At 44.9% G+C, this 72,089-nt stretch overlaps 1 protein-coding gene across 2 annotated transcripts; it reads right to left on the bottom strand.

The window, feature by feature from the left end:
* Nucleotides 1-14,528: 14,528 nt before the first annotated feature.
* On the bottom strand, nt 14,529-63,910 carry LOC118213440 (bone morphogenetic protein receptor type-1B). Of its 2 annotated transcripts, XM_035392418.1 has the most exons (12): nt 63,786-63,910; nt 42,884-43,141; nt 27,357-27,516; nt 24,255-24,357; nt 24,006-24,105; nt 21,804-21,900; nt 21,151-21,289; nt 20,728-20,920; nt 20,011-20,308; nt 19,297-19,472; nt 18,411-18,541; nt 14,529-16,341 (listed from the first exon to the last, which is right to left on the bottom strand). In XM_035392418.1, exons 2-12 carry the CDS (start codon nt 42,960-42,962, stop codon nt 16,216-16,218), a joined length of 1,602 nt encoding a protein of 533 aa, XP_035248309.1. In that variant the 5' UTR covers nt 42,963-43,141; nt 63,786-63,910; the 3' UTR covers nt 14,529-16,215. The 2 variants fall into 2 exon arrangements, with proteins under 2 accessions (XP_035248309.1, XP_035248308.1); XM_035392417.1 differs by lacking the exons at nt 42,884-43,141; nt 63,786-63,910 and adding an exon at nt 25,959-26,730 and having other exon boundaries at nt 26,779-27,440.
* Nucleotides 63,911-72,089: the final 8,179 nt, after the last annotated feature.

Below are 72,089 nucleotides of genomic sequence, written 5' to 3'. Positions count from 1 at the left end.
CGATCTACCAATGGCTTCAATTAGGGTTAAGGGCCCAAACTAGGGTTAGGGTTAGGAAAACCGTAAGTCTGATGTGAAAGGCAAGTTGACGGCTGTGTTCAGCAGCTTGAAGAACGGTTAGGACACAGGTTTGTTATTGATTTTGAATAAGTCAAATATTTTCTACTCTAGCATGGGTACCAATGGGCATAAAAAATTAGCAATATATTAATATTTTTTCATGGAAAAAATCTTTATAAATGACCTGAAACATTATTTTCCATTTGTATTATTGTAATCCTGACATTTACTTTGTTTATTCATCAGTTTTAAATGGGTTTTCTGAAGTTTTCCAATCTACCAATGGCTTCAATTAGAGTTAAGGGCCCAAACTAGGGTTAGGGTTAGGAAAACCGTAAGTCTGATGCGAAAGGCAAGTTGACGGCTGTGTTCAGCACCTTGAAGAACGGTTAGGACACAGGTTTGTTATTGATTTTGAATAAGCCAAATATTTTCTACTCTAGCATGGGTACCTATGGGCATTAAGAAATTAGCAATATATTAATATTTTTTCAGGGAAAAAATCTTTTTAAAAGACCTGAAACATTATTTTGCATTTGTATTATTGTAATCCTGATATTTACCTTGGTTTTTAATCAATTTAAAATGAGTTTTCTGACGTTTTTCAATCTACCAATGGCTTCAATTAGGGTTAAGGGCCTAAACTAGGGTTAGGGTTAGGAAAACCGTAAGTCTGATGGGAAAGGCAAGTTGACGGCTGTGTTCAGCAGCTTGAAGAACGGTTAGGACATAGGTTTGTTATTGATTTTGAATAAGCCAAATATTTTCTACTCTAGCATGGGTACCTATGGGCATTAAGAAATTAGCAATATATTAATATTTTTTCATGGAAAAAATCTTTTTAAAAAACCTGAAACATTATTTTACATTTGTATTATTGTAATCCTGATATTTACCTTGTTTATTCATCAGTTTTAAATGGGTTTTCTGAAGTTTTCCGATCTACCAATGGCTTCAATTAGGGTTAAGGGCCCAAACTAGGGTTAGGGTTAGGAAAACCGTAAGTCTGATGGGAAAGGCAAGTTGACGGCTGTGTTCAGCAGCTTGAAGAACGGTTAGGACACAAGTTTGTTTTTGATTTTGAATAAGTCAAATATTTTCTACTCTAGCATGGGTACCTATGGGCATTAAGAAATTAGCCATATATTTATATTTTTTCATGGAAAAAATCTTTTTAAAAGACCTGAAACATTATTTTGCATTTGTATTATTGCAATCCTGATATTTACCTTGGTTTTTAATCAATTTTAAATGGGTTGTCTGAAGTTTTCCGATCTACCAATGGCTTCAATTAGGGTTAAGGGCCCAAACTAGGGTTAGGGTTAGGAAAACCGTAAATTTGATGCGAAAGGCAAGTTGACGGCTGTGTTCAGCAGCTTGAAGAACGGTTAGGACACAGGTTTGTTATTGATTTTGAATAAGGCAAATATTTTCTGCTCTAGCATGGGTACCTATGGGCATTAAGAAATTAGCAATATATTAATATTTTTTCATGGAAAAAATCTTTTTAAAAGACATGAAAAATTATTTTCCATTTGTATTATTGTAATCCTGATATTTACCTTGTTTATTCATCACTTTTAAATGGGTTTTCTGACGTTTTCCAATCTACCAATGGCTTCAATTAGAGTTAAGGGCCCAAACTAGGGTTAGGGTTAGGACAACCGTAAATCTGATGGGAAAGGCAAGTTGACGGCTGTGTTCAGCAGCTTGAAGAACGGTTAGGACACAGGTTTGTTATTGATTTTGAATAAGCCAAATATTTTCTACTCTAGCATGTGTACCTATGGGCATTAAGAAATTAGCAATATATTAATATTCTTTCATGGAAAAAATCTTTTTAAAAGACCTGAAACATTATTTTGCATTTGTATTATTGTAATCCTGATATTTACTTTGTTTATTCATCAGTTTTAAATGGGTTTTCTGAAGTTTTCCAATCTACCAATGTCTTCAATTAGAGTTAAGGGCCCAAACTAGGGTTAGGGTTAGGAAAACCGTAAGTCTGATGCGAAAGGCAAGTTGACGGCTGTGTTCAGCACCTTGAAGAACGGTTAGGACACAGGTTTGTTATTGATTTTGAATAAGCCAAATATTTTCTACTCTAGCATGGGTACCTATGGGCATTAAGAAATTAGCAATATATTAATATTTTTTCAGGGAAAAAATCTTTTTAAAAGACCTGAAACATTATTTTGCATTTGTATTATTGTAATCCTGATATTTACCTTGGTTTTTAATCAATTTAAAATGAGTTTTCTGACGTTTTCCAATCTACCAATGGCTTCAATTAGGGTTAAGGGCCCAAACTAGGGTTAGGGTTAGGAAAACCGTAAGTATGATGGGAAAGCCAAGTTGACGGCTGTGTTCAGCAGCTTGAAGAACGGTTAGGACACAGGTTTGTTATTGATTTTGAATAAGTCAAATATTTTCTACTCTAGCATGGGTACCTATGGGCATTAAGAAATTAGCAATATATTAATATTTTTTCATGGAAAAAATCTTTTTAAAAGACTTGAAATATTATTTTCCATTTGTATTATTGTAATCCTGATATTTACCTTGTTTATTCATCAGTTTTAAATGGGTTTTCTGAAGTTTTCCAATCTACCAATGGCTTCAATTAGAGTTAAGGACCCAAACTAGGGTTAGGGTTAGGAAAACCGTAAATCTGATGGGAAAGGCAAGTTGACGGCTGTGTTCAGCAGCTTGAAGAACGGTTAGGACACAGGTTTGTTATTGATTTTGAATAAGTCAAATATTTTCTGCTCTAGCATGGGTACCTATGGGCATTAAGAAATTAGCAATATATTTATATTTTTTCATGGAAAAAATCTTTTTAAAAAACCTGAAACATTATTTTACATTTGTATTATTGTAATCCTGTTATTTACCTTGTTTATTCATCAGTTTTAAATGGGTGTTCTGAAGTTTTCTGATCTACCAATGGCTTCAATTAGGGTTAAGGGCCCAAACTAGGGTTAGGGTTAGGAAAACCGTAAGTCTGATGGGAAAGGCAAGTTGACGGCTGTGTTCAGCAGCTTGAAGAACGGTTAGGACACAGGTTTGTTTTTGATTTTGAATAAGTCAAATATTTTCTACTCTAGCATGGGTACCTATGGGCATTAAGAAATTAGCAATATATTAATATTTTTACATGGAAAAAATCTTTTTAAAAGACCTGAAACATTATTTTGCATTTGTATTATTGTAATCCTGATATTTACCTTTTTTATTCATCAGTTTTAAATGGGTTTTCTGAAGTTTTCCAATCTACCAATGGCTTCAATTAGGGTTAAGGGCCCAAACTAGGGTTAGGGTTAGGAAAACCATAAGTCTGATGGGAAAGGCAAGTTGATGGCTGTGTTCAGCAGCTTGAAGAACGGTTAGGACACAGGTTTGTTATTGATTTTGAATTAGTCAAATATTTTATGCTCTAGCATGGGTACCTATGGGCATTAAGAAATTAGCAATATATTTATATTTTTTCATGGAAAAAATCTTTTTAAAAGACCTGAAACATTATTTTGCATTTGTATTATTGTAATCCTGATATTTACCTTGTTTATTCATCAGTTTTAAATGGGTTTTCTGAAGTTTTCCAATCTACCAATGGCTTCAATTAGGGTTAAGGGCCCAAACTAGTGTTAGGGTTAGGAAAACCGTAAGTCTGATGGGAAAGGCAAGTTGACGGCTGTGTTCAGCAGCTTGAAGAACGGTTAGGACACCGGTTTGTTATTGATTTTGAATAAGTCAAATATTTTCTACTTTAGCATGGGTACCTATGGGCATTAAGAAATTAGCAATATATTAATATTTTTTCATGGAAAAAATCTTTTTAAAAGACTTGAAACATTATTTTTCATTTGTATTATTGTAATCCTGATATTTACCTTGGTTTTTAATCAATTTTAGATTGGTTTTCTGAAGATTTCCAATCTACCAATGGTTTCAATTAGGGTTAAGGGCCCAAACTAGGGTTAGGGTTAGGAAAACCGTAAATTTGATGGGAAAGGCAAGTTGACGGCGGTGTTCAGCAGCTTGAAGAACGGTTAGGACATAGGTTTGTTATTGATTTTGAATAAGCCAAATATTTTCTACTCTAGCATGCGTACCTCTGGGCATTAAGAAATTAGCAATATATTAATATTTTTTCATGGAAAAAATCTTTTTAAAAGACCTGAAACATTATTTTACATTTGTATTATTGTAATCCTGATATTTACCTTGTTTATTCATCAGTTTTAAATGGGTTTTCTGAAGTTTTCCGATCTACCAATGGCTTCAATTAGGGTTAAGGGCCCAAACTAGGGTTAGGGTTAGGAAAACCGTAAGTTTGATGGGAAAGGCAAGTTGACGGCTGTGTTCAGCAGCTTGAAGAACGGTTAGGACACAGGTTTGTTTTTGATTTTGAATAAGTCAAATATTTTCTACTCTAGCATGGGTACCTATGGGCATTAAGAAATTAGCAATATATTAATATTTTTTCATGGAAAAAATCTTTTTAAAAGACCTGAAACATTATTTTGCATTTGTATTATTGTAATCCTGATATTTACCTTGGTTTTTAATCAATTTTAAATTGGTTTTCTGAAGATTTCCAATCTACCAATGCCTTCAATTAGGGTTAAGGGCCCAAACTAGGGTTAGGGTTAGGAAAACCGTAAGTCTGATGCGAAAGGCAAGTTGACGGCTGTGTTCAGCACCTTGAAGAACGGTTAGGACACAGGTTTGTTATTGATTTTGAATAAGCCAAATATTTTATGCTCTAGCATGGGTACCTATGGGCATTAAGAAATTAGCAATATATTTATATTTTTTCATGGAAAAAATCTTTTTAAAAGACCTGAAACATTATTTTGCATTTGTATTATTGTAATCCTGATATTTACCTTGTTTATTCATCAGTTTTAAATGGGTTTTCTGAAGTTTTCCAATCTACCAATGGCTTCAATTAGAGTTAAGGGCCCAAACTAGTGTTAGGGTTAGGAAAACCGTAAGTCTGATGGGAAAGGCAAGTTGACGGCTGTGTTCAGCAGCTTGAAGAACGGTTAGGACACCGGTTTGTTATTGATTTTGAATAAGTCAAATATTTTCTACTTTAGCATGGGTACCTATGGGCATTAAGAAATTAGCAATATATTAATATTTTTTCATGGAAAAAATCTTTTTAAAAGACTTGAAACATTATTTTTCATTTGTATTATTGTAATCCTGATATTTACCTTGGTTTTTAATCAATTTTAGATTGGTTTTCTGAAGATTTCCGATCTACCAATGGCTTCAATTAGGGTTAAGGGCCCAAACTAGGGTTAGGGTTAGGAAAACCGTAAGTCTGATGGGAAAGGCAAGTTGACGGCTGTGTTCAGCAGCTTGAAGAACGGTTAGGACACAGGTTTGTTTTTGATTTTGAATAAGTCAAATATTTTCTACTCTAGCATGGGTACCTATGGGCATTAAGAAATTAGCAATATATTAATATTTTTTCATGGAAAAAATCTTTTTAAAAGACCTGAAACATTATTTTGCATTTGTATTATTGTAATCCTGATATTTACCCTGTTTATTCATCAGTTTTAAATGGGTTTTCTGAAGTTTTCCAATCTACCAATGGCTTCAATTAGGGTTAAGGGCCCAAACTAGGGTTAGGGTTAGGAAAACCGTAAGTCTGATGGGAAAGGCAAGTTGACGGCTGTGTTCAGCAGCTTGAAGAACGGTTAGGACACCGGTTTGTTATTGATTTTGAATAAGTCAAATATTTTCTACTTTAGCATGGGTACCTATGGGCATTAAGAAATTAGCAATATATTAATATTTTTTCATGGAAAAAATTTTTTTGAAAGACCTGAAACATTATTTTGCATTTGTATTATTGTAATCCTGATATTTACCTTGTTAATTCATCAGTTTTAAATGGGTTTTCTGAAGTTTTCCAATCTACCAATGGCTTCAATTAGGGTTAAGGGCCCAAACTAGTGTTAGGGTTAGGAAAACCGTAAGTCTGATGGGAAAGGCAAGTTGACGGCTGTGTTCAGCAGCTTGAAGAACGGTTAGGACACCGGTTTGTTATTGATTTTGAATAAGTCAAATATTTTCTACTTTAGCATGGGTACCTATGGGCATTAAGAAATTAGCAATATATTAATATTTTTTCATGGAAAAAATCTTTTTAAAAGACCTGAAACATTATTTTTCATTTGTATTATTGTAATGCTGATATTTACCTTGGTTTTTAATCAATTTTAAATTGGTTTTCTGAAGATTTCCAATCTACCAATGGTTTCAATTAGGGTTAAGGGCCCAAACTAGGGTTAGGGTTAGGAAAACCGTAAATTTGATGGGAAAGGCAAGTTGACGGCTGTGTTCAGCAGCTTGAAGAACGGTTAGGACATAGGTTTGTTATTGATTTTGAATAAGCCAAATATTTTCTACTCTAGCATGCGTACCTATGGGCATTAAGAAATTAGCAATATATTAATATTTTTTCATGGAAAAAATCTTTTTAAAAGACCTGAAACATTATTTTACATTTGTATTATTGTAATCCTGATATTTACCTTGTTTATTCATCAGTTTTAAATGGGTTTTCTGAAGTTTTCCGATCTACCAATGGCTTCAATTAGGGTTAAGGGCCCAAACTAGGGTTAGGGTTAGGAAAACCGTAAGTCTGATGGGAAAGGCAAGTTGACGGCTGTGTTCAGCAGCTTGAAGAACGGTTAGGACACAGATTTGTTTTTGATTTTGAATAAGTCAAATATTTTCTACTCTAGCATGGGTACCTATGGGCATTAAGAAATTAGCAATATATTAATATTTTTTCATGGATAAAATCTTTTTAAAAGACCTGAAACATTATTTTTCATTTGTATTATTGTAAACCTGATATTTACCCTGTTTATTCATCAGTTTTAAATGGGTTTTCTGAAGTTTTCCAATCTACCAATGGCTTCAATTAGGGTTAAGGGCCCAAACTAGGGTTAGGGTTAGGAAAACCATAAGTCTGATGGGAAAGGCAAGTTGATGGCTGTGTTCAGCAGCTTGAAGAACGGTTAGGACACAGGTTTGTTATTGATTTTGAATAAGTCAAATATTTTATGCTCTAGCATGGGTACCTATGGGCATTAAGAAATTAGCAATATATTAATATTTTTTCATGGAAAAAATCTTTTTAAAAGACCTGAAACATTATTTTGCATTTGTATTATTGTAATCCTGATATTTATCTTGTTTATTCATCAGTTTTAAATGGGTTTTCTGAAGTTTTCCAATCTACCAATGGTTTCAATTAGGGTTAAGGGCCCAAACTAGGGTTAGGGTTAGGAAAACCGTAAGTCTGATGGGAAAGGCAAGTTGACGGCTGTGTTCAGCAGCTTGAAGAACGGTTAGGACACAGGTTTGTTTTTGATTTTGAATAAGTCAAATATTTTCTACTCTAGCATGGGTACCTATGGGCATTAAGAAATTAGCAATATATTAATATTTTTACATGGAAAAAATCTTTTTAAAAGACCTGAAACATTATTTTTCATTTGTATTATTGTAATCCAGATATTTACCCTGTTTATTCATCAGTTTTAAATGGGTTTTCTGAAGTTTTCCAATCTACCAATGGCTTCAATTAGGGTTAAGGGCCCAAACTAGGGTTAGGGTTAGGAAAACCGTAAGTCTGATGGGAAAGGCAAGTTGACGGCTGTGTTCAGCAGCTTGAAAAACGGTTCGGACATAGGTTTGTTATTGACTTTGAATAAGTCAAATATTTTCTACTCTAGCATGGGTACCTATGGGCATTAAGAAATTAGCAATATATTAATATTTTTTCATGGAAAAAATCTTTTTAAAAGACCTGAAACATTATTTTTCATTTGTATTATTGTAATCCTGATATTTACCTTGGTTTTTAATCAATTTTAAATTGGTTTTCTGAAGATTTCCAATCTACCAATGGCTTCAATTAGGGTTAAGGGCCCAAACTAGGGTTAGGGTTAGGAAAACCGTAAATCTGATGGGAAAGGCAAGTTGACGGCTGTGTTCAGCAGCTTGAAGAACGGTTAGGACATAGGTTTGTTATTGATTTTGAATAAGCCAAATATTTTCTACTCTAGCATGGGTACCTATGGGCATTAAGAAATTAGCAATATATTAATATTTTTTCATGGAAAAAATCTTTTTAAAAGACCTGAAACATTATTTTTCATTTGTATTATTGTAATCCTGATATTTACCTTTGTTTTTAATCAATTTTAAATGAGTTTTCTGACGTTTTCCAATCTACCAATGGCTTCAATTAGGGTTAAGGGCCCAAACTAGGGTTAGGGTTAGGAAAACCGTAAGTCTGATGGGTAAGGCAAGTTGACGGCTGTGTTCAGCAGCTTGAAGAACGGTTAGGACAAAGGTTTGTTATTGATTTTGAATAAGTCAAATATTTTCTACTCTAGCATGGGTACCTATGGGCATTAAGAAATTAGCAATATATTAATATTTTTTCATGGAAAAAATCTTTTTAAAAGACCTGAAACATTATTTTGCATTTGTATTATTGTAATCCTGATATTTACCTTGTTTATTCATCAGTTTTAAATGGGTTTTCTGAAGTTTTCCAATCTACCAATGGCTTCAATTAGGGTTAAGGGCCCAAACTAGGGTTAGGGTTAGGACAACCGTAAATCTGATGGGAAAGGCAAGTTGACGGCTGTGTTCAGCAGCTTGAAGAACGGTTAGGACATACGTTTCTTATTGATTTTGAATAAGCCAAATATTTTCTACTCTAGCATGGGTACCTATGGGCATTAAGAAATTAGCAATATATTAATATTTTTTCATGGAAAAAATCTTTTTAAAAGACCTGAAACATTATTTTACATTTGTATTATTGTAATCCTGATATTTACCTTGTTTATTCATCAGTTTTAAATGGGTTTTCTGAAGTTTTCCGATCTACCAATGGCTTCAATTAGGGTTAAGGGCCCAAACTAGGGTTAGGGTTAGGAAAACCGTAAGTCTGATGGGAAAGGCAAGTTGACGGCTGTGTTCAGCAGCTTGAAGAACGGTTAGGACACAGATTTGTTTTTGATTTTGAATAAGTCAAATATTTTCTACTCTAGCATGGGTACCTATGGGCATTAAGAAATTAGCAATATATTAATATTTTTTCATGGAAAAAATCTTTTTAAAAGACCTGAAACATTATTTTGCATTTGTATTATTGTAATCCTGATATTTATCTTGTTTATTCATCAGTTTTAAATGGGTTTTCTGAAGTTTTCCAATCTACCAATGGCTTCAATTAGGGTTAAGGGCCCAAACTAGGGTTAGGGTTAGGAAAACTGTAAGTCTGATGGGAAAGGCAAGTTGACGGCAGTGTTCAGCAGCTTGAAGAACGGTTAGGACACAGGTTTTTTATTGATTTTGAATAAGTCAAATATTTTCTACTCTAGCATGCGTACCTATGGGAATTAAGAAATTAGCAATATATTTATATTTGTTCATGGAAAAAATTTTTTTAAAAGACCTGAAACATTATTTTGCATTTGTATTATTGTAATCCTGATATTTACCTTGTTTATTCATCAGTTTTAAATGGGTTTTCTGAAGTTTTCCAATCTACCAATGGCTTCAATTAGGGTTAAGGGCCCAAACTAGGGTTAGGGTTAGGAAAACCGTAAATCTGATGGGAAAGGCAAGTTGACGGCTGTGTTCAGCAGCTTGAAGAACGGTTTGGACATAGGTTTGTTATTGATTTTGAACAAGCCAAATATTTTCTACTCTAGCATGGGTACCTATGGGCATTAAGAAATTAGCAAAATTTTAATATTTTTTTATGGAAAAAATCTTTTTAAAAAACCTGAAACATTATTTTACATTTGTATTATTGTAATCCTGATATTTACCTTGTTTATTCATCAGTTTTAAATGGGTTTTCTGAAGTTTTCCGATCTACCAATGGCTTCAATTAGGGTTAAGGGCCCAAACTAGGGTTAGGGTTAGGAAAACCGTAAGTCTGATGGGTAAGGCAAGTTGACGGCTGTGTTCAGCAGCTTGAAGAACGGTTAGGACAAAGGTTTGTTATTGATTTTGAATAAGTCAAATATTTTCTACTCTAGCATGGGTACCTATGGGCATTAAGAAATTAGCAATATATTAATATTTTTTCATGGAAAAAATCTTTTTAAAAGACCTGAAACATTATTTTGCATTTGTATTATTGTAATCCTGATATTTACCTTGTTTATTCACCAGTTTTAAATGGGTTTTCTGAAGTTTTCCAATCTACCAATGGCTTCGATTAGGGTTAAGGGCCCAAACTAGGGTTAGGGTTAGGAAAACCGTAAGTCTGATGGGAAAGGCAAGTTGACGGCTGTGTTCAGCAGCTTGAAGAACGGTTAGGACACCGGTTTGTTATTGATTTTGAATAAGTCAAATATTTTCTACTTTAGCATGGGTACCTATGGGCATTAAGAAATTAGCAATATATTAATATTTTTTCATGGAAAAAATCTTTTTAAAAGACCTGAAACATTATTTTGCATTTGTATTATTGTAATCCTGATATTTACCTTCTTTATTCATCAGTTTTAAATGGGTTTTCTGAAGTTTTCCAATCTACCAATGGCTTCAATTAGGGTTAAGGGCCCAAACTAGGGTTAGGGTTAGGAAAACCGTAAGTCTGATGGGAAAGGCAAGTTGACGGCTGTGTTCAGCAGCTTGAAGAACGGTTAGGACACAGGTTTGTTATTGATTTTGAATAAGTCAAATATTTTCTACTCTAGCATGGGTACCTATGGGCATTAAGAAATTAGCAATATATTTATATTTGTTCAGGGAAAAAATTTTTTTAAAAGACCTGAAACATTATTTTTCATTTGTATTATTGTAATCCTGATATTTACCTTGTTTATTCATCAGTTTTAAATGGGTTTTCTGAAGTTTTCCGATCTACCAATGGCTTCAATTAGGGTTAAGGGCCCAAACTAGGGTTAGGGTTAGGAAAACCGTAAGTCTGATGGGAAAGGCAAGTTGACGGCTGTGTTCAGCAGCTTGAAGAATGGTTAGGACACAGGTTTGTTATTGATTTTGAATAAGTCAAATATTTTCTACTCTAGCATGGGTACCTATGGGCATTAAGAAATTAGCAATATATTAATATTTTTTCATGGAAAAAATCTTTTTAAAAGACCTGAAACATTATTTTTCATTTGTATTATGGTAATCCAGATATTTACCCTGTTTATTCATCAGTTTTAAATGGGTTTTCTGAAGTTTTCCAATCTACCAATGGCTTCAATTAGGGTTAAGGGCCCAAACTAGGGTTAGGGTTAGGAAAACCGTAAGTCTGATGGGAAAGGCAAGTTGACGGCTGTGTTCAGCAGCTTGAAGAACGGTTAGGACAAAGGTTTGTTATTGACTTTGAATAAGTCAAATATTTTCTACTCTAGCATGGGTACCTATGGGCATTAAGAAATTAGCAATATATTAATATTTTTTCATGGAAAAAATCTTTTTAAAAGACCTGAAACATTATTTTGCATTTGTATTATTGTAATCCTGATATTTACCTTGTTTATTCACCAGTTTTAAATGGGTTTTCTGAAGTTTTCCAATCTACCAATGGCTTCGATTAGGGTTAAGGGCCCAAACTAGGGTTAGGGTTAGGAAAACCGTAAGTCTGATGGGAAAGCCAAGTTGATGGCTGTGTTCAGCAGCTTGAAGAACGGTTAGGACACAGGTTTGTTATTGATTTTGAATATGTCAAATATTTTCTACTCTAGCATGGGTACCTATGGGCATTAAGAAATTAGCAATATATTAATATTTTTTCATGGAAAAAATCTTTTTAAAAGACCTGAAACATTTTTTTGCATTTGTATTATTGTAATCCTGATATTTACCTTATTTATTCATCAGTTTTAAATGGGTTTTCTGAAGTTTTCCAATCTACCAATGGCTTCAATTAGGGTTAAGGGCCTAAACTAGGGTTAGGGTTAGGACAACCGTAAGTCTGATGGGAAAGGCAAGTTGATGGCTGTGTTCAGCAGCTTGAAGAACGGTTAGGACATACGTTTCTTATTGATTTTGAATAAGCCAAATATTTTCTACTCTAGCATGGGTACCTATGGGCATTAAGAAATTAGCAATATATTAATATTTTTTCATGGAAAAAATCTTTTTAAAAAACCTGAAACATTATTTTACATTTGTATTATTGTAATCCTGATATTTACCTTGTTTATTCATCAGTTTTAAATGGGTTTTCTGAAGTTTTCCGATCTACCAATGGCTTCAATTAGGGTTAAGGGCCCAAACTAGGGTTAGGGTTAGGAAAACCGTAAGTCTGATGGGAAAGGCAAGTTGACGGCTGTGTTCAGCAGCTTGAAGAACGGTTAGGACACAGGTTTGTTTTTGATTTTGAATAAGTCAAATATTTTCTACTCTAGCATGGGTACCTATGGGCATTAAGAAATTAGCAATATATTAATATTTTTTCATGGAAAAAATCTTTTTAAAAGACCTGAAACATTATTTTGCATTTGTATTATTGTAATCCTGATATTTATCTTGTTTATTCATCAGTTTTAAATGGGTTTTCTGAAGTTTTCCAATCTACCAATGGCTTCAATTAGGGTTAAGGGCCCAAACTAGGGTTAGGGTTAGGAAAACCGTAAGTCTGATGGGAAAGGCAAGTTGACGGCTGTGTTCAGCAGCTTGAAGAACGGTTAGGACACCGGTTTGTTATTGATTTTGAATAAGTCAAATATTTTCTACTTTAGCATGGGTACCTATGGGCATTAAGAAATTAGCAATATATTAATATTTTTTCATGGAAAAAATCTTTTTGAAAGACCTGAAACATTATTTTGCATTTGTATTATTGTAATCCTGATATTTACCTTGGTTTTTAATCAATTTTAAATTGGTTTTCTGAAGATTTCCAATCTACCAATGGTTTCAATTAGGGTTAAGGGCCCAAACTAGGGTTAGGGTTAGGAAAACCGTAAATTTGATGGGAAAGGCAAGTTGACGGCTGTGTTCAGCAGCTTGAAGAACGGTTAGGACATAGGTTTGTTATTGATTTTGAATAAGCCAAATATTTTCTACTCTAGCATGCGTACCTATGGGCATTAAGAAATTAGCAATATATTAATATTTTTTCATGGAAAAAATCTTTTTAAAAGACCTGAAACATTATTTTACATTTGTATTATTGTAATCCTGATATTTACCTTGTTTATTCATCAGTTTTAAATGGGTTTTCTGAAGTTTTCCAATCTACCAATGGCTTCAATTAGGGTTAAGGGCCCAAACTAGTGTTAGGGTTAGGAAAACCGTAAGTCTGATGGGAAAGGCAAGTTGACGGCTGTGTTCAGCAGCTTGAAGAACGGTTAGGACACCGGTTTGTTATTGATTTTGAATAAGTCAAATATTTTCTACTTTAGCATGGGTACCTATGGGCATTAAGAAATTAGCAATATATTAATATTTTTTCATGGAAAAAATCTTTTTAAAAGACCTGAAACATTATTTTTCATTTGTATTATTGTAATCCTGATATTTACCTTGGTTTTTAATCAATTTTAAATTGGTTTTCTGAAGATTTCCAATCTACCAATGGTTTCAATTAGGGTTAAGGGCCCAAACTAGGGTTAGGGTTAGGAAAACCGTAAATTTGATGGGAAAGGCAAGTTGACGGCTGTGTTCAGCAGCTTGAAGAACGGTTAGGACATAGGTTTGTTATTGATTTTGAATAAGCCAAATATTTTCTACTCTAGCATGCGTACCTATGGGCATTAAGAAATTAGCAATATATTAATATTTTTTCATGGAAAAAATCTTTTTAAAAGACCTGAAACATTATTTTGCATTTGTATTATTGTAATCCTGATATTTACCTTGGTTTTTAATCAATTTTAAATTGGTTTTCTGAAGATTTCCAATCTACCAATGGCTTCAATTAGGGTTAAGGGCCCAAACTAGGGTTAGGGTTAGGAAAACCGTAAATCTGATGGGAAAGGCAAGTTGACGGCTGTGTTCAGCAGCTTGAAGAACGGTTAGGACACAGGTTTGTTATTGATTTTGAATAAGTCAAATATTTTCTACTCTAGCATGGGTACTTGGGCAGCGACCTGGTGCTACCTGTAGCTTGAAGCTAACTCAAAGCAATCTAATCAGCGGTTGACCCAAAGCAATACTGTGAAAACATTTCATGATAATGGATGTGGATGTCACTGGCCTGACGTGTGTTAGTCCGTCAGTGAGCTGCTGTTAGACATGGCCGCCTGTGCAGACCCAGTTCAGACGGTCCAGAGGTCATCCTTCACCCCAGCAGAGACCACCCTGACTAGCGCCCCTGCTAAAACCCAGTAAACACACAGACTAAGCAGGAGCCAGGAGACAAATCACTTTATTAGGGGAGTGTTAAATCTGAAATATTATTTATAGCATATTAATTCACTCTCATTTATAGCTTTGTACAGGTTAAATTAAACACAGCCCCTGACCGAAGAGCAGGGAGCTATTTATTCTCTACATAATTTATCAACAGAGAAAAAAAAAAAACACTTTTTCCATTTCAAGTCCTTAATTACCAATATAATTTATCTGTATTATTTTTTTGACAAATAAGGAATCGTGTTTCTTTATATTTGCAATCAACTACAACCAGAGCACTGAGTAAGATGCACGAACCAAGCGAAGGACGAGGTCTACGAGAACGAGATCAAAGGTCGTAGTGCAAAACCCTTTGAAGATCAAAGTTTTTATCTTTAAATTCTACGTCAGTGTTCTAGAACTCCACTGCCTTCAGTTACCAGTAGCGATTGTTACACCAGCACTAGAATGTTCAGTTAAGAACATTCTAATCACATATTTTTGATCTCACACCTTAAAGGGTTAAACAAAAATCAAACAGAATAGACTCCTTCTACTGAGCTTACACAATAGGATAGAACCAAACCGATGAATTAACATCAGGATTTGAATACACTCTTAGTTAATGACGCAGCCCTGAAGATCAAGCACAACAGTAGCAATGAGTTTGTGGATTAGCTTTAAGCTGGGAAATGAGACAGTTAGCCTGCCTGCTCCTCCATTTTAAAAAACAACAGAAACAACTGTCAGGCATTCAAACGCTTTAGTGCATTATTTTTACACAGATTTGTTTTCTTCAATGCTAAAATTTATCATAACACTGCAGCGTACGATAACTTCACTCAGGAAAATGTAGCGTGACAGTACGTAGGCAGCATGTGTTCCAAGTTTAACGGCCGTGTAAATTATGAGCATGGTACAGCGCAGACTGGGCACAGTCTCAGCACAGAGTCACAGGCTGCATTACACTGAGCTGATACCCCCCAGAGCCCAGAGGAACAGAAAAGTTCAAGAATTAAAAATGTTTTTGACACAATGCAAGTGTCTCGGAAGACGAAAACATGCTGGAGTGAAAATAATTCCAAAAAAATTATTTTATGTTTATTGAATATCCCTTGGAGTGTTGTTGGCTTCAGCACAGCAGAGCGTATGGTTCTTGAGACCAGGGAACTCGTGTACCCTACAGGGGACAGAAACAATTTTCCGAGTCTCAGGGGATGTGCTGCCTGTGCACGGACGAGAGGTGGAAGCACACCTTGCTCCGTCTCCTAGGCAACCGTTAAAAATCCAGGGTCAAAGGAGCTAAAGAACGAATGGCAAAAAAAAAAAAAAAAAAAAAGAAATAAGTTATCCTGTGTTACGGTTTTGGATCGTCAGGAAATATTCACTCCTGCTGTGACGTTCCAGGAGGAAGGGGGGGTAGTACTGTGGGGGGCGCTATCGAGACCCGCCCCCCACTCCCTGCCTGCCAACCTCCTCCTCCAGACCCTGAAGCTTTCACAGAAAGCAAAGCAATAGCGCCCCCTGTCTGCTGTGCGTCCATCTGCAGCTGCGTGACAGAGATCCTGCTGTGGGAACAGGTGAGGCGTTACCATTGATCTGGGTATTTCCCGATATGTTCCCAAGGCAACAATGAGGCCCCTCCCTCTCCCCCTCCCTCCCGGACCTATTGCAACGGCCCAACAGGGCGCTCTCCGGCCCCCCTCCTGCCCCCCTCCGGCCGGGGGCAGGGCCTATGAGGTGACCCGTGCGTGTGCGTGTCAGCCGCTGCTGGCGCTGACTCCTCGCCCTTCCTCACAGCTTGATGTCCTGGGACTCGGACATCTTGGCCAGCGTCTTCTTCACCCGCAGCGCGGTCAGGCGGGAGGCGGGGCCGTGCGCCCAGCACTCTGACATCAGCTTCCCCATCAGCCTCAGGCACTGCAGGGAGAGGAGGGACCAGTCAGTACTACAGTACACTGCACAGGAGGGACCAGTCAGTACTACAGTGCACTACGCAGAGCCACTTAGTACCACAGTAATTTACACAGAGCCACTCAGCACCACAGGAAACAACACAGAGCCACTCAGTAACACAGTACACCAGACAGAGCCACTCAGTACCACAGTACACTACACTGAGCAACTGAGTACCACAGTATTCTACACAGAACCACTCAGTACCACAGTAATTTACACAGAGCCACTCAGGACCACAGGAAACAACACAGAGCCACTCAGCACCACAGTAATTTACACAGAGCCACTCAGCACCACAAGAAACAACACAGAGCCACTTAGTACCACAGTAATTTACACAGAGCCACTTAGTACCACAGTAATCTGCACAGAGCCACTTAGTACCACAGTAATTTACACAGAGCCACTTAGTACCACAGTAATTTACACAGAGCCACTCAGGACCACAGGAAACAACACAGAGCCACTTAGTACCACAGTACACTACACAGAGCCACTCAGTACCACAGTACACTACACAGAGCCACTCAGTACCACAGTACACTACACAGACCCATTTAGTACCACAGTACAGTATACAGAGACACTCAGTATCATAGTAATCTACACAGAGCTACTTAGTACAACAATACCCTAAACGTGTTCACTTAGTACCGCAGTGCTATACGGAGCCTATCTGCCATAGGCAAACTGGTTCGGATCAATGGGCACTTCAGACTGGTGATGAGCGATTCAAGGGCCTTCATTATTACAGCTGTAATTGCAACGGCAGTCTGTGGACCTTGAGGCAAGTTACCGTGGATACCTGTGAAACTGGTATAAACCTGCGATAGAATTCATTCCGCCCGGGATTCGCTGAAGGCTTCGCCAGACTCCTCAACTGTCATTAACGCTTGATTTGTTCTCCATTTTGTCCCTGTAATAAGCTTTGGCCTCGTTGGCTGCATGTTGGAATTGATATTTGGCAGCCTTATTAATGACTGAAACACCTCCCTTAAAGGGATATTTCACTGTGGCATAACATGAGTAATAATAATGAGTTACAAGTGCCCTCTTGGGCGCCCAGTTCCTAATTCACTTCTACTTATTCCCGGGACCTCATCGAAATTAATAGTTTTAAACCACAAACTAACTACAGAGGATTATGGATTGATAAAAGAGAGTACTAACACCTGGTCTCAGTGATTTTGTATATCTGATGTATTTTATTGCCTTATAAAAAAGAAAAAAGATATGAAAAATAAGTTGGTTTCTTTAACTAAGCAACGCATGGCTTGCTGTATTTCTGCACAGTAGTAAATCAGAAAATAGTTTCCTACTTATAGCTAACCTGAACGGGAAAACACTTGCCTACTATTGCGTATACATGCTGTATACAATTTGTGCACAACTTGTATACTCAATAGGAGGCAAGTGTGCTGACTTGGACAGAGCCCAGGAATAAGAATTTTAAGAAAATGGATAAATAGTACAGCAATGACGAGGGACTGGGGTCAAGTACCCAGTGTTCTACAGAGGGGTGTTCTGGTGCTCAGTGTTCTACAGAGGGGTGTCCCGGTGCTCAGTGTTCTAAAGCGGGGTGTCCCGGTGCTCAGTGTTCTAAAGCGGGGTGTCCCGGTGCTCAGTGTTCTAAAGCGGGGCGTCCCGGTGCTCAGTGTTCTAAAGCGGGGTGTCCCGGTGCTCAGTGTTCTAAAGCGGGGCGTCCCGGTGCTCAGTGTTCTAAAGCGGGGTGTCCCGGTGCTCAGTGTTCTAAAGCGGGGCGTCCCGGTGCTCAGTGTTCTAAAGCGGGGTGTCCCGGTGCTCAGTGTTCTAAAGCGGGGCGTCCCGGTGCTCAGTGTTCTACAGAGGGGTGTCCCGGTGCTCAGTGTTCTAAAGCGGGGCGTCCCGGTGCTCAGTGTTCTACAGAGGGGTGTCCCGGTGCTCAGTGTTCTAAAGCGGGGCGTCCCGGTGCTCAGTGTTCTAAGCTACTTTACAGTCTAACCCCGCCCGTAAAAAGCGGGGTGTCCTGGTGCTGCGTAGGGCTCCTGTACCTCGTCGCTGGTCCAGCGGTTGGGGAAAGACGGCCGCAGCCTCTTGATGCACACCACCTCCCTCATGTCCTCGTAGGACGGGTCGGTGGGCACCAGGTCGTGGTACGGCAGCTGGTACTCCTCCACAATGCCTGCAGGGTGGCACAGTCATTTCCCAGAGTCAGTACACACCTGCGCCTCACTGCTCCCCTCAGCTCAGGCTCGTTATCAGAACTCTCGTTAGTGGAACTCTCGTTAATGGAACTCTCATTAATGGAACTCTCATTAATGGAACTCTCGTTAACAGAACTCTAGTTAATGGAACTCTTGTTCATGGAAATCTCATTAACAGAACTCTCATTAATGGAACTCTCGTTAATGGAACTCTTGTTCATGGAAATCTCATTAACAGAACTCTCATTAATGGAACTCTCGTTAACAGAACTCTCGTTAATGGAACTCTCATTAATGGAACTCTTGTTAATGGAACTCTCGTTAATGTAACTCTCGTTAACGGAACTCTCATTAATGGAACTCTCGTTAATGGTTTTAATCTTAAACAATCTGCCCAGTGGTGAGTACATGTTGTCTGAAGGACAGTAGACATATACAGGGCTGTAGCAGTTATCAAAGACTTGCTGCTGATACACCCTGGAGGAGAGCAGGCTGATATCAGCATTAGGGCTGATCAATTTCATTTCCTGTCTTTAGAGGCTTTTGGCAAAAGCAAACACTTCACTTAAAACAGAGTTTTTTTTGTGAATAATTAAGCACAATGTGACACAGTCATTCCACTTGGAAGTTCCCACATCACCCATTTACGTATCTGATCATAATGTTGACAAAGAAAGAGCAGGTAGAGATGGAAGAAAGAGGGAAGGAGGGAGGAGAGAGGGGGCAGGCGTACCTCCCGAGACGCATCGGCGGGCCATCTCCCACAGGATGAGGCCGAAGCTGTACATGTCGGCCATGATGTAGGACTGGAAGTGGCTGCGGTTCAGGCTCTCGTCCAGGACCTCGGGGGGCATGTAGCGCTTGGTCCCCACGCGCGTGTTCGGCGGGATGTCCACCTCGTTCGTGTCGCTGTGACAGGGGGAGGGGCGAGAGCGAAAACCAGACTCAGCTTCAATTCGATAATTTTTTATTCTTATTAATCTTTTAATTTACTTTACAAAACAATATGAATTACTAAAGCATATGAAATAGAAAAAAAAGAAAACATCATGATTTATAAAACAAAAAGAAACAGGAAAATTACAGTAATTGCATAAAATAATACTACAATAATCCCAAAATAATAATATAATAATAAAATTATTAAAAAATAATAATACGCCCAGGCAGGGCAGCCTAGTGGCAGATGTTCGAAAGGCAACTGTGGAGTTGCTGGTTCGAGTCCCTGGTGGGCATACAGGGGTGCTAATGTGTCCCTGGAGAGTTGGAGGGACCCTACATGAAAGAAAATAACTGCCATTGGGCTCTTGAGCAAGGCCCTTAACCCAACCAATGGCTTCTGGAGGTTTACCCCCTCTCTGGCATTTCTCCATGTTCTCAAAGGTCCTTCCCTCATTAAACAGAGGATGTATCGCATTATAAATGCCGAACGTTCCTGCTCTCTGACCTGATGAACTTGACGGCCAGCCCCAGGTCAGCGATGCAGCAGGTGCCGTTCTTCTTCACCAGGATGTTCTTGCTCTTGAGGTCGCGGTGGGCGATGGCGGGCTTGCCCTGCGTGCCGAAGATCTCCGTGTGCAGGTGGCAGAGGCCGGACACGGACGAGTAGGCCAGCCGCAGCATGGCCTTGGTGTCCAGCGTGGTGGACTTGAGGTAGTCGTACAGCGAGCCGCTCTCGTGGTAGTCGGTGATCAGGTAGAGCTGCGTCCAGGAGCCCGTGCCTTTGATGTCCGCTGCTATGAAGCCTGAGAGAGAGGCAGAGGAACAGGTGAGAAACCGTGTGCGACATACACATACTCATAATCACACATATGCTCATAATCACATGCATACTCATAAACATACTTACACTCACATTCACACACTCACACACATACTTACACTCATAATCACACTCATAATACACAAACATGCACAACATACACATACACAAACATAATCTCACACATACTCACACACAAAATCACACACATACCCTCAGACACTCATACTCACATTTATTTACATATATACTCACTCTCTCTCTCTCCCTCTCTCACACTCATGTATGCACGTGTGTGTGTGTGCGAGCGTGTATATGTGTATGTGTGCCTGTGTGTGTATGTGTGTGACAGAGAGTGTGTGTGTGTGTGTGTGTGCACGTGTCCGTGTTAAAGCTTCGTACCCAGGATGTTCTCGTGCCTCATCAGCACGGTCTGGTAGATCTCCGTCTCTCTGAACCAGCTGGCCTCCTCGGTGGTGAAGAACACCTTGACGGCGACCCTCTCCCCGCGCCACTTCCCCATCCACACCTCGCCGTACCGCCCCTTTCCGATCTGCTTCACCATCTGGATCTGCTTGGCGATGGTGCGCTGCACCTGGGAACAAGCCACAGCTGTGTCACACACATTCAAGGGAGTTTCACAAAAACATATATACCTGCAGTTCCTACAAATACATTATTCTCTATTTATTTGACTACAGACTCATAGGCATGCGAATCTGTATAATATTTTTAAAAACTTCCCAACAGGTTAAACGTGTAAGTCTCATGTGGAAAGATAAGACCTGAGCAAGCAGGTGGTCAGCTGCAGTACAGATCTCTCACCAGCAGGGGGAGCCCCGAGCCGCTGCCAGAACTTTGTGACTGCTCGATCAGGTCCTTCAAAGATTCCCCGGAGGGGATGTATGTCTCCTCGTGCTCCAGCCCAATGCTGTAGTGGGGTCGCGACTCCTGCCGTTTGTATCTACCACAGAGACGTGACAATAACCTTCAAACCACCCGTCAATTTCAATTCAGTTCTGCCATGGAAATCACAGTGTAAAGCAGAACCTTGGAATAAAAAAAACCACTGCCATGAACTGTAATAATAAAAAAACAGCAAAAGAGTTGGACAGAGGGCTGGTGGATGGCTCATCTTGTTAAAGTACTTCTCTGATTTGTGGATGGGCCCCATGCTTTCCTGCACTCTCCTGAGTCTTCCTTTGAAGAGTAGGTTTTTTGGAATGTTTTTTTTCCGAAGTTCTAAGTCAGTGTTCTAGAACTCCACTGCTTTCAGTCGCCAGCAGTGATTGTGACATCAGCATTAGAATGTTCAGATAAGAACATTCTAATCACATACTTATCTCATACTGTAAAGGGTTAATATCAGATAAAAAGGTCAATGCAAGAGGGTGTTCAAAATTGAGAAAAAAAGGAGAAGGGAAAATGAGAAGAGAAAGAGTGAGAGAGAAAGAGAGAGGGGATGAGGGGGTGCTCACCTGAAGTAACAGAAGACGATGATGACGGTGAGGACCACACTGCACACAGAAGCAGAGACAAACAGAGCCATGTGATGGATACTGCTGTCCACATAACCTGGGAGAGAGACAGAGAGAGGGAGAGAGGGAGAGAGAGAGAGAGACAGAGAGAGAGGAGATATATGTAGAGAGAGAGAGAGAGAGAGAGAGGAGATATATGTAGAGAGAGACAGGGAAAGAGGGAGATGAGAGATATAGAGAGATAAAGGGAAATGGTATCAGGATTTCGACTCCTCCCTAAACTTGTATCTTAACCATGAACACTTCCTTTCTACATCCTACCAGTGGCTAAAATCTGTTCAGAAGACCACATTTTATCAAACCCCCCCCCCCAAATCAGCAGCATGAGCGGTGAATAAGAGGTGCAATCGGAGCCTGGATCGATCGCACCCTTCCTGGGCGTGGGTTGGGGGGAGGGGGGTTGTGTTTTGGTTGAGGAAATGCCTCAGCTTTCCGCGGGATTCTAGCCTTACTGTCGCTCTCTCAGCAGTAGGCCTCCCCTCTGACGGGGCCACCAAAACCCCGCCCCTGATCTCGAACCTGAAGCCCAGGCCACCCCGCCGCTATCCCACAATCCCACCAATCACCAGAGAGTACAAACACCACTGCATAGTACAGTCACTGTCTCAGTCATTCTCAGCACACACAATACAGTCACAGTCTCAGTCATTCTCAGCACACACAGCACAGTCACAGTCTCAGTCACTCAGCACACACAGCACAGTCTCAGTCTCAGTCATTCTCAGCACACACAGACCCCGGCTGCACAGTCTCAGTCATTCTCAGCACACACACAGAGCACTGCGGGACAGTTGCAGTGGGCCTGTGCACTGCGTGGGACAGGCACAAGCGGCCTTTCTAACATTTCATTTGTCTCCCTGAGGTTATGTAACCTAAACTGAGTATGACAGTGATAGCATTCCTCCCACTGCCACGGCACCTCACACGCACACACACACACAGGCGTGTGTACGTGTGTGTCTGTGTGTGTGTGAGGTATGAGCCCAGAGTGGCAGGTTGGCAGTTATTTCCAGCGCGGGCTGATGCTGGAACCCAAGCTGTCCCGGGGGAGCTCCTGTCCTTTTTATTAGAGAGTGAGAGAACAAGCAGGACCCGCGGGTCCACTGCACCTGTTTATCCACAGCGCTGCCGCAGAGAGCGGCCCCCTCCACTCAGAACAGAGCGTGCGGCTGCCACAGAGAGCGGCCCCCTCCACTCAGCACCGAGCGTGCGGTTAGCAACACTTTAACCTGTCAGCACCCATCAGCCACGAGAGCAGGACGAGCCACCCCACCAATCAGGGGGCAGAAGACCGAGCAACACTACCGTGTGAGCGTGTGCGTGTGTCTGTGTGTGAGAGAGAGTGTGCGTCTGTGTGCGTGTCTGTGTGTGTGTGTGTGAGAGAGAGTGTGTGTGTGTGTGTGTGTGTGTGTGTGTGTGTGTGTGTGAGAGAGAGTGTGTGTGTGTCTGTGTGCGTGTGTGTGTGTGTGGTTCTGTGTCATTGTGATTTATTTCAGGTATCCAGCCAAGCAACTTTGGCTCACAGAACATTCCCATAACATTAGGAAAGTTTTGGGAAATGTTCCCAGCGCAAACACTTGTCCAGGTTCTGGGATGCTCCTTCAATGTCACAAAGGAACATTGTAGGAACAGCCTTGGAATGTTCCTTGGTTTCATTATTCAAGGTAGAAAAGAATTTGAGGAGAGTCATTCGAGAAGGAATGTCAGCAATGTGAAACGAATCCGTAATTTAAATAGTTTAATTGGGACCATATTTAAAGTATATTTGAAACCCAGCCCCTTATCCATTTATGTTTTCCCATGACTAAATAAATAATAACTATGACAAGCTGTTGTCAGAAGCTTTGCATGCACTTTGTATCCAAACATTAGAACATTAAATATATACTAACAAAATCAGGCAAACATTCTCATCACAACATTATGTGATGCAAGAAAAATTTCAGACTTGATCTGACAATAAAGTATTATCATGATCATCAACATCATCATCATCATCATCACCATCATTACCGTAAATCCAAATGGGGATGTCTGGAATCAAGCTAGAAAATTCCGCCATCTTAATGAATCATGTTAGGTTAGCAGGGCACACATTAAACGCTTTTCCACCACGCTTCCCGGGCTGAAAGTGCATCTTACTGGTCTTTAGCGGGGGCAGGGTAGGGTGCAGGTCGCGGTTGCAGAAGTCCTGGTCCGTGCAGCACTCCAGCGTCCTCCTCTGGCGTGAGTTTCCCGTGTTCTGAGTCAGAGAGAGCACACGGACACACGTGTTACGCTCCCTGTCGCACACGTCTCGCCTGACAGAGGTAGGGTCGACTTTAGGGCGCGGTCACCGGTCCCCATGGTAACCGTTCCCCATGGTAACCGCTCCCCCCAGTCCACACTCACCCTGCACTGGAACTCAAAGCCAACCAGCCCCAGGCAGCCGGACGTTAGCATGGGGACCCCGCCCTCTTCCTCCTCCACCATGGTGAAGCAATATCCATCCGTCCTGCACAGGAACCATCACCATCATCATCTCATTCCTCATTATCATCACCATCATCATCATCATCATTGTCATATTCATCATTATCATCATCATCTTAATCATCATCATCAGCATCCTCCTCATCACCATCATCACCACCATCATCATCATCATCATCATCATCGCCATCATCATCATCACCACTACCATCATAATCATACTCATCATCATAATGACCCTCTTTATCATCATATTCCTCATCATCATCATCCTCATCATAATATTCATCACTATCATCATCTTAAACATCATCATCATCTTCTACATAATCTTCATTACACATTGATGACCAGAGGAGGCGCTGTTGTGTGTTTCTATTGTGCTGAGTCATGTGAGGGGATGAAATGCCCCTCCCTGGGCGATGCTGAGCTCAGACCTGCATTAATTACCCCCGAGGCCTCCTGCTGCAGTGAGCTCTTACAGGAGCAGCATCTGAGCTGGACTGCAGGGTGCGTGAGAGACCCTAACAGACCTGCCTAACAGTCCTGCTCGCACCCCCCAGGAGCAGAGCTCCACTTCTACTCAACAGGAAACAGGCCGACTGAAATGGGCAAAATTATTTACAATCACAATATCTATAAATTTTGACTGCATTATAATTGGCAATAGAAAACAAAGATTTACCATGTATTGGATATGAATATGATATGGATACGGTATGAGTGAATATCTGTGAGGGGTGTATTTAATCGAACTCTTTTGCAAACCGAATTGCAGGTTGGCCATTGATTTTGAGTTTACGTGTGCGGTGTTCGCTTTCAGGCGTATTGAGCTGTTACCATGGCTTCCTGGTGTCCTTTCGGTATCTCATGACTGCTTCAAGGTCCACTAGTTCTGTGCTTTATTCTTTCAGGCCTGGGAGTATCTGAATGTTTTGAGTTTGTCTCCAGATTGCTGTACTTACACCCAGACCTACTGGCCTCTCAGTGTGAGCTGAAGAAAGCAGCTTATCATTCGGTCAACGTGTATACTATCCTGACCTTTCTGGAGGGTAAAACACAAATGATGGGGTACCGATATATTGCAAGCTCCAATGTAAGTCATGTAAGTATAAGGGCATTGGTTTTAGAGCCTTGGTGTTCTTAAACAATAAAATGTAATGCAGTGATGTATCTTTTCCCCGGGTTAATTCAAAGATGAGCATTTGTAAACTATGGAGTATTAAACCATGCATGTATTATAATTAAATATAAATGTGACCATAACACTGATGCAGTTTTTCTCACGTTATCTGCAAATTAGCTACTAAACTTTAAATTGCTATATAGTTGTATCTGAGTGTAATTATTTTACTTATGCAGTTGTTGACAAGGAAACGTGGGACACCTTGAATAAATTAAGCAGTCAACACTTTTTAATGTGTATTTCCATCGGAAAAGAGTAAAGCTACTCTTACACAATAGCGTTTTTACAATAATGTACATGAACATGTCTAAGGTTTTTCTCAGGTGTGTCTCTGGGACAGTATGCCTCAGGTGTGTCTCTGGGACAGTACGCCTCAGGTGTGTCTCTGGGACAGTACCCCCTAGGGGTGTAGACCCCTGGTCTCAGGTGTGCAGTACCTGCAGGTGTTGTTGATGGAGTCTACAGGGCAGTGGTGGTATGCTGTACCTGCAGGTGCTGTTGATGGAGTCTACAGGGCAGTGGTGGTAGCAGTACCTGCAGGTGTTGTTGATGGAGTCTACAGGGCAGTGGTGGTAGCAGTACCTGCAGGTGTTGTTGATGGAGTCTACGGGGCAGTGGTGGTAGCAGTACCTGCAGGTGTTGTTGATGGAGTCTACAAGGCAGTGGTGGTAGCAGTACCTGCAGGTGTTGTTGATGGAGTCTACAGGGCAGTGGTGGTATGCAGTACCTGCAGGTGTTGTTGATGGAGTCTACAGGGCAGTGGTGGTAGCAGTACCTGCAGGTGTTGTTGATGGAGTCTACGGGGCAGTGGTGGTAGCAGTACCTGCAGGTGTTGTTGATGGAGTCTACAGGGCAGTGGTGGTAGCAGTACCTGCAGGTGTTGTTGATGGAGTCTACGGGGCAGTGGTGGTAGCAGTACCTGCAGGTGTTGTTGATGGAGTCTACGGGGCAGTGGTGGTAGCAGTACCTGCAGGTGTTGTTGATGGGGTCTACAGGGCAGTGGTGGTAGCAGTACCTGCAGGTGTTGTTGATGGAGTCTACAGGGCAGTGGTGGTAGCAGTACCTGCAGGTGTTGTTGATGGAGTCTACAGGGCAGTGGTGGTAGCAGTACCTGCAGGTGTTGTTGATGGAGTCTACAGGGCAGTGGTGGTGTGCAGTACCTGCAGGTGTTGTTGAAGGAGTCTACAGGGCAGTGGTGGTATGCAGTACCTGCAGGTGTTGTTGATGGGGTCTACAGGACAGTTGTGGTAGCAGTACCTGCAGGTGTTGTTGATGGAGTCTACAGGGCAGTGGTGGTATGCAGTACCTGCAGGTGTTGTTGATGGAGTATACAGGGCAGTGGTGGTAGCAGTACCTGCAGGTGTTGTTGATGGAGTCTACAGGGCAGTGGTGGTAGCAGTACCTGCAGGTGTTGTTGATGGAGTCTACAGGGCAGTGGTGGTAGCAGTACCTGCAGGTGTTGTTGATGGAGTCTACAGGGCAGTGGTGGTAGCAGTACCTGCAGGTGTTGTTGATGGAGTCTACAGGGCAGTGGTGGTAGCAGTACCTGCAGGTGTTGTTGATGGAGTCTACGGGGCAGTGGTGGTAGCAGTACCTGCAGGTGTTGTTGATGGAGTCTACGGGGCAGTGCTGGTAGCAGTACCTGCAGGTGTTGTTGATGGAGTCTACGGGGCAGTGGTGGTAGCAGTACCTGCAGGTGTTGTTGATGGAGTCTACAGGGCAGTGGTGGTAGCAGTACCTGCAGGTGTTGTTGATGGAGTCTACAGGGCAGTGGTGGTGTGCAGTACCTGCAGGTGTTGTTGATGGAGTCTACGGGGCAGTGGTGGTAGCAGTACCTGCAGGTGTTGTTGATGGAGTCTACGGGGCAGTGGTGGTAGCAGTGGCACCAGAGCCACCGTGGCCTCGCCTCGGGGGCGGGGCTTCTGCTCTCCTCCCCCCGCCCGCCCATCGCCATCTTCCCAGGGCTCCTCCGCAGCATGGTGTCCAGCACGTTGGCTAAAGGGGGGGGTGGGGGGGGGGGGGGGGGGGGACACAGGGGACAGGTAAGGCCAGGTGGAACAGTCATAATAACAGAGGGATTTGAGCTGAATCCGAAGGATAAGTCTGATACAAACATCTTGTAGAAGTGTATCTGAACCTGAATACAACATCTGAAACAGTCCAGATAATGCACCGTATACATAGACTCTTTCCTCCAGAAGTGAACCGATGACATGTGGAAGGCATTTACAAGATAAGATTAGTGGTTAAAGTGAGCAATTGGACAGAAAATAAAACAACTGTTAATTTGCTGCACCCAACAAAAAAAACGCACTGAGAGAGATTCTTTAAATAGCAGCGCAGCACAGATAAGCAGATGCACATAACGTTCTGGGTTGAATGCAGATACAGATAGCATTGTCTCTGCACACTCCCCAGTGCGAGGTCACATGACCAGGGCAAATAGCAAGGATCAGCACCGGAAGACATAACATCAGGGGAGAGGCAGCTATCATCGGCCCGATAAAATTACAGTCAGGCTGGGCGAGAGAGACTGAATGGCCTCAAAGATTCCAATGTTCGCATGTCCCTATGATGTAAAAAAAACAGATTGAAAAGCCCAAGGACACAGTTATCAGTTAGTACTCCTCACACACTTTATTACATTGCTGGGATTCAGCAGACGATCTTGTCCAGAATGACTTGCACAGATTTCTAATTTTTACAGTATACACTTACACAGCTGGGTATATACTGAACCAATTCAGGTCAAGTACTCTGCTCAAGCTACAACGGTTCAGCAAGTTACAAACCCAGGTTACAAGCCCAGTTCCCTAACCAATAAACTACACGCCTACCTGTATAATACACTGTTATACACTCGTATTAACCATGATCACTAGTGGAGCCCGAATGCATCTTCCTAAAACAACTGAAAAGACAAAAGTTGCCAAGATGGAGCTGTAGTGTTTAAAGGAACGATCAGCAGAACCAGGTTCATAAACCATGTGCAGACAACTGCCAAAACACAACACAACTGGTGGTTAACTCTCTGACGAGGAGGACAGCTACCACTGTGACCAAACTGCTCTCCATTTGTGACCCTGCACCCAAAAGGGTTAATGCTGAGGGGACCCTAAGAGAGCGCTGCCTCTGAGTTATGTTAATAAACCCCAGCAATGTACTTCAGCTCCGATTCAGAGGAAAACCCTTCCTGCCCCCAGCCTGTTTCCAGGCCCACGCAGTCTGATCTTTAGGGGTGTAGGAGGAAAACATGGCTTTCAGCTCTGCATCAGAAGCACATCAGAACCAGACACAGCACTGCAGTGACATCATAATGGGACTGAAGCTCATCACTGCAGTGACATCATAATGGGACTGAAGCTCATCACCGCAGTGACATCATAATGGGACTGAAGCTCATCACTGCAGTGACATCATAATGGGACTGAAGCTCATCACCGCAGTGACATCATAATGGGACTGAAGCTCATCACCGCAGTGACATCATAATGGGACTGAAACTCATAACTGCGGGTGATATTACAATGGGACTGAAGCTCATGACTAATACAATAATACAATGATATTATAATGTGCGTGCACGCACGCACACATACGCATTCGCATTCACACACACACACACACAACACACACACAAGGTAATTCACAGACAGTCACCTCATAATAACCACTTCAAACAAGTGCAAACAGAGCAGCAGATATTCAGAAAGGCAAATTATGATTATATATAATTACTCATATTTCATACACATTCAGCCCTGGTGAGATGACCTTTCTGTAGAGACTGCTCAAATATAAAGCAACATCCATGAGCCTTTTTTAATGAATTAATCCGTTTCATTTTTAATGCACTGGTTTTTAACAGAGAAAAACTAGACACAGAAGAAAGATAAATGAGGAGCAGAGGTTATTACATCCTTTGGTGAAATTTTACATAAATTTACATAAAACTGAAACTCAGGGAAACCAAAGCTATTATTTAACCAGAAACAGGAACATAAAACTGTTGCCCTGACAGTTCGTTTGTCGCTATAATCAACGCTTATATCGCACATTGTACTAACGAAAGCAGCATCGTTCACGCGACTCTGAATCTCTGAAAGGTCATTGGCCGAGGCCTCTCTGTCTCCGTGTGTAAAACGAGTCTAAACTCGTCCTGTTCTGCCACCTCGAGCCGCAATTATTCCCCTTTTTTAAACAAAAGCAGAGCGATCAGCTTTCCTCCCACAATCGGCAGGAAGTAACCCCGAGTCGGCTCTTTCCAACCAGCACGTAACTGCAACCTGACACCAGCTGGAGGGGCGTAAGGGTACGATGCACAAAAAACAAATAAACAAATAAAAATCCCCAGTTGCGTGTTCTACGTGCCTTCAGGTGATCTCTTCTGAGGAAATATTACATACTGAAGAACACGCAGGTAACTGAAACACTTTGGTAAATGAAGCTGATTTGCAGTGAGCAAATTTTGGCAACTACTATTATATTTTTTTTGGAAGCCCGCACACAGACATGTTTACAGCTCAGTTATACTTTGAGCAAAATGCTAAATTACCCAGAACCCCTCCTTCTCACCCAAGGTCCCGCCTTTTTGCCCAGAGCCCCGCCTTCTCACCCAGGCCCCCACCCTCTCACCTTCCTTTGAAAGTAGAAGTATCAGAAGGTGCTTTGGAGGGGCCCCCAATTTATTTTTTTGCCAAGGGCCTCCAAGAGTCTAGGGCCAGCTCTGTGCTCCCTTTAAAATGGTTAGAAGCAGGTGATGTGGAAGTTATGTGGCCTTGTGCTCTGGAGGAGTGAATGTAATGCAAAGACGTTTGCAACTCCAATTATTGACTTAATAAAAATCTAATTTTTGACTAACTACTAAAGTAAATAATGTTTTGTAAACCATACTCGTTCGGTTAGTCGCATCCTATTAGCCAGGCCCGTCACTAGTGGGGGGGGGGATGTGGTGACAAGGGGCCCACAGCTTGGAGGGTCCCACAAATAAAAAAAAAGGAAATTTCTTTTATCAAAAAAGGGGGGCAATATTCTTTCAGGGGGGCCCAGAATTCCGAGCGGCGCCCCCTGCCTACAGCATCTGCAGAGGCGGGAAGCAGGACTGGCGGAAGACATCGCAGAGCCCAGACAGACAGCCCTCTTTCCCCAGCAGTCCTGCGGTTTCACTGCCGCTAGGATAAAAAGCCGCCACAACAGATGGCCTCCCTGGCAAATAAACGAACCCGGTAATCTATCAGCTGGGGCGGTAGACGGGATTCACTGCGGTGCAAACCTGATCCCATATCCAGGAGGATGAGGCCGGCCGGTCACTGCCAGAGACACCGGGAGCTCCCAGCCAGCAAGCCGGTGCTGTGGGAGTCAAACACAGGGGCATCGATCGCGAGGGCGTCCCACAACAGTGCGGACGTACCACCGGAAGATGCAGGGGACAAAAGTACTGGCGAGCGAGCCGGACGCACGGAGGATCGAGATGACTGGAAACGCCGCCGGAGGGCTCGTCTGAGGACGACCCAGAGAAGCGTCGCGGAGCGAGCTGTCGAGGGAGAGAGAGAGGGCTCGCAGTCCCCTGCGGACACTGGGTAGAGAGTGTCTTATGGCCACTACAATAATACAAAAAAATCAATAAATAAATGCACTTTTATACTGATTAGGGCATTGTTGTTGGATGGATAAATCATCAGCAGTGTCTGCTCACTGACGCAGCCCAAGCAGCTTACTACACTGCTTTTAATGGTTCCACTGTCTGATCACTGAAAACACTGAAAACGCATCCACAGAACTGCACCAGCACTCAAATATGCATCAGTTATGTAACAAAATACCGCGTATAAATATCGCCTTAAAACGTGCATTTCTTCCCACGAAAAGCCATTTGGAAAGGGTATTAGTGTTACTAACAACGAGAACGAGCTCAAGAACTTGATAGGAAAATGCACATCGAGAGAGAGAGACTGCAGATCCTGAATTAATACTGACCAGCATGGAGCAGCGATTGATTTTGTCTCTCCAGTCCTCAGACCGTCTACGTCCGCGTTTAAAAATAGCAGATAAAGAGTGTTAGGCAATCTCCGGGCTGTGCCATCCATCTCCCCGCCCGTGCACGGGATAGCTCCACAGTCACAGAGCAGAGCTCCTTACAGACGTCTTTTACTGCAGACAGGCACAGCGCTGCTGATCTATGGGAGTTATTACGCCCGTAGAGCACACAGGAACACGTCTGTTCAGCTCCAGAGACAGAGGAGAGAGGGGAGAGTGAGATCTTACTCCAGGTGGGGGCTGTAAATCAAGCCGTCAGGGGCAGGAGGGCAGAGAAAGACCCCAGCGATGCACCTTGACCTCCTTTTGGGTTTGCAGGAGAGTTCTGACAGCTTCATACATCACCCCCCCCCCCCGCCCCCCCCCGCCCAGCCCGGTCCTCCCACACGTCCGCACATCAAAGATCAGGCTGCGCCGTCCACAAACAGGGGTTACGCGGAGCGGGGGACCAACAAAGGGCCTTTCGCAGGCGCAGCCGTTTCAACTGCCCCCGTCCGGCCCAGAGCCTCAAAGAGGGTCCCGTCTGAATGCACCCGCCCCACCCGGCCCAGAGCCTCAAAGAGGGTCCAGTCTGAATGCACCCATCCCAGCGCCTCAAAGAGGGTCCCGTCTGAATGCACCCGCCCCACCCATCCCAGCACCTCAAAGAGGGTCCCGTCTGAAGAGTGTTCCTCTGAGAGGAGGGGTTAGCGCTCTGAGAGGAGGGGCTAGCACTCTGAGAGGCGGGGCTAGCACTTTGAGAGGAGGGGCTAACACTCTGAGAGGAGGGGTTAGCGCTCTGAGAGGAGGGGCTAGCACTCTGAGAGGAGGGGCTAACACTCTGAGAGGCGGGGCTAGCGCTCTGAGAGGAGGGGCTAACACTCTGAGAGGTGGGGCTAGCGCTCTGAGAGGAGGGGCTAACACTCTGAGAGGTGGGGCTAGCGCTCTGAGAGGAGGGGCTAACACTCTGAGAGGTGGGGCTAGCGCTCTGAGAGGAGGGGCTAACGCTCTGAGAGGTGGGGCTAGCGCTCTGAGAGACGGGGCTAGCGCTCTGAGAGGAGGGGCTAACACTCTGAGAGGAGGGGCTAGAGCTCTGAGAGGCGGGGCTAGTGCTCTGAAAGGAGGGGCTAGCGCTCTGAGAGGAGGGGCTATCACTGAGAGGCGGGGCTAGCGCTCTGAGAGGAGGGGCTAACACTCTGAGAGGTGGGGCTAGCGCTCTGAGAGGAGGGGCTAACACTCTGAGAGGTGGGGCTAGCGCTCTGAGAGGAGGGGCTAACACTCTGAGAGGTGGGGCTAGCGCTCTGAGAGGAGGGGCTAATACTCTGAGAGGTGGGGCTAGCGCTCTGAGAGGAGGGGCTAACACTCTGAGAGGTGGGGCTAGCGCTCTGAGAGGTGGGGCTAGCGCTCTGAGAGGAGGGGCTAACACTCTGAGAGGTGGGGCTAGCGCTCTGAGAGACGGGGCTAGCGCTCTGAGAGACGGGGCTAGTGCTCTGAAAGGAGGGCCTCCACAACGAATTCCCGACATATTTACGGCACCCAGTTTGGTATTACACCTCAATCTCGGGCCATTTTTTTATTTTTTTTTTTAATCCAATATCTGGTCACCCTATGACCAGGTGCCATTTAAAAACACCCTTACTGCCCACTAATACATATCACAGCAGCAGTACGGTGCTGTGCAATATCTCGGCAGAACTGGGAGGAGGTACGGTTTGAAAACCAGAACGGAAAGAGAGGAGGGTGTGGAATTCCTCCACGTTCAGAGGTGTGCGGACGTGGGCTCAGGTTACACCGGCTAAATCCGGCTAATGCGCCGATTTGTCACAGAGTGAAAGGATCATTATTATGCCGTTTGCTTATTATTTATTATGCCATTTCATTAAAGGAGAGCAGACAGTGTACCCTCCTTTGATGATTGATTCATTTTGCTTTATTCAGGCAGGTAGGAAACAGAAAGAGTACCAGACAGCGCACCTCAGAAGGTACCAGGGCAGAGGTTCGAACCCCTGGCAGCCTGGGGGAATTCCCTTCGGGCCGTCCTACTTACTGCCTCCCACGCCCCGTTTCTACAGTGTTGTTCTGTCATACAATGCTTTGCACTGTGACCCAAAGCTCCCACTGAATAATATCCATGTTGATAGTGAAGTGCGCATGGCTATTAAGCACGCACGCTACTGTATGTAATAAGCGTGATGACTCAACAGTGTTAGGGAGAATATTATTTAACGTAACGGTCACGTACGGAGACGCCCACGTGAAGCCAGACGACGGGGCAGAGCCCCAGCACACACGTGTGTGAGCCGTGACATAGAATCTACAGCATCAGGAATTACACAGGAGGAACACACACTGCTCTTCCACTGAGTACACCATGACCATCTCATTTTGTGATGCACTCATAAGAACTGCTGGATATTGCTTGTCACTGTTTGAGATGTCCCACGCCTCTTAACAAAGTCCTGTTGAAATTTTTGGTTCTGTACTGGTCTGTCTCCATGGTGAAAAAAAATTAAGTGTTGTTTATCCCACCCATTAGAGAGAATTTATGTGTATGCTCCCAGTACAGTTTGTTTAAATTATCTACACAGTTTATAATAAAAAACTGATTTGAATAGAAAATAATGATGTGTTGTAAACACCACGAGCACAGAAAAGTTGATTTGAAAGCGCTGGATGTGCACTGGTCTAAGCAGAAGGTGGGTTCTGTGTGCTGTCTGGCTGACGTGCAGTAATCAGGCCGGCTGAGATTACCAGAGCACAGAAATGAAACCGTATCCTCGTGTTGTGAGCGCGCTCAGTGGACTCTGCCTGTGGCCGGTGAGAAAGCCTTTCTTCCACACCATACATGGAGCCGCAGTGCAACACCCATCCCCGAGCTCTCTCTCACACACACACACACACACACACACACGAACACACACGCACGCACACTCTCACACATACACATACACACACACGGACGGACAAACACATATACGCACGGACACATACACTCAAAAACGCACACACACACACAGGGACAGACACACACACACGCACACACACACTCACACAGGCAAACACACACACACACACACACACACACACACACAGAGGGATCTCAGCTAAAGCCCATCACCCCACAGTGTCGGCACACCTGCTGCATATTCATCATTTCCTACAGAGACTGGCTGACCGCGCCAGTTCCCACAATGCCTCAGTCCTCCAGCTGTGCTCCATGCAAAACCCTCTTAAGATACGACCCCCAAACAATCAGAAGCACCAGAATGTTCTATGAGAGCTTCAGGAGTCAGCTTTAGCTGACGCAGAGCTATGACAAAAAAACTGTGGCCATCGAGGTCCTGAGTTTTTGGATATGCAGTCAAATCAGCAGGTCAATAACACTTACAGAAGCAGATGACTTTAGTTTACAACCAGAAGCTTCTACTGGCATGAGTAATTCAAGAACTGAGAACTGTAAACCCTGTGGCCCTCATTGGCAGGGTCTGCTCACAGGTAAACAGGAAGTGAGTGGGTCATAAGGCCAGAGAGCAGTTCCTGTTAATCGTTCAGAAGGCCGCGATCAATTCCGGTGAGCTAGCAGGGACACTACTGATTTTGAGAGGTTTTCAAGTGTTTCTCAAGAAACAGCTAACGAGGAAGTGCTCAGCAAGGACAGCAAGCAGATGTTAGTCAACAGTAAATACATTCGCGTGGAGACCAGAAGATAAGATCAGTAAGCACTCCATGGGTAAATGAGCGGGGATGTATTTTTTGTAAACGCATCCCTCATAAGAGAGGCGATGGTCCCTAAACCTATTACCCAGTCTAAATATTACAGATGCTTCTGGACAGTGAACCAAAACTGAGCTTTCTATCTGAGCAGCGTGAAGGATAATGAGGGGATGTTGGGTCAGAGAGTGATAGCCCTATTGCCTTTGCTCTGACATAACGGTGCACTGCTACAAGTCTTGGACACGTACATTTGTCCTCCAAATGCTGGGGTGTGAAACAATTCTGTGCAAAAAAAAATTTTATCCAGAGGAGACAAAGTATAAACTAGCATTTAGAAGACAACTCTATACTGCTGACAGAATCAGGCTAAAGCAACATTGGGCTGGACATGGTACAGAGTGCTACTGTCAGTTTCTAAACATGTCGCTTTTTAAAATGTACTCAAAACTAAAAACAAAATGTAATTTTTAAAGTCCTTTTTGTTGGTTTGCTTATGACAGCAGCGGTTTTGGACCGTGAGGTAAACTAGTGATTTTACTCATCACACCCATTCCGCTTTTTTTGCTCCCTCAAATTTAGCCAACATGAACAAAAACCCAAGAGATCTCTTTTAGGCCCGTTAAAAATGGCCAAAAATAATTGGCCACGACACGTGCTAAATATGCTACATGGCTAACGTAATGGAGCTGAGCATCAGTGGAGTTAAGTGTTCCGTTGAGTGTACTGAACGCGAATAACCTTTTCAGTTATAATTGGACAGATTGTATGACAGAAAGAAAACGTGTTAACAGGGAGCTACACTGCAAATTTAGAGCCAGAGTATCACGCGAATAGCACGAGATCCTTCGGGCTTAAACAAAGGAAGGGCAGGTATATATAAAGCGGCACCAGATCCCAGTACAGGGAGGCGCTTGATTAAAACACACACGGGTCGAAAGAAATAAGAGTAGATTCACATTTCCTACATCAAGGGCAGCGAACCGAGCGCCTGTGAAGTCTCTGGTCTTACTTAGTCCCAGCCGGACTGCACAGTTAGACTGATTATTACGAGTCCAAGCATAAATAACCGGAATGATTAAACGTTCAGTCCTCCAGCCTTACGGTCAACTGCCCTCATTAACATTACGCGGCTACGGTCATTAACATTACACGGCTGGATCTGTTTCTAAACACATCTGAGCGCAGTTGTGTTTGAACAAGTGTGTGAAATTGTACAGCCTCCGTTCCATATTTTCTTTCATTATTTTTTTCCCTTCTTCTTCTCATTTTTTCCTCTATTTGGTCGTTCTTCTGTAATTTTCATCCACTACCGACCATCACGTATCCCTTTGTACAATTCCCCAGACTGTATCTCAGGGAATCTTTCCTAGGGCTCAGTAATGTAAATGTGAATTGTACTTTCTTTAAAAATTGCAATAAAATACTAATCATAAAAAACATCAAATATATCCCCATTTAGCTCTCTCTGTTTCAGAGCAGGTTACGCAACATTTTTACATAGAATAAACTTTTATAGTTGGGATATTTACTGAAGCAAAAACCAGAAACATCTCTGGCACGCCATGAGTAGAGTTACCTTCCTGTGAATCAGAACGCACACAAGGGCGTTCTTTAACGGCTGCACATGCCACAGGCTAATTTGAACCTCTCAGTTTGTGATTAAAATTCCAGGGGTGAGTTCTGGGCAGCCTTCTCTGCTCTTCAATAAACACTTTATCCTTCTGCCACCCTGGGCTGATCCTCCTCCGTGCTACCATCAACCCCTACTTTCCCCCCCTCACACTACCCTCTGCCCCCTCCCTTCCTTATTCCAACTCTCTTCTTCCTGTTACTTAGCTCCGCCCCCTCTCCTTAGCCCCACCCCCTCTCCTTAGCCCCGCCCCCTCTCCTCTCCGTGTGATCTGCAGAGCTGAAGGACCAGCTGGTCTCACTCAGTGTGTCCGTGAGGCGAAAGCTCTGGTAATCCAGTGGTGTGGGTTACAGGAAGAGGTGGTTACGACACAGCCCCCCTCCCCCCCCCCCCATCCCCCATGCCCCCACCTTGTTCCAGAACCCACAGGTGCAGCTTTAAATCCCCGGTCTCCTCACACCCCCCCCCTCCCCCCCCCCCCCCGCCCCACGCCCCGTCCGTCCGTCCCGCGGAGCCGCACCCCGGACCGGAGATCAGGTTCTGCAGGAGGAACACGATCCGCGCCCCGACAGGAAGCCACGGGACCACGCTGCGCAGGAAACAGTTCTCTCTCCGCCCTCGTCCCTTTTCTCCTTCTCCCTCTCCCTCTCTCCCTCCTCCTGACCACCTCCCGAGTCTTTCCTTTAATGCGCCAATGCAAGGGAACTAACAGGTAAACATCAGAAATATATCACTTTTTTACATTTCCCTTTTTTCATCGCTGAGCACAATGAATGATGTGCCTGTTCCAGCTGTGGCTGTGGATTTATGTATTCGCTGAGCTCTCATTTCTGAATCAGTCTTTCCCCTCCCCCTGCCTCAATGACATTTATTCTATTCGTGAAACGCTTCCATCCTCTACCTTGAGTTTCATTCTTCACTGAGTGTTGCAGATTCCTCAGTGCAAATGCAGTTATTTTGACTGTAAAACAGCTTCATAATGAGCAGCAAGAAAGACGTTCCCCATCAGAAACCTTCTCATTTTATGAAGCACTCAGCGCTAAGAAGAGCGCTTCGCGATCTTGTGATGATGTAAAGCATCCCTGAAGAGCACTCATCTGCTCCCTCTCCATCTGTGGCATTTCTGTCAGGGGGAACAGAGCCAGCTCTAAGAGTTTGGTGGCCTTAAAACAAGAATTAAGCAAAGCAATTAATACAGTAGCGTTACACAATCGTGAGGATTGAAAGAGCCAATCTGCGTATGATTTTATCAAGAAGTAAACTACATGGGTCAAACTGACATAAGACCCGAAAGGGCAGCTGGACAGTGCAGATCAGATAACCTCTGTCCGCAGTCACTCGGGGAACTGATCCGGTTCCTCGTGAGTAAGCAGGCGGTGCTCTGGAGCTCTCTATCGCTCTCTCTCTCTGCCCACGCGCTATCTAGATTTGAGCGGAGCGGAGAGCTCTCTCTCTCTCTCTCTCTCTCTCGGCCTGCGCGTTCTCTGGATCCGAGCGGAGTGGAGAGCTCTCCGTCTCTCTCTCTCTCTCTCTCTCTCTCTCTTTCTCTCTCTCTCGGGCCGCGCGGTATCTGGATTCGAGCGGAGCGGAGAGCTCTCCGTCTCTCTCTCTCTCTCTCTCTCTCTCTCGGGCCGCGCGGTATCTGGATTCGAGCAGGGCGGGGCGGAGAGTTGTTGTTGGCAGCGACGCGCTCGGCGTAAGTGCTCGAGTCGAAACATCTGGTTCTCCGCAGGGCGGGGTGCATCGCGCCGAAAGGGAGCTCTGCCCTCCCCTCTTCACGGGACTGAAGAAACACGGCGGTTACGGTGGGGGGGGGGGGGGGGGGAGGGGGGGGTTCGATCCGGGAGAAACGCGCCAGCGCCTCTTAACTTAACTTGACCGCGGTCCCGCGCCGGACAAACGCTTGGACAGCGCGGCGGTGACATCACCGGCCTCCCGGCCAGAGCCGAGACGCGGCCTGGCAAACCGCCGTCGCCCTCGGCAACCGGCGATGACGCAGCGAACGGAGACGAGAGCATCGCCGCCCGGTCCTGCAAGACAAGCGTCGGGTTTCATCCGCCATTTCCGCCCGCGTCCCGCGTGTCGGCTGGACGTGCGCGGAGACCGCCAGTAAATCTGCGCTAATTTGCCGATGCAATAATATTTTTTTTGTAAGTCTGATATTTTTGACTTTTTACTTTTTTAATAAATAGCCCAGTTTAAAATTGTGCGGTATCCCCACAGAAAGACACTGCAGGGTGACGTTATAATCCACCCGAATAAATGTTTTGCTCTCTGGTACTGGGAGGACAGAGCGACTGCACTGGACAGTATACTGATTCACACAGCAGTTCATTTAAATGAAATATCATTATTTAAAACAGTGAGTGATTCACACAGAGTGAAAGGTAACTCACTGAACTTGTCTTGGCGTCAAATTAAAAAATTTCCTTAAGTTCACTTAAGTTTAAGTGTCTCAGCTCATAAACATAAACTGTCAAAACATGACTAGAATATTAATGAAAGCATTTTTGAGGACAGTAAGTGACTAAAGAAGGTGGTTCTCATGATATTTTCCACATGATAGACTGACTATGACCAATCATATTAAAAATCAATGACCCTTGTTCATGATTCCGAGTGTGCATTTCTTCAATAAACGGGGTACCTAATGCATCTTAAAATGGAAAACATATATTAAAAAGGGGAAAGTATTCCAGAAAGTTAGGTTACAATGTTTCTAAAAGATACAAAGCGTGGATTTTCCTAATTTCATAAAGTAAACTTTCACTAAAAGTGACTTTCAGAATTCAGAGCAGTATTTTAAAAAAAACGTCCAAAAAAATTCATTAAAATCACAATTATGTCACAACAGTTATGCCTTTTAGTATTTAATAACTATGAAGTGGGGCTGCTGGGGGCTGCAGATAATTGGACATTCCAAATTAGTGAGGGAATTGGACATGATCAACCCCACACTGGGTGCCTTGGAAAAGAAGAAAAAAAGAAATATGAACTGATATTAATTTTACCACCCAGAAATTCATTCAAAAAGACCTGTCAAATAAAATCAATCTGGTCTGTATTCAGCATCAAATATTTTCAGTCAGGCGTGAGGCTACACCTCTTCCCCATGGAAACCCTGACACACACACACACACACACACACACACAGCAAAAGCCTCCAATCAGTAAACAAGCTGTGATTTCCCTATGTCCCGATATTAACCACGCATTGCACCTATTATCAGCACAACCAGTGTCCAAACAGGCCCAGATATGTAAACCAGATGTGTGATGTCATCGCAAGGCTGTTTACTGCCAGTCTTTGTGTTGTCTCTCGAGTTTGGCCTTGGTGGACTGACAACACACACGCAGGCAGGGGGCCTAGCCAGAGCTTTTTTTAATCTGCCAGTAGTTCGTATCAAAGCCGTAGCCTAAACAAATCACGGTTAATACGCTAAACATTCGGAAAAAATCCCAAGATTTTGTCCGAGTGCTGGTCCAAGGTCCCTGCCGAAAAACATTTCCAGCGCCAGGCGTATGGATACGGACACCGAGCAGAAATAAGAAAAGATCCTGTCTTCCACCGAGCACCGCTAACTTCCTGTTCCCATATGACTGCCTGTAATTCTCCCATGATATTCCTTGGAAGTGATATTCTGACATTCAATACCACACACAGACTGACCTATATGTTCAGGACAAAATAAAATTCACATAAAATACTTGTAGTTAATGGTAATAATTAAATAACATTCAGAAGACAATCCGAAAAAAATATACCAATCAATAAAAAAATGAATAAATAAAATTAAAAGGAAAAAGGTTTGCACAATGAAAATATTGAACACAAAATACCGTGCTCAAAATTTTAACTTTGTTTCACAAAATTGAACTCATATTTTAATATTCATGATTATATTTCCTGATCATCTAACGCAGGGGGAATAGATGCTGTAGTAAGCCACTGCCACAGTCATCTCCATGTTTGTATGCGCAGTGACATGCTCCACCTGACCTTGGTATAAAAAAGTGATTTTAAAACAATGTATTTTGTTTGAACTGGCTTTGTAACCGAGAGGTTGCAGGCTTTATTCCCAGGTAGGACACTGCCGTTGCACCCTTAAGCAAGGCACTCCTGCACTCCTTCAGTTGGTATCCAACAGTATGAATGGATACTATGTAAAAAACGCAAAAAGCTGTGTAATTTGCTCAGGATAAGAGCGTCTACAAAATAAATAAATAAAAAACAAATAAAGGCTTCCCTTCAGCCGCTGAAAATGATAGTTTGGGAGCTCCAGGGCAACGCTTTCACTGATTTGTAATGTTTTAAAAAACATGACCTATGTCGGTCAGAATGTGCAAAAAAAGCTGTCTGTGCTGTATAACAGGAATATACTCTTGGTTGTCTGTGTGTGTGTGTGTGAGTGAGTTTGTACGTGTATATGAGTATGCATGTATGTGAGTACCTGTGTGTATATGGAGTGTGTGTATGTGCGTTCATGTTTTTGTGCATGTGTGTACATGCATGTGCGTCCGTGTGTGACACAAATGGTCAGTTGGTCTAACAGGCTAATGTCCTGCTGTTCCTCCAACAGCTGTGAGACTGTTACTATTGAACGGGTCCCAAAACACAGACACACCACAGCTGACAGAAGGAGTTATACCACACTACTAATGACTGAAGCATCATAACGTGTTAGGAAGACCGGCAGATGAATTTCATAGAAAAATCACACTATTATAATGCAACAAAATATGTTAATACAAAAAAGCCATTTCCCCCAGTTCTGTGGAGGCATAAAATATTCTAACTCTTATTGTTCAATAATAACTTACTTCCAAGAAATTGTCATTAATTAAATGTCATTAACTATCATTAGCTAAGAATTTTATACAGGAAAATTAAAGAAATATACTGTATCTATTCATTTTCACTTTCCATGAACTCCTACATAAATATTGATGAGGTTTAGGAAAAATCACTGAAGACTAAATTTAAAAATCCCAATAATGAATTAGTGTTTTATTGAATATTAAATGACAAAATTTAGTCAACTGCCATGAAATATATGATATATATCTCCTTTCCAAAAAATTTAGTTTGCATATCTAAAAAAAGATCCTTTCCTCTGTTCAATATAGATATTTTTAAAGACAAAAGCAGCCAAAATATGTGTTAAGAAAAACTGAAAGTCAAAATGAAAGAATTGCTAATTGTTTAATAATCCCAGTTACTGACTCCCATACACATCTTTTTTTTTCTTTTTTATAAAGCTGACACTTTTTATAAAGCTGACCAGTTAAATCAACCAATGAACACAGTTCAATTCAGCAGAGAGCAGTTCGTCCCAAAGTACACTCAAAAAATGCCAGCACAGCTGCCGCGGTATTCTATTTAAGCACTGGATTTATAGCACACACACACTGCTTTAACACAAACTGACACAATTGAGGGGGCCCTGAGACACTGTAACAGGTTAAAGCACACTTGTAGGGACCCTGAGATACTGTAACAGGTTAAAGCACACTTGTGGGGACCCTGAGACACTGTAACAGGTTAAAGCACACTTGTGGGGACCCTGAGACACTGTAACAGGTTAAAGCACACTTGTGGGGACCCTGAGACACTGTAACAGGTTAAAGCACACTTGTGGGGACCCTGAGACACTGTAACAGGTTAAAGCACACTTGTGAGGACCCTGAGACACTGTAACAGGTTAAAGCACACTTGTGGGGACCCTGACACACTGTAACAGGTTAAAGCACACTTGTGGGGATCCTGAGACACTGTAACAGGTTAAAGCACACTTGTGGGGACCCTGAGACACTGTAACAGGTTAAAGCACACTTGTGAGGACCCTGAGACACTGTAACAGGTTAAAGCACACTTGTGGGGACCCTGAGACACTGTAACAGGTTAAAGCACACTTGTGAGGACCCTGAGACACTGTAACAGGTTAAAGCACACCCCAGCACCCCAACGCGCTCCCTGCAGGTCCGGCGAACCCCTCTACTCACCCTCGGTCATGGGACGCAGCAATCCCAGTCCCGCCAGCAGCAGCGAGGTCCTCCAGACGTACCCCCAAAACACCGTCATCCTCCAGCTGAGAGCCGGACTCCAGAGTGTGTGTGTGTGTGTGTGTATGTGTGTATGTGTGTGCGTGTGTGCGTGACTGTGTGTGTGTGTGTGTGTAAGCTTCCTCTCCCTGTTATCAGAAACTCTGCACCACGCAGACACCCAGCAACCTCCAGCTCCACTGTACACTGATGGACCAGCTGTGAGGGGAACAGAGTGAGAGGGAGAGAGAGAGAGAGAGGGAGAGAGAGGGAGATGGAAAGGGAGGGAGAGAGAGAGGGAGGGAGAGGGAGAGAGAGGGAGAGAGAAAGGGAGGGAGAGAGAGAGAAGGAGAGAGGGGGAGGGAGTTAGCAGGCTGCTCTCTCTCACACACTGCCCCCTGTGTTGCTCGACCGGCCCTCTCACTCCCTCTGGACACCTCGTGGGTTTGGACAACAAAGGGGCAAATGATCCCTGCTGCCCCCCTACCTACCCCCGCTGCCCCTCTCGCCCTCTCCCTGCCCCTCCAACACTTCAAAAACCTCCCGTTTTCAAAAAGGGGGAGGGGGGGTGCAGCGGCCTGAGGGGGTGCCCCCAAAGAGAGGGAAAAAAAACAGCTTCACCCACAGGAAGAAGGGAAAACATGCAGGAAGAGAAAGAGCTTACAGAGTGCTTAAAAACAAAAAATTATCTTACACTTTCAGTTATATTCCCGGCACACACTCATCCTGGTAAACAGCAGACAGGTTTTATGGGCCTTGAATCTACCGGCAGGTAAGGATAAAAGAACAGGTGTTCACTGAACAGGGGCCAGAGCCAGAATCGCTGGATATGAATTAACTCGAAAGTCAACATTATTAACACTTTAAGGTGTGAGATCACAAATGTGTGATCACAATGTTCTCAACTGAACATTCTAATGCTGATGATGTCACAATTACTGCTGGTAACTGAAAGTTCTAGAACACTGACTTAGAACTTTGGAAAGAAAAAAAAAAAAACATTCCAAAACACCTACTTCTCAAAGGTTCCGTTCACACTAATAGATCAGGGTTAAAGCAAACATGTGGTTTCAGGATACAAACACAGAAAGAGAGAAAGTAATGTATATGCGTCAAAATCACCTTACAAATCTAAACAAGAAAAATTCATTCACTGGATCTCCTAACCTGGGTCTGCACCATTTCTCTGCTGCTCAGTCTTCGGTCTCATTTTTAGTGCACTTTAGCTGCTTTACTGGTTTCAGTTGGTGGAAACACAAAGTCAAACCTCTAGCCATTTCTCACAGACCAGGCTTTTCATAACTGATTATATCTGTCTTTCTGCAGAGTAATACATGTCATAGTTTTGGGCAGCGGTGGTGTATAATGGGAGCGCAGCTCGGCCTAAAGGTTGCAGGTTTGAGTCCCAGGTAGGGTGCCATTGCACTATTGAGCAGGGTATAGAGAAACCAGCTGTGTGGTGTAGGGGGGGAACCAGCCCACTGTGCAGTGGTGGGAGGTGATGTTTTTCCCACATGGGCAGTGCGATTGTCTTGTCAGGAGGGATTTCACCGTTGCAAGGCATAGCATGCGATCAGGAGGCCTCTTTCCAGCGCTGGAGCAGGGGGTTCTGGGAGCAGGGGTCTCCGCGGGTCACGCAGAGGCCCTTGAAGTACGGGGACATCCATCAAGCGCGCAGCGGGTGGGAACCCTGGGGGGGTGAGGGGGGGGTCTGGGGATTGAGTGATTATGGAACATGCTGATACTCTCAAACTCCTGCTTGTTCCAGGAGAACCATTGTCTTCTTATTTTCCCCTCTTGAAAAAGCCCCTAATAGGATCCATCAGCTGTGACAGAAACCCTCTTTTTTAAGAGGTGTTAAGAATTAGCAAATTAGCATCAGAGAATTGGTCCAAAAAAAATTATAACACACCGACACATCATTAAAGGACCTGAATCACTGATGTTTTGAGTTGGATCAGACCAGTCCTTCAAAATACAAAAAAAAAAACAGGATCTCAAGAGGGGAAAGAGAAATGAGACCCCCTGAATGTGAGACGGGCAATGCTGTCTTTCTTTGGAATGTGCATCCGTCCCGTCCTCATCAAGCAGAGAGTCAAAGTGTCTCCTTCATCAGTCCTCCTGCGGGTTTCTGACGCATGAATTATGATATCGGAACAAATCGATGCTCCCCCCCCCCCAAACACCGTCAGGCTGCTCGGCCACACGGACGGACGGCTCGACCCTCAGGGAAGGCGACCCGCTAGGAGGCGAGCCTCGGCCGTCCAATGGGCACGCTGCCTCCGATTCGGGCCGCTCGTATTGCTGATCGAGTGCGCTGCAATCACACTCAACACCTCTTAATCCGCCCCCCCCCCAAAACGAAACCAGCAGGCAGGAGCCCACAAAAGCCCTGGGGGAGTTTCCTACCGTCCCCCCCCCACCCCGCCCCCGAACCCCGCACGTACCCCACCGCCAACCCTCAGTAACCCCCCCCACCCGGCGCACCCCCCCCCCATTCCCCAGCAGTGTGTCATTTGTGTGAGAACAGAGAAGAGCCCTCATGAATATGCAGGGGCCCCCACACAACGGGGAGCTTCCATTCAGCATTTTTAAAGTTTTTTTTAAAACCTGAATGCTTAAACAGAAAGTGTTTTTTTAACGGACGAGCGAGCCGTCCTCACAGTAAGGGTCGCCCTCTCTCTGTGGAAGGAAAGGCGGGGAGGACAGCCAGAGACCTGCAGCTAACGGCCTGTGGTGCAAATGAGCGTGAAACCGCTAGCAAAATAAACTTTCTCATCAAAAACATATATAAATAAAAAGTAAGCACTGCTTCTGAGAAAAACAAATCATGAAAACTCCACATTACCAGGTCAGGACGTTAACTGTGAAATGACACAATAAAATTATCGCTTTATATCTGGAGCTTAGGTAAATGTGCACATTTAAATTCTTTATTGTACAAAATGACATTTTGACTGACATTTGCACTTTTTCAAAGCTCTTTCCGGAGTGTGCATACTTATTCTCAAACAGCTTATTGTACATCATAATATAAAAACCAAAAACATACAGTCCTCACATATTCTTATAGGTGAGACCACAAAGGATATGCAATATTTTTGTACCAAAATCAACAGGCAATTCATTATGGTCTCATTAAAGAGATAGTTCAGTTTCTGGATTATTTTAGAAAGTTTAGGCCTATTTCAGTTTCATTGTAAGTTTTTGATGGGCCCAGATTGGTGGAGACATTTATTTTTAGATGAAGAATCTTTTAAATATTTACATACATGTCTGATGATCTGGTGGGTTTCTAATTAAATTAATTAAACAGCAGCTTGTTTTTGAAGGAATCTCCAGTCAGCTGGCGGTGCTTGCTGAGTCAATCTCTGACACTCTCTCTGATGGACACCGTGTAAAAACCGCTCGTTCATTCATTCATTCATTCATTCATTCATCCAAAATGGCCGCCACAGCCCAGGCGGCTAGCGTCCCTGATTTACTGTCTTTGCTGATGCCCGTTTCCACGGCGACACATAGCTCATTCTGACATACTGTAGTAACCGCTTCACGGCCGGGAGCGCAGTCTGGGTTTTAGTACTACTCAAGGGCTGCAACAGCTGTGCTCCGCCCCCCTCTAAGCCTTAAGCATTACAGATAGAGTCATTAACCCTTTCACAAGTACGCTTTTCAGAATGATTTATTTATTTATTTATTTATTTTAGTCAGTGTTCTAGAACTCCGCTGCTTAACAATAGTGATTGTGACATCAGCATTTAGAATGTTCACTTGTAAACATTCTAATCACACATTTGTGTCCTCACACCATAAGGGGTTAAACGTGACCTGGTCGCTTCCCAAAATCTATCTCTGCCCAGTACCCTTCTGGGCACCAAAAATCACCACTCTATCCTGTCCTGGAACCCAAGTGATTTCACACAGTAACCAAAATATTAAAAATCGATGTGAACAGAATATAGCAACTAAATATAAGCATTTTTTCTTTCCTCAACACTGTGAAACTCCAAACTGAATATCCATGGGATGAAGTATCAGGATTCCACTACGGGAATTATCCTCCATCAGCGGGTTTTTTTGTTTTTTTCTCAGTGAAAGTGCTGGTTTTGTAGAAAACGGACCCCTGTCGTTAGCGCTTAGCGTGCTAGGTTAAATGTACTGTACAGCACGTCTGTGAGCCGGATACAGGGCGCGTCCCCGCGCCCCAACCCCCCCCCCCCCCCCCCCACCCCCAATCCCATCTCTGCCTCATCAGCACTAAACGGCCCATGAGAAGGTGTTTTCGTACACCCAGGCAGAGGCCTCAGGGTCCAGCGGGCCTGATTATCCAGAGACTGTCAACAGCTCCTTTAAAATGACAAACGTGCCTGCGTCCTCACCTCACTGTCATTTTAAGAGTGATGTAAAAATATGCCAGTTTTAAACAATTGAATCCTGTACTGGTGATTCAGTTTAATATATTCCTCTTGTACAGTGCTGTGTATTACAGTGTTACATTAAGTCAGGAACTGGTCTCTTTTCTCTAACATTACCAGGGGAAACTATTCCATGCACTGACAGCCCTCTCTATTTTACCTTGATTCAGGCAGGTGCAAAGCAGAGAGGATAGCACATAAAGAAGGGATCACAACCCCTTTGGGGACTGAACCAAAACCCATGCGGGGAGTTATATATATATTCGCCCATTTATTGTGAAGTGCTGAAATATACTGAGAACGTATTTCATTTAATCATATTCGCTGTATCTTCCATTTCCATAAGGAAGAGACTGGTGCTCCTGCAGTGACAGTCTCGCATTTTTACCCACTAGGCACGGCACAGAAGCAAAAAAAAAGATTAAATTTAAATGCTGCGACTTTGCACCCCAGCTCAAATTGGGAAGCACACCCATGTGTCCAAACCTTACTAAAAATTGAAAGAACACTAAAGGCTAGGATGTTGCCAAATTTTTGGCACGGCAACAGGTGCGAGGGAAACCCTGTAACTTCGTGAAGGCCACACCCAGAAAAAACACTCAGTGAGTTCTTTCTGCATCAATTCACACTGAAATGGCTTGTGCTGTATTTACACAAAGGACCAGCAGGACCTCACCTGCTTCTCAGGCTACACCACTGTTCATCAGGGACACATAGAAGCCCAAAAACATTCATAAAGTGACAGTTACTTGACCCTCCATCACAGGGAAAGTGGCCTAATTAAAAGTAAATATTATGGGATTTTCCACAGTCAAGGAGACTGCAGACCATCAGCCAAGACCAGCTCAAAGGCTCTGTTTCCTTTCTGGGAGGAGGTCATGGGCCCTGAGCTCGCCAGTGAGAGGGGAGCCTTGTTTGCATCGCGGAGTTAGCCAGCCTGTCGTACCTGTTTACTCTGTGGGGGCACCCGGGGGGGGGGGGGGGGGTTGAGTATCCCTGAATGTGCTACGAGACCATAATGTGCCTGGGCCTGTTCATCTCCATCAACGTGATAAACACTGTGGATTATCCCCGAGTGCTCAGTGCTTTAATCAGGTGTGTTTTCCCTCTCTGACTCTCACAGTGGGAGAAAGCTTTGTCCCTGTGTGTGTGCCCTGCGATGGACTGGCAAACTGTCCAGGGTGTATTCCTGCATCTTGCCCAATGCATGCTGGGATAGGTTGCAGCACCCCCCTGTGACCCTGACCAGGAATAAGCGGGTATAGATAATGGATGGATGGACTGATGGATGGGCTTAGCCACAGAAGGGCAGTAAGAACAGCCTCTACTCACATATAATTAAGCATGCCATTTAACATTATCACTTGATTTTAAAAAATCATTTGATTACCATATAATACCCGTAGTCTTTCAGTAAATTTTAAAATATGGAAAAATGAGTCGAAGATTTTGGCAGGCTCTAATAGGTTAAAGAAGCAGACTCAAATTTCTATTTCCACAAGTCCACATGGCTATGTGCTGTGCCCAGTAACACCAGGGAACAGAGGATCTGTTGTTCCTTCCACTTGTAAAACAACACTGCAAAAGAATGAGCAACACATGAGCAATCAAGCCCAGCCCCCCCCCCCCCCCAATTTACTTTTAAACCTGCCACACAAAATTTGGGCAGTCAGCTAGAAAACAAGCAAAAGAGAAAGAAAAACAAAACAAATAAAAGGCTTTCCGTTTTCACTTCCCAACACAGCCACAGTAGAGTGAGCACAGGTGTCTTCAATTAAAAATTTAAATGAAACATCTTTGTGAGAAGTAAAAAAAAATAAAAATTAAAAATGTCCTGAGCCCTGCCAAGTCCCCAGGAGGTTTTAATGAAGACCCTGCTGTGTGGTGTCCGGGTTACGGTCAGTGGACACTGGTAATCAAAGGCCCCAATTAAGGGCCCGGTTCAGGGCCAAGCGAAGCAGGCCTGATGTCACGGGTCATCGCGTTGACCTTTAAACCCTGAGCGACCCCTACACCTGCCCGAGCGATTAGCCTGAATGCACCCCGGCGATTCAGACACCCGCGGCCAATCCAGCGACGCAGCTCAGCGGCCAATCCAGCGACGCTGCTCAGCGGCCAATCCAGCGACGCAGCTCAGCGGCCAATCCAGCGATGCAGCTCAGCGGCCAATCCAGCGACGCAGCTCAGCGGCCAATCCAGCGACGCTGCTCAGCGGCCAATCCAGCGACGATGGCGGTCTGGACCTCAGAACTCAAACGGACGGCGACTCCCGGGCCTCCAGCCTTTCACTCTCGCGGTTCACAGCTGTGGCGGCTGATCATGCTACAGCAGGACGGTCAGGTGATGTTCACACCGCCGTTTCGGAGTCCGTCATGCCGCTGTTCGCCAGGGGAAGGCGCTGTCGGACAACGTGGACCAGCGCAGGGCCGTCCGCTAAAGCGAGGCTCCCTGGTCCTCTGGAAACGTTCACCAGACCTGAACACCGCAGCTCAACGTGATAATGCGTCAACCAATAGGAGACGTTCTAAGGCAACCTGGGAGGGGGGGCGGGGGGGCAGAAGGCTCTCAGTCTGAGGCATTTCAGTCTGAGGCATTTTTAAATAAGATAGTGGAAGAACGGGTTGTAGCAGTGAGGACTCCTCTGATGCCGTTTAATACGTCTGTAAAAATGCTTAAATGGCCTGGGGCTGTATCAGAGTGCAGAGTGCACACACGTCTATGGGCTTGGTATGAAAAACATGTGTGTGCGTCTCTGATGTTATTTCCCTAACAAAGCCTTTGAGGCTAGCTTCTTAAGCGAGCCAGACAGGCCTCTATAGGATACGATGGGCTAACGATAATTCGCCTCACTGCCGATTTACCCATTTAGATCCAAATGAAAAAAAAATAGAGAAAGAGAAAAAGACAGACAGGGGGAGAAAGAGAGAGGGAGAAAGTGGGAGAGAGAGATAGAGAGGGTGGGAGATTTAGAGAGACAGAGAGAAAGAGAGAGAATTACCGTTCGTAGTTTGCGAAGCTGCACCCACAGAGGGTGTAGCTGTTCTCGCATCACAGAACAAAGGGGGGGGGGGAGCTGGCATGTGGGACAAAGGGATCGCTGCTGAAAGGGGGGGGGGGGTTCTGGGGGTGCCGCAGGGTGCAGGGTTCGGGCAGCCCTAATTGCGTTAAAAGGGGGGGGGGGTGTGTTTACAATATCGCACATTTCCTAACGAGCACTAATTGCGTGCACTTACTGAGCACGTGCAGGAATGTTCCCCTGCCAGGGTGCAGGGCAAGTTCACAGAGGACAGAATTCACTGAAACGACAGCATGGATTATGTCAAATCTGTCAGGAGCATTTCAAACGCTACGCAAAATGCACATCTGAGTGCATCAGGTGGAGATGTACGCACCTCAAACCAATGTCCTGCCCGTGTGTTTCTTTATAGATTTTGAACTAAATTTACAGTCTCACCTGTTAAAATAACATAACGTGTGTTCAGATATGATGCTCACTAAAGAACGGTAATACACATGCACCACATCTATTCACTATCACAGCTGCAATACTTATAGGTGGAGTGAGGAGACCACAGTGATGCTTTATATTCCTGTTATAAAAAGAGGTTCTGAGCCTGATTACACAGGAACAGCAGACACCATTCTCCCCAAGAACGCTCTCCTGATCCAAAGGGAACTCCCTACGTGTCACACTTTTATTTATTTCTGCGTCGTGAGATGTGATGCAACACGGTGAAACAAATGAACTGCTTTTCACAGACATTATGTCATCGAACCTGCCCAAACTGGAACTAAACATTGCGAACCCCAGAATGTGAAACACATGGTTTTTTTTTCTTGTTTTTTTTTTTTTTTTCAGAAAAACAATTTGCTCTGTCATTGATTGACACACACAGATACACCGGCCAGCTGGTACTCTGCTGTAAAACTAAATTAACTGTGTAACACAGAGGGAGAGATGGAACCAAAACACACACGTTTCCTGCGCCAGAATTTACCGGAATGTTCTCAACAGGTTTCGAACACTTCGTGAAAATAATTTTGCTTGTTTTTAACAATCCCAAACTGTACCAAATACAGTGCAGACGGTATACTGTTCTTTTTATTTCCCTTCAGCTCCCATGAAGTCACGGAGTACGTTGCCATGCGGAGGTAAGATAATACCATCGTTTTATGATTCATATTTTCAAGTTGTGCGCACTAGCGCCTGAAGAACAAGGAGAGCTTATATGTATTGGAACCCCTGACAAATTTACATGGCTATACCTAAAAACTAGTGTGAGCTTAAAAAGTTATGATCAATGTGAAATGTTTGTCATGAAATAATAAAGGACAAGTAAAACAGCTGCACGGAGCCATTTTGGATCAGACAGGAGCACAGGCCATGAGCATTTACAGGTCTGACAAAACATCCATTTCCCAAAATGGCACCAAAAGTCTCAATTCTGGATTGGTTCTTCTACTGCACTTTCTTTAAATGCCTTCAGATTAATGTCTAATATCACTCTCTGGATTTACCATTTTAGTATTTTACAAAAGCCCTCCAGCTATAGACAAAGAGAAAATTGAATTTTGGGAAAAATTCCTACAAGTGGGGGGAAAAAACAGGAAAGCATAAATGTTATAAAAACTGAGAATTTTGTTTGTTAAGATTTGCCGTGGAAGATAAAGATCTTTTCAGGATGGAAAGGTGAGAGAATGAATGATATTTTTGTGAGTACCTCACACAACACCCCTTACACAGCCCTCTGCATACACCCCACCCCCAACCCACCCCTACACACCCCTCTGCATACACCCCACCCCTTACACACCCCCTGCACACCCCTCTGCATACACCCCACCCCCAACCCACCCATACACACCCCTTTGCATACACCCCACCCCTTACACACCCCCTGCACACCCCTCTGCATACACCCCACCCCCAACCCACCCCTACACACCCCTCTGCATACACCCCACCCCTTACACACCCCCTACACACCCCTCTGCATACACCCCACCCCCAACCCACCCCTACACACCCCTCTGCATACACCCCACCCCCAACCCACCCCTACACACCCCTCTGCATACACCCCACCCCCAACCCACCCCTACACACCCCTCTGCACACACCCCCCCCAACCCACCCCCTACACACCCCTCTGCATACACCCCACCCCCAACCCACCCCCAACACACCCCCTGAACACCCCTCTGCACACACTCCCACCACCGCACAGTCCTCCAGTGGGGCAATGACACAGGCAAGGAAAGTAATCGATGAACCGCACTGCCTCATGTGTAAAATCGTATGAAATATTGATGTCTTATTATATTAAATTGCTTAATACACCCAGGACACATGTATGCACAGGCCACCAGACGCAGCAATGTGACTGGCTCTCTGAACCTGCAGCAATGTGATTGGCTCTCTGAACCTGCAGCAATGTGACTGGCTCTCTGAACCTGCAGCAATGTGACTGGCTCTCTGAACGTGCAGCAATGTGATAGGCTCTCTAAATCTGCAGTGATGTGACTGGCTCTCTGAACCTGCAGCAATGTGATTGGCTCTCTGAACGTGCAGCAATGTGATAGGCTCTCTGAACCTGCAGCAATGTGATTGGCTCTCTGAACCTGCAGCGATGTGATTGGCTCTCTGAACCTGCAGCAATGTGATTGGCTCTCTGAACCTGCAGCGATGTGATGTTAGGCAAGGCAAGTTGAGTTTATTTATACAGCACCTTGCAAACACAGTGGCAATTCAAAGAGCTGTACACTGGCGTAAAAGACAATAAACCGTAAACACAAGCACACGGTAACCTGCCATCGCCTGAGCACTCAATGAAATATGCCGAAAGCACAGAGAAGTGACACAGACCTTTCAGTCAATATGTGTCGATTAAAACCGCCATTTTGTGTGAGCTGTGCCAAGCCGGTACACATTCGCATCGAATTACAACTCATCAGCAGTGGAGAGCAGCACAAATAAATAATCACATAACTCTCAATTCCCTGTCACATTACAGCCTCCAAACAAAGCCGATCTGCAGGGCCAGACACGCCGAGGACAAACTGCACGACACACAGGCCGGATACTGTCACCGGCAACACCATTCCCAACTCCCGCACTTACAGGCCACTTCCATTTCCCAGGTAACCCATTTCAGTCATGAACATCATTTAATCGACTCAACATTCCATCCATCAATGCAGTTACTCTCCACCATTTTGGAAACGTTCATAAAAAATATTATAACCTGAGAGTTTAAGTTCATGACATAACGACATAGTGGCGACATAGCTCAGGAGGTAAGAGCGGTTGACTGGCAGTCGGAGGGTTGCCGGTTCGATCCCCCGCCCTGGGCGTGTCATCGTTGGTGTGTGTGTGAGTGTGAGTGTGTGTGTGAATGGGTGAATGAGATTGTAAAGCGCTTTGGATAAAAGCGCTATATAAAAAATGCAGATACACAGTCCAAGACAAAAGAAACTCTGAGATATGTTACTAGGGTAATAGTCCTAATAGGAAAAACTCTGCTGTCAGTGTTGATACATGTTGCTATGGTAACAGCGTAGCAGGCCAACGCTAAGATCGGACGCATGTACACAACAAATTAAATCACAAGCTGTCCGGAGCAAGCCAGAATTCAGCTGGAGTGAGGCAAGCTTCCAGCTCCGTCCTGAGCTCCCAGACTCGGGCGTGTGTGTGTCTGACAGGAGAGAAAGGCTGCCTTTCAGAGAGAAGCAGGGAAATCATGAATGGATTACAGAACTGTGTTTCACTAACTCTTATCAGATGAGGGCAGTGGAGGAGAACAGACACACACACAGACACAGACATACACACACAGACGCACATACACACACACACAGACAGACACACACACCCACACACACAGACAGACAAACAGACACACACACACAAACACACACACAGACAAGCAGACAGACACACACACACACACACTCACACTCACACACACACACACACACACATAAACACATAAACACATACAGGAGAACAGCTTTTTAAAATCCGCTTCCTGCACCTGAGGAGCAGGTAGAGGTTAAAGCAGCAGCAGATGTCAGACCTCCTGCAGATCTCCACCTCGTTCGTCTAAAGGAGCCACTCAGCCTCTCCACATAACAGAGTGGTTCACAACAATCCTCTGTGCGTAGGTACAGACTGCGGAGGTCTGTGGTCTGTGTGAGCGGGGGTCTGTGGTCTGTGTCTGTGGAGGTCTGTGGTCTGTGTGAGCGGAGGTCTGTGGTCTGTGTGAGTGGGGTCCGTGGTCTGTGGTCTGTGTGAGTGGAGGTCTGTGGTCTGTGTCTGTGGAGGTCTGTGTAAGCGGAGGTCTGTGGTCTGTGGTCTGTGTGAGTGGGGTCCGTGGTCTGTGGTCTGTGTGAGGGGGGGTCTGTGGTCTGTGTGAGCGGAGGTCTGTGGTCTGTGTGAGTGGGGTCCGTGGTCTGTGGTCTGTGTGAGTGGAGGTCTGTGGTCTGTGTCTGTGGAGGTCTGTGTAAGCGGAGGTCTGTGGTCTGTGGTCTGTGTGAGTGGGGTCCGTGGTCTGTGGTCTGTGTGAGTGGAGGTCTGTGGTCTGTGTGTGCGGAGGTCTGCGTGAGTGGAGGTCTGTGGTCTGTGTGAGTGGGGTCTGTGGTCTGTGTCTGTGGTCTGTGTGAGCGGAGGTCTGTGGTCTGTGTGAGCAGAGGTCTGTGGTCTGTATCTGTGGTGATCTGGATACTTTCAGATACTGTTTGTCACAGTTTGCTGAACTGCAGCAGTGACCTGCTTTCTCTGCCAGATAAAGCCAGGCCTTCTGTGTCCTTATTGAATCAGCCAATTAAATAAGCCAGGATTCACTAGTACACTCTAGGGCATGTTATCAAATACCAAAATAAGACAATCTTTCCTGGGCACGGCTGTTCGGGAGCACAATTCAGTCATTGTTGTCATGAGCCAGAAAAATCACTCATCTGCAGTATCTAACACAGCCATCTATGTAGTCCACTGTAAGATTATAGCCATAAACTTTCCAATGAGTAGTTTGGGTTTTTTTAATACATGGAGACTGAAATGTGATCATCTCTGCGATACAAGTTGGTATATTGGACGACACAGTGCAATCCAACAGTTCATTTTTTTTGACCGGATACAGCTACTGGTTGCTCTGTTTTTTTATTTAGAAAAGGTTATAGAATGTTATCAAAGGTGATAAACAAGCTACATACAGTATACAGGGAGCTCCATCACATTTGGGACAAAGACATATTCTTTCTTGATTTGGCTTGGTACTACACGATTTTTGATTTGTAATCAACCAATTAGCACATGGTTAAAGTGCAGATTTTCAGCTTTTGTCAAAGGGTATGTTTTACACATTTTTCAGCACCTGTAAGAAATCTTCAGTCATCAACTGCAGAGGTCTTCCTTGGCCAACCAGACCCTTTGCAATTACTGAGCTCGCCAGTCCTCTCTCATGTAATGATGTTGCTTGATTTGGGCAAGACTAAGATGTGGCCGGTGTCTCTGACTGTTCTCTTTCCTGTTTCTCAGCCTCATAACGGCTTCTCTGACTTTCAGTGGCAACCCTAACCCTAACCCCAACCCTAACCCTAACCCTAACTCTGGTCCTCGTGTAAACAAACACCAACAACAACACAAGAGCCGATCAAAAGGCTAGAATCAAGACGAGATACTGAAAGCTCTCTTAAACCTGCACTAATTCTCTCTCTCTATCTCTCTCTACCTCTCCCTCCCTTTGTCAAAGTCCCTCTCTCTCTTTCTCCCTCCTTCCCTCCTTCCTTCTCTTTCCCCTTCTCTCTCTTTCTCTCTCCCTCCCTCCCTCCTTCCTTCTCTTTCCCCTTCTCTCTCTCTCTCTCCCTCCCTCTCCCTCTCTCTCTCTCCCTCCCTCCCTCCCTCCTTCCTTCTCTCTCTCTCTCTCCCTCCCTATCTCCCTCTCTCCCTCCTTCCTTCTCTCTTTCTCTCTCCCTCCCTCCCTCCCTCCCTCCCTCCTTCCTTCTCTCTCTCTCTCTCCCTCCCTTTCTCTCCCTCCCTCCTTCCTTCTCTCTCTCTCTTAGCTTCCCTCTCTCTCTCCCGCTCCCCCTTCCTCCCTCTCTCTCTCTCCCTCCCTCCCTCCCTCCCTCCCTCCCTCTGGGAGTTCTGTGCTAATGTAGCACCATAACCCCGTGTATCCCGGTCCCGCTCTGCTGTCAGTGAGCACCGGAAAGGCGATCCGTCTCTGAAACATCACGCCCTCGCTTACTGTAAGACGCGTAACCGGCGGACAACGCTCTCCCCGTCAGCGATGCGTACGGACACGCGCGCCGAACACGCCGCACACGCCATCAGTCCTGCAGAGTGGCCCTCCGATCGGCCCGGACCTCGCTAAGCACAACATCTCTAATGTCAGTGTAAAAGCTCTCCATCGTTTGAGCAGTTCTTCATACGGGTGATTATGGGAGGAGTCCTCCGTCTCGTTAAAATTGTCACTAATGACTCACTGATCACTTCCTGCTGCACTAATGGAGTTCATTAGGGATGCTCAGCTCTTTACTCTACCCTTTTCTCTGATTTTCTCTTTCTTTCTTTCCGGTCGTTAGGTAGGTTGGCTCCTAAAACTGACATTAGTAGGTAAATTTGTTTTACTTTTTTTCTGTTTGCTACTTTGCAATCCCTCCAGCTTCTCTGCTGATTCTCCGATACGACCTTTCCTTGCCTGAATTAAACATTTAGCATATGGGAACTTGCTGATTTTGTGGCAATACTGTACTGTTATCTGCACAATCTATTTGGTTTATCCAGTTATTGTTAACACATGCATACTGGGCCATCCTGACAATGAGCAGCCGGTGGTACTACAGCTACAGAACTACAGGCCAATGCTGATCTGACAATGAGCAGCCGGTACTACAGCTGCAGAACTACAGGCTAATGCTGCTGACAATGAGCAGCCGGTGGTACTACAGCTGCAGAACTACAGGCCAATGCTGCTGACAATGAGCAGCCGGTACTACAGCTACAGAACTACAGGCCAATGCTGATCTGACAAGAGTAACAGGCTGTTCGGTCCAGATGTCTCAAACGCCAGTCCTGGAGTGCTGCAGTGTCTACAGACATCTGTGGTTTCCTGCCAATCAGTGGTCAGTTAAGGCCTTGGAAACAAGGTGTGCAGATTCTTTAGCCAATCAGTGACCTAAATGAAGCACTTAATGCAGGAACACATCAAACACCGGCAGAAACAGGATTTGAGCTTTAGGTCCCAGATTTAGTCCTTTGGTTACATGTCTTTAAACAGACTAAGCTGCTGCTTTTGACTGTAGGCAAGTACTGAATAAAACAAGAAAAAAAAAACAAGCCTCCTAGGCTGACGGGGACCTTTGAGAATGGAGTCTCTCCTTCTCAGACAAAAAGAAAGAAATTCAACCCCGTCCCCGTGCAGAGTGTGGGAGAGATGGCAGGGGGGGGCGGGGGGGGGGGGGGGGGGTTTAAATATTTCTGCAGTTTCACTTCCTCTCCTGTTAACCCAAACCACCTGGAGGATTCCCCCCCCCCCGCGACCCTCCCGACCCCCCTCCCCTCCCCCCGCCCCCCCGCAGGCTGGTCCAATTAGCAGCACCTGAAGCGGAACGCCGTCGGTCACGGAGCGCTCGAATTCCGCCCAGGTGTAAGAGTCACGTGTCGTCGCCGTGGCGATGACCCCTTCGCGGAATCTCCCGGAAGTTCCTCAAAAATATCCCAGAAACACGACGCGACCCCGCCGACGCTGTCCCAGACAGCGCTGCGCTCTCAGCTAAGGGAACGACTTGAGGAAAATTTATCCTTCGGGGTCGACTACGGCCAATCACAAAGCCCGGCCCCAAACCACACTCCCCGCAGCATTCCCCAACACTATAGCACCGTTCCCCAAACCACACTCCCCACAGCGTTCCCCAACACTACAGCACCGTTCCCCAAACCACACTCCCCACAGCGTTCCCCAACACTACAGCACCGTTCAGTACAGAATCAGCTGAAGCAGTTCACTTAAATGCATTAATGAACTGAACAAGATCATTCATTGGAAGAAGAAGAAGGCATTTTTTGACAGAAAGCACAAAACAGAAACACTCCCATGATGGACGATACTGAACAGCAGTGCGTAGAGCAGGAGTGACCGCTCCCAGCAGCACAGACCGCCTTAAACAGAAGCACATGGACGCAGTAACCGCCTCTCCTCAGAGTCCTCGGCTCAAAACAAGAGCAGGAGGGCATTTCACGAAGCAGGATTACAGGGTTAGCTGGATAACTGCACTGAGTAAAACCCAAAATAACTCTTTTTACTCCAGTCCATGTTCCAGATCTGGGAGATGTTCCGGGTTTTGCTCAGTGTAGTTTTGGGGGGGGCTGGGGTCAAAGGTCATTTATGTGTTTGGGCTTACAGCGATCTTCAGCTCTGCAGCCGTCCGGCGCAGGAATGTCTGCTGTGAATCGGGGGGAAATTCTGGAGGCTGAGGCGTTTCTTTCACAGTAATACAGTTATTCACAGAATTAGGGCTCAGATTCAGGTCCATTTCACCGCATACACAAACCTTTCCACAACATCTGTTCCAGATCTACGGACCGTTCATTCCAGCAAAATCTGCAAATGACATTTTTAATCATCTCCAGTAAAGTGCGGTGGGAAATATCACCATGGCAATTAAGAGATGATAAAAAAAAAAAAAAACACTGTATATTATCAACGGATTTTTAAAATAAATTGACGTTTAGGCTTCCAGTGTGGTGATCCTTCCCAGAACTTTCAGTCTCAATTGTGTTTGCATGCAATCAAGCCACTCATTTGAAATGAGTGTTCCACTTAAGAAATGGAAATGGAAAAAATTAAAACCAAACTGCTCATATCCATGCCAGCTTTAAAGCACATATCCACAGGGATGACAGGACTGACTGAGAATATCTCTGTCACACACACACACACACGCTCGTACACACACACACGCACACGCTCGTACACACACACTTACTGAGATGTATGTCCCAATACACTATGACCATCCTCTTCCTCCAATTAACTCCAAATGCTTCCCATAATCCCGGCCTGTCAATCACCCTAAGGGAATGACATCACTTCTGCCGTGACAGCTCCATCCTTGCTGCCAGGCGACAGGGAGAGCTCCAGAGCTGGAGAGCCCTGCAGTCACACTGACACAGCGTGAGACGCGCAGCTGGGAGATATCATTATCCTGTCAGGAGCAGCCAGTCACTCAGGAGCGCTACACGCGTACGCAGCGACACTTCAGCAGAGGAGACACTGAAAGAGCAGCAGGTCTGACACGGCCTTCTCTAAGGTCCCTCATGGGGCGACTCTTGTAGGATGACGGGGCAGAAGCTAACACTTAGCACGGGGGCATGAAGCTAACACTTAGCACAGGGGCATGTAGCTAACACTTAGCACAGGGGCATGTAGCTAACCCTTAGCACAGGGGCATGATGTGTGATTAGAGGATCACAGGGCATGTAGCTAACACTTAGCACAGGGGCATGTAGCTAACACTTAGCACAGGGGCATGATGTGTGATTAGAGGATCACAGGGCATGTAGCTAACACTTAGCACAGGGGCATGTAGCTAACCCTTAGCACAGGGGCATGATGTGTGATTAGAGGATCACAGGGCATGTAGCTAACACTTAGCACAGGGGCATGTAGCTAACACTTAGCACAGGGGCATGATGTGTGATTAGAGGATCACAGGGCATGTAGCTAACACTTAGCACAGGGGCATGTAGCTAACCCTTAGCACAGGGGCATGGTGTGTGATTAGAGGATCACAGGGCATGTAGCTAACACTTAGCACAGGGGCATGTAGCTAACAGTTAGCACAGGGGCATGTAGCTAACACTTAGCACAGGGGCATGATGTGTGATTAGAGGATCACAGGGGCATGTAGCTAACACTTAGCACAGGGGCATGTAGCTAACCCTTAGCACAGGGGCATGATGTGTGATTAGAGGATCACAGGGCATGTAGCTAACACTTAGCACGGGGGCATGATGTGTGATTAGAGGATCATAGGGCATGTAGCTAACACTTAGCACAGGGGCATGTAGCTAACACTTAGCACAGGGGCATGATGTGTGATTAGAGGATCATAGGGCATGTAGCTAACACTTAGCACAGGTGCTGTTTTGGTCATTTCTCCTGGTAATCCTTTTTTTGTTGAAAAAACAATGTGCCTGAGCAGGAGTTCACATAAACTGTGGCATGTGAGAGAGGTTCCTGTAAACCACTGTTTTAGCATGATAAGAAGGGGTGGTTAAAGAAGAATGGTGCATATTCAATACGGCTGGGAACTGAGGCCAGTATGGTTTTTAAAACCATGGTTTTGAAAAGAAGGCTATTTTAGCCTCAGTAGTGCTGTCTCTGTGTAGTACATGCAGTGTGAGGGAGTACCAAAGACACAGACATGCTTTTGAACAGTGCCTGAGGCACACTGCAGACCTGATACACGGTTTTACCTGAAAATCACAGGAGACAGATCCTGTGTATGTGTGTGTGTGTGTGTGTGTGTGTGTGTAGGCTGTTCTTCTGACAGCATGAGAGACACTTTAGAAAGCTCACGTCCACAATCAGCAGATTAGCAGCACTGTTGAGATTACTGTTGAGCTGATGAGCTCCTATTTATTTAAAAAATCCTCTTGACAATATTCAAATCAAACTGCATCACACATCTCAACAAAACAATGTGTACCCTTTCTGCAGCTATACTCTTCTTAACCCTTTGGAGATGTTTTTTTGTAATGCTTTTTCAGAATTCTACATCAGTATTCTAGAACCCCACTGCTTTCAGTCACCAGCAGCGATTGTGACATCAGCATTAGAATGTTCAGCTAAGAACACTCTAATCCCACATTTGTGACCTCACATTTTAAAGGGTTAAGTGTGGTTTGTACATCAGGACTGGCAACAGGGAGGAAGTGCATCAAAACGGTCGGGGATCATACTTTTCCAGATGTCTTCACTGTAATTTTTCCAGGAGGCACAAAGTGTGTGGCCATGCATATCCAAATATTCAAAATTTTTAGATATACATCAGCATTTTTAAAAAAAAGAAAAAAATTAAGGAAAACAAGATCTAAAATCCAAGAAAGACCCCCTGTGGAACACATGCCCTCTTCTCCAGTATGTTTACATGCAGAGAGGTGCAGGCATTCCGATGACCTCGGTCTGCTGACCTTGGTCTGCTACTTACAAAAACCCATTCAATTCCAGCGGCTGTGGAAAGGTTTCTGCACCTCTACAGACAGGTCTGGCTTAGCACTGGTAAAACAGACAAGTGAAGCAGTAAAAGAAATATAAATAAAATGCTTGTAAATAAAAGAAATAGATATTTCTTATTAGTTTGCCCACATACACAATATGGTGTGTATTATGCATTGTATAACATCTGGGTCTTTGGCTATACTCAGGGAAAATATGTGATTTGGACATGATTTGGACATGTTAATCCATTGCAAAATACATATGAATCACAGCGCACACCACCGCGGGGGGAAGGTCCTGGAGGTTATCTCCTGTCAGGTAGATAACTCTCTCTCCACTTCCCGGTCACGCAAATATTTCAGTGCCAATCTGACAAATGGTTATGCAAATTGGGCTCAATACACGGCGTGTCTGATTCACAAAGATGATCGCAAGTAACCACCTGGAATGAGCACGGATTTTTTAAAGACCCGGTGGTAACGCTGATCTTCGGTACAAGACCCATTTGGGTTAACAAGCAGAAATGACTCGGCATTACAGGCTGAAGCAAGCGATACGGGAATAACTCGATGGCAAAGATGCTCCCAGTAATTTTATTTGCTGCTATAATTTATGTAGACCATTCCATTGCACAATTTCTCAATAGTCATGAAATACTGAAGATGCCCACTTGCTGGTCACTCAACCAAACTTGTCTGCAGTGCAATGGCTCCTTTATGAAGTTATTTTCCCTGCGCCATTAAAAGAAATCCCTGGTAAATGACAGAAGAATTTCCATTTAGTGTCACTGAATCAGCACTGAGCCGGCCTGAGGGCTTTGGGGGTCCTAAAGAAGAATGCTGCTGCGCCCCCAAAGTGCTCCAAAATAAAAAAAGAAAAACGTGAATCGTGTGGGACTGCTGTGGCCCTGAAGGACTGCAGCGAGTGCTTCAGCCAATGGGTGGCTCTGAATAAGCCCCTCCTCCACTTCAGGAGCAGCTGTGAGCAGCACCAGCCTTTACTGCACTGGTGCATCCAGGCTACTTCCCTCCACCCACCTGTCTTCTGACCCGCTCACTCCTGCTCCGGGTTGCAGGAGGTGCTGGAGCCTATCCCAGCATGCATTGGGCGAGAGGCAGGAATAGACACTGGACAGGCAGCCAATCCAACTGCAGGACACACACACACCATTCACTCACACACTCACACCTACAGGCAATTTGCATCCTCAAATTAGCCCTACCTGCATGTCTTGGGACTGTTGGAGAAAACTGGAGTACCCGGAGGAAAGAATGCCCCCATATTTACAGTTCCCTCGTCAAAACCTACACTGTCCTGCCGCTGCCCCCCCCCCCCCCCCCTCCCCGCAGGGATGCCATGTGACTTCAGATAAAATGCGGTTCCGCAGCTGTTCGCTTTCTCCTGTGCAGCCACACAATCATCTCCTCCTCCCTTTCTCTTTTCCTCTTTTCATTCGCTTCCCGTCCTCCGCACACTTAAATTCAGCATGTGTGCTTCTGCCCCGAAACGCCAGTTTCCCCCATAAGCTGAGGTCCCGGCTCGGGGCCCGTTTAATGCCTATCTCAGAACACGACACGGGGACAGGGGTGTGAAGTCTCGCCTTTCGTGCCTGCGAGGGGTGACACCGCACCTGTGGAATGTTTAAAACGCACTGCTGGATCACATAAAACGCTCTGCGCAATTCAAGAATTTTTAATAACATCAGTGACGGTCCAAATTTTCTGTCCTCCACAATTTCAGCACTGCGCAGCGACTGTTACCTGTGCCACAGAACGAGGAACTGTCAACACAGACTGAGAAGCCCTCGGACTCCTTTAATGTGTGCAGTGCTAACGTGAGTCAGGAGCTAAACAGATTAAATCCCGCAGTATCAGCTGTGTGACCCCAGCCTATCAGAGCGCAGACAGCACACCTGAGCCCCAAACGCAAAGGTTTCCGTTTCATTGTAGTGGTCTGACAGGCTGTGGTTTCACTTTGATTTGACAAATTAGCCATTAATTCTACACAAAAGCACAACAGAAGACTAATCTTCTGCTAAGTACAACTAATGACACCAGGAAGAGAGGGGAAAAAAAAAACTAAACTCACAAATCCATCAGGCCGTCTCCTCTGGGTGTTTCCAGCAGAGTGTGTTCAGCTGTAACCAGATATTCCAGCATTCAGCAGTAACACCTGCAGGTGTGCCTGAGTCTGCCGCAGACCAGGTGAGAGAGAGCTTGTGCTTACCTGTTGGAGTGCAGCAGGGTTCGGGAGTGGGCGGGGGGGCGGGGCGGGGCGGGGCGGGTGTGTCGGGGTGTGAAGCACGCAGACGTCGGCTGTCGTCAGCGTACCCCCCTCCGGCGTCGCTCTTCCCCGATCACACCTCGAACCTCAGACTCGACCCAGCAGCGAGCGCCAAGCTCAGGGTTCCCTGTGAGAAAAAACACACACACACACACACACACTCAAGCCCTGGCCACGTAAAAACACTCAGTGTGTCACGCACCGGTGAGAGAGCTAGCAGTCAATGTGCGGGTCCCTTCTCCTAACGCCAACGCCCTTTTAACCCCTTACGGTGTGAGAGCATAAACACACGCGATTAGAATGTTCTTAGCTGAACATTCTAATGCTGATGTCACAATCACTGCTGGCAACTGACAGCAGTGGAGTTCTAGAACAGAGACTGAAGGGGATGTAACCACTGCGCTGCACAGTGACTGGAGGGGGAAAATAATTCTAAGTCAGCATTCTAGAACTCCATTGCACTCAATTACCAGTGGTGGTCGTTGCATCAGCATTAGAATGTTCAGTTATGAACACTCTAATCACATACTTGTGATCTTACACCTTGTAAAAGGGTTCAAGGAGAAACATCAATGTACGTTCGGAATCATGTTCTCGTCTAAGTTCGAGCAGGAGAGACACATACCAGACCAGGGCAAGCCAACTGCTCCCCACCACTGTGCATTCACCCTGCTCAGCCCCCTCTGGGAAATGCCTGTTTGTGGTTCTCATCAAATGTGTGGCTGAAGGTTCCAGCTGGCTCACTGGACTGCACCACATCGTTCAAGGCTGCTCTGTTCATAACAAACACAGGCGCCAGGTTTACACTGAACTCAAAGGCAGTTAGGCATCATCTCCCCCACCGAAGAACGCAATGCTTCTTCAACATCCCAAACGACACCACAAACACCACGTTCCTAGAAGACACTTCAAACGTCTGTACATATCATGTTCCTGCATGGAATAAATTATCACGCTCAGGGTTGAGTTCATGTGAAATTACCCGTGGAGAGGATTGCATAATTAGCATTGTGGTCCGTAATGACAGCGTTGAGCTCTCAACACCTCAGACGGCTTCCCGGACCGTTCTAGGCGTAACCCGACATCAAACACTAACGGCTGAATCTCCACCGTCAGAATGTCCTCCAGCTCCAAAGGAAACAGCTCAGTGCTTATTTATCTATTTATTAATTTATTTATTTATTCATTCATTCATTCATTTATGAGTTTGGCTGATTTAAGAGCTAGATTCCTTCAAATGAAATGTTTACATATGCACAGATGAAGTCAGACAGCAAATTCGTTGACTTCCATGGTGCAGCATTCAATGTGTTTCTCATAAGATAAGATGGATGAGACGCTAATACAGATGATGTCACCTCTACCCCTGAACTCCAGCGATGGGAAGTGGAGGAGTGAATTGGCAGTGGCGTACACGCACAAACACACACACACACACACACACACACACACACACACACACACGCACACATACACACACACACACACACGCACACACACACGCACACATACACACACACACACACACGCACACACACACGCACAAACACACACACACGCACGCACGCACGCACGCACGCACATACACGCTCACACACACACACAAACACACACACACGCACATACACATGCTCACACACACACATACACACTCAGACACACGCACAGACGTGCATTCATCGTGTTCTAATACGTAATATGTCAAATCATAGAACTTAAAGAGAGCCTAAGTAGAGAAGAGTCTTTGACTGCTTAACCAACCTCCCTATTTTCATACTGCAGCTCACACATATGCCTGTCTGTGCGAGAGAAAATCCTCCAGTCAAAATTGTCATCCCCCTGTGGAATCGGTGATGGATTCTCAGACGCTGTCGCCCAGTAGATTATCTCTGACAGGGTTCCAGCCCATCAGTCACGGCTCCTGGGTCCAGCTGCTGGCCCCTGGCTCGGCCACGGCGGAGAGCCAGCGCCCTGGAGCCCGACCTCTCACCCCGTCTGGCCCTGAGGGGAACGAGTGGCTACGCCGCTAACGTGCTAAACGTGCTAAGCGTGCTCCTGCCCTTTTCACGCCTGTGTCTGTCTGTCCTTCGCTTGCCCTTCCGCTCATTCCTGGAATCCTGATTTTTTTTTTTTCCTCGACGTGTTTCTCAGGATTTTGTCCTCCACGCGTTTCTCAGGATTTATTCTACGAATTAACCTCTCCGCCGTGTAACTGTCTGCAGCGTTAATAACGAGATCGATGAACGCTGCGTTCACACCCTGACACTGAAGATGTAAACGGACGATCGACTAGACCCTCCAGATATCTAAAGGTTACACAAAACTGAACAGTACCGTACCTGAGAGAAACACTTGTGTGTGTGTGCGTGTGTGTGTGTGTGTGCGCGCGTGTCTGTTACCGACGGGGAGAAATGAGTCGGTTGGCCGAAGAGTGAGTTGATTGTACCGCTACACCAAGAAAGCCGGCTTATGACTCACACAATCAGATTAGTATAGGAATTCCTGAATCAACAAAATGGCGCACAAACCAGTGAGTGTGCACCGGGCCAAGGCGGACAGATTCGGGACAGGAGGCCCTCTCTGCTCCCACAAGGCCTCGTTGGTCGGACAGGTGGGGGGGGGGGGGGGGTGTGTCCCGCTGACGTCTGGGCTGTCCCGGGGAACAGGGGTGCTCAGTAGGGGTACGAGCGTGCCGGGGTGGGGAACCGTGGCCCTTCTCCGCCCCCCGAACAGGGATCTCTTTCTGAATGCGGTCGGCCGGCCGTGTGCCGGAGTGTTGATCCTGGAGAGGCAGACAGGTTCTGCATACAGGCGCTGGTGTTCACCGCAGTCCCGTTTACATACAAGTGCACAGACTGGGATTCGATGTGTCTGCGGCCATTAAAACTGGGCTCAGGATGAATTTCAGCAGTAGCTTCCAAAATCCTAAGTGGATTTACACCCCCCGAAAGAAGGCTCTTTCTAGTCCAGGTCGCTCTCTTCCTCTCTGTCTCTCTGTCTTTCTCGCTCCGTCTCTCTCCCCGAATTACCCACTGACCACAGAAACTTGCTCACTCATTTCTCTGATCTCCTCACACAACACCAACTCAGGCTCCCATCCCCTTGATGTCACACCTGCTGTTTTCGAAAATTTGAATATGCTGGCACAGGGGCCCTCCTGCCCCCGGCCTCATGGCCCACACATCGGGGGTGATAAACCACAGGCAGCACCAACGTTATGTCACTGGGAAACCGGAGTGGAGCTAAACCAATCACAGAGCACATAGGTCACAACAAATGGAGTAATGCCAATGGCAATTGGTGGACACCTTCTGGTTATAACCCCCAGACATCTCAAAGGATCCAGGAATGATATCCAGAATGTATGCACCAATCACCAGTGCCAATGTCCTGTGTGTAATTACCGGGCATACTCAGTGATTGGTTGAGCTCCTGACTGGTTCATATGTGGAGAGTGAACACACATCTGTCTGGTCTCTGTTGTATTGTCCCAGCTTCACTCTGGGACACAGGCTATGCTACTGTCCACAGCAGTGATATCGCTTCAACGGACTCAGTAGTGTTAACCGTAAGTCAACATCAATGCGGCAGTTGTCTCAATATAGTACCAAGCTTTGTGTAGGAATTTTTGGTGACTGGCTCACACCAGAGCTACTGCACTGTTCCACTTCCAGTCATGTCCAACCCAAACAATCAGGTCCCGTTAAACTCATGTTTACTCCAGCAATCCTGTACGTTCCCTCATGTTTCTAGGGGTGCCACCATATGGCAATAAATGCATTTTCATAATCAAAACTTTTGTTGTGTCTGTGTTCCCTCACACCCAACGACCACAGCTGCACTCAGACAGGGGTGTGGGGGGGCTTCACATGCTGCATGCTGTCCAGTAATTAAATTTCACGGATTGTTTTTAAAGTCGTATTTTTTAACAGCTGAAGATTCCCTGCAGTGATCTGGGCAGGCGTTCTTATGCTTCACTCTCGTCTCCAAGCAACAAAACCTTGGCCCTCGCAGCCTCCGGACTCTGGATAAGCACTTCGGGGCCCAGCAGGAGGAGAACTGGGGGCAGTGCAGGGGAGTGTGCCGCTAACTTAAGCATCAACAAAACCCACAAAATGTAACAGATGTCTCAAAGAAAGGCTGTGTCAAAGTCGAGCCACTGCCCACTCTTTATTCACTGATTTCCTTTCACAAAAAAACTTTCAGGTTGAGCTGCAGGACTTTCGGCCTTTCCGAAAACGTGCAAGCGAACTGCCGTGTGACTGTGAAAAGCTCGAAGACAGAAGCTCATGTGGAAACGGGATAACAGCTGTTCAGACACGCTGTCACAGTCCAGCCCTTGTTCTACGGTACACCGCCGCTCGCCCAAGCCCATGTAATCTCTCGTCTGGACTACCGTACCGCCTCGCTGGCCAGCTTACTGGCCTGTGCCACCGTGCCACCACAGGTGTTCCAGAACGCTGCTGCCAACCTGGTCTTCAGCTCGCCAGAATTCGCACACGCCGCACCACTTTTTTAAACCCTTCACTGGCTTACGGAGGAAGCCAATTCAAAATTCAAATCTCCCTCACTGGCAAACTAAGCGGCGGCACCACACCAACCAGACCTCTCCAGTCGGCATCCTCCTACTCGTTGTCAGTCGGATCCCTTCAGGAGCCCACTAGCCACTCATCACAGCCTTGGCTCCCAACTGCCCGCATCCCTCAATGGTGGAACGACCTTCTCCACTCGGTCAGGAAGAAAATCCTCAGAGTTTTGACCTCTACTACGTGACCTGGCAGACTGACACATTGACTACTCTCTGCTGTTCTGACCTCATTCTCGTTTTAAACTATTTTTGGCTGGACCCTACAAACGCGAATGTCTCTGACTGAGTGATGAAGTTACACTATTGCTCTGCCGAGTTATGAAGTTACACCATTGGTCGGCCGGATGAAGTGTGTTAGGTCCAGCTATATACTAGGTTTTGACCTGGTTAAGAGGAGGACAACTTAAAGACCATTTAAGGCCTAAAATATGCCAGTATACGTCAACCACACACCACATACTACATCAAGACATTATGTGCACACATTAAGTTTCTTCCTGTTTGTATAACCCAAACGGTTTTTTGGTTAGACAGATTTACAATACTTAAGCTTTTTGTTGAAATCTTAACCCTCACCGTATGCTGAAATACCATGGATTAATCAAATGCTATATCTCTCACTTAAAGGGCTTGTGTGCCAAAGAGGAATATAGTATGCAAATTTAAAGAAAACACTCATTTAAATCGACGGAAGTGAAATCACGGGGGGTTATTGTCTATCCCGCGTTCCGGGGCGTGCCTACTTCTCTGTTACCACGGACTCACTGACAGATCTGCAGAACTGACCTCTGGAAGAGAATTCCATTCCGGAATGTGATAAGATGTTTCAAAGAGAAATCAGGCCACGTCATTTCATTTCACAGCAGCTACTGCACTTATTATAGGGCAATTACAACAACAACCTGGCACACTGTGCAATATATCGTTTTAACCAACAAAATAAGGGGAGGGGCGAGTACAATCTATAAATGTCCATCAATTACTATAATTATACCAGGAAATAGCAAAAAAAGAAAGACTAACACTCTGAAAAAAGGGTTCTTTGGCTTGTCTCCATAGGATAACCTTTTTAGTTCTTTATGGAACCATCCTTCTTGGTCGGTGTGAAAATTGTCAAAGCTCCCACACTGAACCATTTCACCAGACAAAGAACCCTTGAACTAGACAGAGGTCCACCACGGAGATAGAGGAGCCTTTTTGGAATCTTTACATCTGAGAGTGAAGCTGTATGGCTTATTTCAGCACACGGTGTGTAATCATAACAGTGCTCATGCCATTTCCATGCCGTTTCATGAAAACACACACACAAAACTCAACTTTCCAAATAGCTGATAGGTTGGCAATTCATGGCTATATGGAGTCCAGTTTCCATCCATTTCAATGCTGTCCACCTAACATGGAGGTTTGGCTGCAGTTCAACTGCACATTCATTCATTTGTGAAGACCTCCCTTGCCTGGTGTACAACAAACTGAATAAGGAACTGACCTTCAAGACCCTTTCTTCCATATTTTACAACTATGTAACATGAAATGAAGCGAAACTGGAGCAAAATCACAGATGTGAATTTATGGCATTACATCACGCATAATATAGCAACTGCCTTTCCCCTTTTTACAGTCTACAGCTGTCATTTATCATCACTGTGTCCATTAGATATCAGCAAACAGTCGGTTTTGACGTTTGGCCAAGTGATTACAGCATCTGTTGAACGACTATTAAGGTTGCTGACTTCACCAAGAAGTGCGGGAGCTGTCCACCAGTTCAGCCTCCTTCAGCATGGCCAGGTCATGACTGTCTTTGATCTCCCTATGCAGGCTATAAATCCCAACACATCAAATTCCAGATCCTGGAATCCACATCCTGTCTCTTATTTGAATATACAATGTCATCAGACCATACACACCTGTAGAGGACCTGCAAGTTTCCTTTCAAGGAATCCTACCTAAAATCAGTCAAAGGCTGGCACTAGGAAAGTATTCTCATGCAGGGTATGAGTATTTCCATTCACAAACTCATTCAAATCAGATACCAGCAAGAGTGAATTTAGCATAGCTATCTTTAAGATAACTGAGATACCTGAGACACAAAAAATATCTGAGACACTTTTTACATGATTAACACTAGTTATTTTAACTGATACTACACAGCATCCCTCTGTAAAATTCTCAACAGACTCTTCTTGGTGAGACTTCCTGCTGAGACCTTTTTTAGTCAGCTGACTCAGAGCGGCTTGTCTGCTTTCCCTTGTAGCTCTTTTTACCACATCCATGACTCCCAAAAACAGGGGAAAGAAACGTGTAGTGCTGTGACAGGAGCAGATCTGAGAGGTTCAGGTTGCAGTGTGCAGGAGGTGTGAAGCAATGCGTTCTGGCTGACTCTTTAATCCCATGATGAGCGCAAAAATCCAGCAGGGAATTCTGGGATACGAAAGCTGCACGTGTCGCATCCCTGTGCTATTCATAGGGCATCTGGTCTAACAGACCCAAAACCAGCCCTGTACAAAAATAGCCCACCGCGACTTTGAATGCAGCCCACTGTGGGGTGCGCCCACTGCCCCGCTAACAGAACCCGGAACACCTGGAACCTACTGAACACCTGGAAGAACCGACGGAACACCTGGAAGAACCGACGGAACACCTGGAAGAACCGACGGAACACCTGGAAGAACCAACTGAACACCTGGAAGAACCAACTGAACACCAGGCTCCTCGAGTCCCTCCAGCCAAGCGCTTGTTCCCACGGGCGACGACCTATCTCCAAAAGCCATTTAGGCTGTGGTTCAGGGGGGGCGTGTCCAACTGTTTTTTCCTATTCTGACCTACTTTACCCAGAATTCCCTGATTAAAACCATCTTCTGCAAACAAAATCAATCTTTATCATTTCAAACCAAAAACTCATGTTTAAATCATAAACTAATTTCTATCATCTTAAACCATAAACTTATGTTTATCATTTTATTGTATCAGGAAAACATTAAAAATGTATTAAAATCAAATCAGATAATAATTAAGAGCTCCGCAGGAGAGCTCCCCAGATACAATCGATGTGGAGCAAACCAGGCAGAACAGTTCCTTTGTTGTACAATCCCACGCCTGAAGTCGGTCTCATGCGAAGCCTTGCAGACATCAGAGCATGAAGCGGTGCTGTACCAGAGCAATGCCACCTGTGCTAAGGTGAACAGCTCCCAGCTCTCAGGCTGCCCAAGGGCTTCCGCAACCGGATTCATACCAGGAGGATCTCTGAACGGGTCATAAGAAAGAAAAATAATTTCACTGTGAGCTTTCTTGAAAAATCATAATCAGAACAGACGTGAACCGACATGTCGGGGTAAGAAAGTCATTCTCAGCCTCATACATAAAAAAATAAAAAAAGATTTAAAAAAAAGAAAGAATTCAAGCAGATGTTCTGGGTGAATCTAAAGCCAGGCTTTTCCCAGCATGCAGGCTATGTGCATTGATAATGGTGATTATTTGCTTGGCTTGTGAAGAGGGGTTTCTGCCAGACTGATGTGCAAAAGGGGAAGTTTGGATACAGCCAGGGGAACTGAGGACCCCCTGTACACACCCTAGACCTCACACTGTCCACAGCAAGACTATACCCACCCTAGACCTCACACTGTCCACAGCAAGACTGTACCCACCCTAGACCTCACACTGTC

The sequence above is a fragment of the Anguilla anguilla genome, chromosome 14 (genome assembly GCF_013347855.1).
Source record: "Anguilla anguilla isolate fAngAng1 chromosome 14, fAngAng1.pri, whole genome shotgun sequence".
Classification (NCBI taxonomy): Eukaryota; Metazoa; Chordata; class Actinopteri; order Anguilliformes; family Anguillidae; genus Anguilla; species Anguilla anguilla.
Note: the sequence above shows the minus strand (reverse complement) of the source record. Positions and strands in the feature narration are given on the sequence as shown.

Coding starts and splice junctions, on each gene's coding strand:
- LOC118213440 (XM_035392418.1), bottom strand. CDS start 42,962: ATGACGGTGTTTTGGGGGTACGTCTGGAGGACCTCGCTGCTGCTGGCG. Junction 21,290..21,803: donor ATCGTCTTCTGTTACTTCAG/GTGAGCACCCCC, acceptor TCTCTGTGGTAG/ATACAAACGGCAGGAGTCGC. Junction 18,542..19,296: donor CCGCCGATGCGTCTCGGGAG/GTACGCCTGCCC, acceptor GCCACCCTGCAG/GCATTGTGGAGGAGTACCAG.